This window comes from Amphibalanus amphitrite, unplaced genomic scaffold, assembly GCF_019059575.1.
Source record: "Amphibalanus amphitrite isolate SeventyFive unplaced genomic scaffold, NRLGWU_Aamphi_draft 001619F_arrow, whole genome shotgun sequence".
NCBI classification, from domain to species: Eukaryota; Metazoa; Arthropoda; class Thecostraca; order Balanomorpha; family Balanidae; genus Amphibalanus; species Amphibalanus amphitrite.
In genome coordinates this window covers 53,215-125,303 of record NW_024883112.1, presented here as the reverse complement: position 1 = coordinate 125,303, position 72,089 = coordinate 53,215, and the positions used below count along the sequence as shown (strand labels likewise).

At 45.9% G+C, this 72,089-nt stretch overlaps 3 protein-coding genes across 3 annotated transcripts; 2 read left to right on the top strand and 1 right to left on the bottom strand.

Moving 5' to 3' along the window:
* The first annotated feature begins 55,586 nt into the window (after window positions 1-55,586).
* On the top strand, window positions 55,587-56,240 carry LOC122374205 (cuticle protein 19-like). Its single transcript, XM_043352815.1, has one exon. It carries the CDS (start codon window positions 55,587-55,589, stop codon window positions 56,238-56,240), a length of 654 nt encoding a protein of 217 aa, XP_043208750.1.
* A 3,489-nt stretch (window positions 56,241-59,729) lies between these two features.
* On the top strand, window positions 59,730-60,383 carry LOC122374204 (cuticle protein 19-like). The gene has a single exon (XM_043352814.1). It carries the CDS (start codon window positions 59,730-59,732, stop codon window positions 60,381-60,383), a length of 654 nt encoding a protein of 217 aa, XP_043208749.1.
* A 9,734-nt stretch (window positions 60,384-70,117) lies between these two features.
* On the bottom strand, window positions 70,118-71,446 carry LOC122374203 (adult-specific cuticular protein ACP-20-like). The gene has a single exon (XM_043352813.1). It carries the CDS (start codon window positions 71,420-71,422, stop codon window positions 70,760-70,762), a length of 663 nt encoding a protein of 220 aa, XP_043208748.1. The 5' UTR covers window positions 71,423-71,446; the 3' UTR covers window positions 70,118-70,759.
* Window positions 71,447-72,089: the final 643 nt, after the last annotated feature.

Genomic DNA, 72,089 nt, shown 5'->3' with positions numbered 1-72,089 from the left:
AAAATATCAACTTTGAAAATTGACCTTTTTGACCTGACATTGACCTCACCTCCACAAGGAAGTGACCTAAACCGTTCCTGATAGTCTTATAATCAACACCATTGTGTTTGAAATGAAAAATTGGCCATAAAACATGCATCACACAGCCCTAGTAAAATTGGATTCATGTGCTGACCCCCGTTGACCTGACCTGTGACCTGACCTGGTGTTATCAGTGACCTCTATTAGCAACATATGCACTAGGCAACTGACGTCCTATCGCTGATTTTCGATAAAATGCGTTTTATTCGATGTTATAGCGCATTCCCTAGAAGACCCGTGACCGGCAAAACATTTTATCTTTGACCTGACCTGTGACGTCATCGGTGACTCCGAGGTCAATGAAATTGGATTTCCCTTAAAAAATTTGTCTGGGCTTTCGAACGCTGTTTGAATTTTGTGGATCCGTCCAGTAGTTTCGGAGATGCGAGGGGGCAAAAAATAGACCCCCCACCAGGTCGCGTTATAAACCGACCCCACCAGGGCCTCGTTTCATAAAACTCTGCCGTAACTTACACCTTTCCGTAATTCACACCCTTTCAAACTACGGAGCGCAAATAAATCCGTTTCACAAAGCCACAACTGGAATTGTTTACACCTCCGTAACTAAGCACATTTGCGTAGTTACCGTAATTTATCAAGCGTCCTACAAATTACAATTTCATGTCAAGACTTATTTTTTTACGAGAATTTATAAAACAATTATGTTGAATTTAAATCTTAAAAATTATGTATGAAAAAACAAAATTGATATTGATGACCATCCTTTATTAAAACAATATATTAAAAACAGCAGAAAGCCAGCTAAGCAGAAGTGCCTAACTATGAAAGTGGCGCGGCGCGGCGAATAAACAAAATTCCGATAGTGGGCAGTGGCCACAAAAAAGCGACTGGTACAGAAGATTTCCAGTTTCTTTTTCTCATTTTGGCTGTTCTTTCTTCCTCACCGGGCTCAACATTATAAAATATATATTAAAAATTAGCTTCGAATCTTCACATTAATTCAAAATCACGCAACATTTTTGTGCGTAGTTTACACCACTGATATCAAGAGCTTGATAAAATATTCGGCGTTAATTACGTCGTTTTATGAAACCCAAATGGCATCAATTGGTCCGGAATCGAGCATTTGCCGTAAATGAAGCTCCGTACTTTCGATGGCGTGAATTACTCCGGTCTCCGGCTTTATGAAACCGAATTGGCATCAAATACGCCAAATCTGGCATAATTGACGGAACGCCGTAAGTAATTCCTTTTATGAAACGAGGCCCAGGGCGCGGGTTAAGCTTCGCGGGAAAAAACGAGCGTATAACCCGTGACGAGAGGAAGCAGATGCTACCCATGTTTAAGGTCTTCGGTCATTGCTTGACCTTCCAGGTCAAGTCAATGACACAAAGATCGTGAAAACCGGAACCTGCTAGAACTTCGTGATGTGAGGTTGTGACGAGTTTTTCGGGGATCACACAGTTCATGCTAATTTCATCGCAGATGATGTCTTCATACTCTTAGACCAGGTCGGGTCAGGTCAGCGTCAGGTCAGGTCAACCAGTAGGCATCCTGCCGGCTATCCATAGTAGGTGTCGAGGTCGACCACCACCAACACCTTCGTAACATGATACGAACGCACTAAAACTACTTCGTTAATGTTCAAATGGATGCTTAATTACAAATCAGCTAAAAAACGGAAACATTTAACCCTCGCCCGCACATGGGGGGGGTTGCCACCCCCCAGGCAGTCTTTCTGCTCTGCACTCAACATTTTTAGAGCTAGAAGGCTGATTTTTCGTATAGCTGCTCGTCCATCCTTTCTTGATGTCCACTGAAAATTTCAAGTTTCTGTGATTTTTGGTTTCGGAGATATGACCTTGTTTTTCAGGTCATGTCATGACCCAAATGGCCAATTCTCAACATCTTGCGTTTGCCATGGGCCTTGTGAGCTTTTGACACCCTGATTTCGGCCTTTTTTGCCAGTCTTACCTCCCATCTATCATGGAACATGTTGTTCGACGATGTACAGGGGTCAAGGTCAGGGTCAAGGTCAACCTAGGTCATCTAAGATAATTGCGTTTTAGGCAAGCTGAATTTACTTTTTGTGAAGTTTTTTGACTGCATTTTTGGTAAAAGCTTCTCAGATCATGATTTCATGTGATATGGACCCAAAAACAATCGGTGCACACATCAGTATACACACAGACACACACAGACATACAAACACATATAATTGACCTTGACCTAACTTGACCTGAAATGACCTCAGCAGCAAAATTCTGGTCGGATAGTGTGACAAAGAGGTTCTAGCTGGCTTGGCACCAGAAAACAGCATCGTCATCGGTATTTGATAAGCAGCGCACTTGATATCCAACGGTGACCCAAAACAGCAACATTTTTTAGTTTGACCTGACCTGGAAGGTCAATGACTGACCTGAGAAGGTAAAACTGGGTATCATTGGATTCGTCTCTTCCCAAAGAATCTTTTTGGTCTTTACTGCTAAGCTCTATCTCCAACAGGAACGAAATGGCGCGGGGGGGGGGTGGCAACCCCCCCCCCCCCATGTGCGTTCTAGGATGGGAAAATGGCATGTGCGGGCGAGGGTTAATACTCGAAAAAGTGAAACTAGGTCATCAAAAACGGTTCCGTAGCTCAGTCGGTAGAGCGTTGGACTCCGCGTGGTGAGGGCACGCGCTCCCAGTTACAACAGTCCGGGTTCGAAGCGCGACTGGCGCTTGACGTTTATGGGCCTCCTGACAGGTATGGTTGCGATTGGTGGCAGGCCGTAGCCAGGCGAAGTCAGTTATCGGGGTTACATGAGCACAGTAAATACGTACTAAGCCGCTAATTCGAATTAGGAACGCATTACCGACTCATGTATCCACCCGCTAATACGAATCGGCGGTCCAAACAAAATCCGCTGGGAAAGAGGCTTAGAAGCGAATAGGACCAAGATACGTATTACAGGAACTATTTCTTTCCAAAAAGAAACATTAAAATGCAAAATAGTAGGTATTTTTTCCATTTGCTTCTTTTGAAATGATAATTTAAAAAATATATCGGTATTTTGTCAAGTTTTCAAAAATAAATATAGTGAAAACCAAAAAGTAAATATCCACATAATTTCAGTTGAAACATTTTTCTGACAGCACTACAGACGAATCAAGAGAGGCAAGTGCCATGAGTCAAAGCAAGACAACTTTATGTTCAACTTTTTCTTGTTAAGTTAACTGAGAATGTTCTGAGCAGATTAAATGCAAAAAAGACATAAGATAATAAATCTTTAATTCAGTCACCTCTATTGCTACGGAAATGCGCCACATTTGTATGCTATTCCGTTTGTAGTGCGCATTACCTTCCGTCAGGCCGAGAGCCAAACTAGATCCGTTTGACGTCACTGATACGAATTTGCTCATGTAGTCGGTGCACTGAATGCGTTCTTGGGGAGCTGATGCGAATTAGCGTAGTACGTATTTGGAACGGATCGCTCATGTAACCGAGGCACACGATTCGGGCCGTATTTCACAAGAACTATTCTTTGCTGAATGGAAGCGTCAAAATGCAAAATACAAAGCATTTTCTTTATTGGCTGCCTCGTAGAAAATAGCAAAAAAAAAATGTTTGTATTTCGGTTTAGTCTTTGAAGGTGAATTTGATAAAGATCAAAAATAAAATGAATGAAATATTTTGATGGATAAATTTATTCTGACCACCCTGCTGTCGCTGCATGGCTAGTCAGTGCTCAGTGATTTGAAACACGAAAACTTTGTTTTCAATTTTTGATTTCATGTTTATTTTTAATGTTTTTGAGCATACCAAATGATATTATATCGTTCAATAATTAAAATTTAGTTCGGTCGTCTTGGTAAATGCCGCAACTGCGCCATGACTGTACGCTAATCCTATTCCGTTTGTAATGCGAATTACCGGCCGTCGAGGAGTGAACCCGGGTGAGCCAAACAAGATCCGTTTGACGTAGATAAAACGAATTAGTCTCATGTAACCGGTGCCGTAGATACGTTTGTGGGGAGCTGATGCGCATTAGCGTAGTGCGTATTTGGAACGGATCGCTCATGTAACCCCGGTAAGTGAGGGGACCGGCCGCGCGTGGCTATGTGCGCACGTTAAACTTTGGACTCTAAATTCTGCCATAGAACCGGAATTACGCGATCGGAGGGTAGAGGGCAGGGTGAACGCAACAAGCTTCGCTTAGCGGGGGTTCTGTCCTTGTGAATCCTTCCAATAAAAAGGTTCGGACTAAATTTATAAAAAAGTAAATAACCCTGACCTGACCTTTAAGTGATTTTGACAAGCACCATTGACCATACTGCTTGCATTATAGTGGACCAACATCATTTTATGTTGAGTAGTAAGAGACAAATGTATTCCAATACAAACGAACACATTCCACCCGAATGTCTCAATAAAAAAAATCATTTCATATGTTTGAGATGTGAACTGGCATACGCCGTGATTCCAGCCAAATATGGTCTCGAGAAATATGGTCACAGTTCAAAACACATTTGGGTCAGGGTCATTGAATTTTGAGGGTAGATGTGAAATAGATCGTCTCGAAAGTATTGAAATTTGCGCCGCGATGGGACGCTTTTTGCGAGAGTTATTCGCGAAAGACCGTGAGGGGGTCCAATAGACCCCCCCCCCCATTAAGTGGGAAGGTTAAAAAGGAAATGATTCTTCACACGCCCCTTTACGGTAAACCAAAGTTAGCAGTTAATTTCCTACTTCGATGATGTTGGGAGGTGACTACGCCCACTACGCCCTTCCCGCTCTAAGCTTCCAATTTCAGGGGGTTGGGCTCTGCAGCCCTCTGGTGCCCATGTCTCTGGACTATCAGATCCACCTCACTTCTTACAAGACCCAATGGCGTCCGCGTTCTGCGTCTCTCCGTTCCATTCCAGATATCCATTTCCACTTCAATAAATTGGACCTATGCTTGTGGGCAAAGCTCCAAAGGAAGCGCACAGTCTGTTACTGCCGTCAATTTACCGGGCCGGTCATTCGTGCTTCGCGCTGCATTTCGTAACATAGATATTTTGCTATGCATTGTACGCTCAGCAGCACAGCTGGTCTGACTACCGCGCCGCTGCAGCTTTGCCTGAGACAGACGAACCAGAACCGGGCGCTACCTCAGCCGGCTGAACTTACGCAGCTCCAGTGCGTGAGTGTCGCAACAGCCGGCCGGCGGAGCCGCCCTCGGTCGGCGGCGCCCCGTCACGGCCCGGTCACAGCGGCGGCCGCCGGCTATTGACGCCGATATACCCGGCCCGGCCCGAGTCAAGGACAGCCGAGGTCAGCCGAGCTTTGCCCCCGTGTTTACCGGCGGCCGAGGATAGGCCGGCCCGTTGCGACACGGCTTGCTCGGCCGGCAGCCCGGCACTCCGACCCGCTTCTCGCCGCCGCCGCTCGACGTTGCGAAATGGCCGGCGGGTCGGAGCGTTGTCCTGTGACCCACCCTGACCCGTGAACGTATTCCCCAAAAGAGTATCACGCGAGTATCCCGACCAACTTGCGCTATCTCTTGGGTGACGTCACAGTTATGTCATATACTGAGCTATATCCCGTGCTATATCCCGGGCGTGTTCATACATCTATTCCGCACATGTTATGAAAATGTCAGACCCTTCAAGGTCAGGTCACCAGGTCACGTGGTGACCTTACCTCAGAAAAAGTTAAAATGCTCGCTATAGCTACACCGACTGAACGATCACTTTGAAACTTTTAGCGATTGATAAGAGTAACAGTATGTATAAAATAGGGGAGACCCGGGATGCATGGGCCCCTGGAGGTATGATGGGCTATCACAGTTTTGAAGAAGTGTTGCGTATTTTTACACATTTGACCACGTAAACTGGTAGCTGCCAGTTCGTTATGCAACCCACGTGATTTCCAAAATCTTCCTCGGTATTCTTTGGCAATGAGCGGTGATAAAGCGTTTTTGCCCTCTTCGAGTAAAACACGGTACATAAAGTAAATTTGTGATCAATGTGAACCAGGCTCGTTTTATTATGTCAGACCATCGCTAACATAGAGTTTAAAGCATGCAAATTAAGACTGGATAGACAATTTGAAGCTTTCTTGCCACATTATGAGCTGAGATACCACGCGCATTTTGGCGTCTCAACCGGGAGGTTCGGGCCACCCACCTCCAGTGATCCTAAATCAATAAAATGATGCTTTCTTTGAATGTCCTCTTCAATAAGTTTTGTTTTTGTCGCACATGGTCGAAAATTTAGCTACAGATTGCATCTGAACAGAAAAATATTGTTTGTCTCATTTCATGGAACATGATGGAGTTAACCATAATAAATATGTGCCCAGGTGGCCTCCATGAAGTAAGCTGTTGGCCACTCATATGCGGTACCTGGGCTCTAAGACAGCTGAAGGTAGATCCCAGCTACGAGTATTGTTCTCAATGTCGAGAAAAGAATATGAAACATGGCACCGGCCCATACCTCCCAGGCCATGGCCCATACCTCCCGATGTATTTTGATGGATCGAAAAAGCGTATGATTTATTAAAAGTTATCGAGACAAAATAGTTGATCCCAGGTGCCTAATATCAGGCACACTTTACAGGCGAAAGGGGATATCACGTACACAGATTGAAAAACCAGATGTAGCCACAGCCCACTGGAAGAAAATTACCATTTCACAAAACCGGCCCACACCTCCCGGGTCTCCCCTATTATCTTGCTTTTTTAAGGTTAGGTCAATTTTGCGACGTCCCCATTATAAGTCAATGGGAGAAAATTGAAATGCTCCTCTTTTGGACGAATGTCGTTCAAAACGCTCTCAAACATCGGTATAAAGGTAAAAATGACACAATGAATCGGGAAAATGCATCTGTGATACATTGTGTGCTTGAGGTCATATCAGGTCCCGGAAGGTCACCAACGGTTTTTCACTATAACTTTTGATAGAGACGAGCTAAAGCGGTGAAAACACGTCAGATGTGTTCAGCTCGACGATACGGATCGACTGATATGCCATGACCCATGTGACATGTTGCAAATTTGCAACGCCCTCAGTGCCAGAGGAACATGCTGGAAAATGAAACTTACAGGGCGCAGTATCCTTCAGAAGTCTCACAACTTGTATATCTCGGATTTAACCTAAATGTCACATGAGGTCAGGTCGGTCACGTGACCTCACCATTATAAGTCAATGGGGGAAATATGAAAACTGTTATTTAGGCGCCGGAAATGATCTAAAACTATCCCAAGCACATGAAATCGTGGTTTCATGATCGGAACTTACAAGGAGTGCATGAAACCACGATTTCATGTGCTTGGGACAGTTTTAGATCATTTCCGGCGCCAAAATTACAGTCTTCATATTTCCTCCATTGACTTACAGTGGTGAGGTCACGTAACCGAACTGACCTCATGTGAACTTTGGGAAAAATCCGAGATATACAAGTTGTGAGACCTCTGGAGGATACTACGTCCTGTAAGTTTCATCTTCCTGTGAAAGTTCCTCTGGCACTGAGGGCGTTGCAAAGTTGCAACATCTGAGGACCTCGCAGAGGCTCATTTATGACGTCATAGGTCAGTGACCTGACCTGACCTGAAAGGGTGGTTGGTGTCAAAAGATCCAGCTTGAATAAAAGATTAGGCATGCCAAGTTTCAGCTGTCTATCCTCAGCGTGTTTTGAGCTATCGCGAAAACCCTACGAGGTGGCACCAGCCCCACCCCTTCTCGGCCGGCGAGGGTTAATGTACTAGTTTATGTTCAAAGATATAGTATCATCGCAGATAAAATATATCACTAATTTATGTTTGACACATGTTGTTACAAATATTCACTCATTATATTTTCAATTTATTTGACTTTTATGCATGACAAATATTTACTTTTCAAAAATAGGTGCTATCTTCAAAATTGATTGTTTTCAGATTTCGGGGACCACACCATCGGATTCCTCGCAAAATTTTGGTTCAGAAAACACTAATATTGGAGATGGGTATTTTGAAAAGTTATTTACCGTCTGTTGGGGCAATGTGTACTGTAGGTAGGTACCTACTGTACCGATCAAAAGGCCAACTGAGGCCTGCAGTCGAAAGGTCCAAGTCAGCATGAGGAAAATAAATATCGATGCTGCAGCTTCTGGCTCAGAGAAGGCCCCTGCCAGACTGGTCTACAACCGGGGGCCTGAAGAAGGCCCCTAATCTGCTCGCGGAAAACTGTGCGTATTATGTACTTATTGTACATACATAGGTACTTCACTACAGACTACAGAAGGGCATCAGAGTGCATTAAGGCCATCGTCAAGGCCCCGCTGCTGGGAGGCCCCCAGGAAGCTCTGCCCCTCCTAGACAAAATCCGTGGCACCGCGCCTGAATACACGTCTTCCGATCACCTTTGTTGTGCACCCATTCCTTTTAAATCTTACTTTCAACAGGTTCAGTGGCCTTTCGTGTGTTTTGCAACATTAGCATTCCACATTTCCGTCTGAAAACATCCTTCAAATAAACCGGAAAATCTGCAAGCTAGCTGTATCTATCTGCCCAACTGCCGACCGGCTTTGATGGGTGCGTCGCACGGAGGCGCACGGTTACCGGCGCGAGGCGGGTGTTGACCTGCCCTCAGCCGGGCGGCATCAGCCGGCCATCCACTGGCCGCTGCAGAGGATGTTACGCCACCGGACCGGTCACTTCCTGCCGGCCACCTCGGCCATCTGCAGCGCGCGCGGGGCGGCTGACGGGCCGGCCGGGCCGGCCGGGGAGGACGCGTAGGTGCGCGGCGCCGGCCGCCGCCGCCGCGCAGTCGCCGGCGGGACGGCGGCAGGGCCGTCCCCTCCGGCCCGCTGCCGGCGCCCGCAGTCGTCTGCTCCTCACACGGTGAGACGTGACTGGGTGCTACTGATACGGTGAGACGGGGCAATGAGTAGGGAGGGAAAATCAGACTGAGTGGACGCTCACCACCTATACAAGGACGTACCCGCGCCCAACAGCACTCTCATGACTTTGCAGCTGTGTTTGGTCATATGCCAAGGTGGAGGCTGAAGCAGATCTGGTGTGGGCAAACACTCAAACTGCGTGTCATTCAGTTACCAGTTGTAATTTAGCGATGCTTCCACCGGGAAGTAATCACCACAGCAGTTCGTCGTTTTTGTTTTCACTGTCACGGGTAAGTGTTAACTGAACCATAGAAAAAAAAATGAAATAAGAAAAAACATGTATACCTAACAATGCAAGGACAATTGCTGATAAACAAGGTATTGTTTTTCGAAACCGGTTGCGAGCATTTTTACGCAACATAATCATGTTCTGCGACATTGACTGACCGTTTCGTTGGTGAGTCCGCCCCCACTAAACCCAGCTGACAGTTCGGTGAGTGACCCCCCCCCCCCCCCCCCACACTGCGAGTCGCTGACCGTTCCGTGGTCAGCGGGTGGCTGACCGCTCCACTGACCTCAGCTGACCGTTCAGTAGGGTGTTCTCTCCGCACTGCCACCCGCTGACCGGCCCGTGGGTGAGACCCGCTGCTGCCTGCCGCCCGCTGACCGTTCAGTGCCCGCCCCCCCCCCCCCCACCCCCCACTGCGGCCCGCCCCCTGGTCATTCAGTAGGGGCTCGGTGCCGGTCGCGGCCGTTATAGGTTCCTGGTAGTGGCCTGTGGTGGATAAGGTGCTCACTGCGGGGCTGGTGACGCGACTCGGGGCGGCAGTTCGCAGCCCGGGCAGCGCCCCCCCCCGCGCCCGCGCCCCGCGGTATATGTAGGCACTGTGCAGGCCGTGGAGCTATGGCTCCAAATCGGACCGGAACCTACTAATAGGGGCGCCTCCAGTATTGGTCCAGAACGGTGGGCCAGTAGCGTCGCGCAACAAGCTACGCTATGAGACCTCCCATGCACAGGTCACCAACAGGACTAAGCTGATAAAATAGCATTGTGACGGGGACGTGTAGGTACCCGTTTCTCACTAACTCCCAGTTTGAGACACGTCAGTAGCCCGGACTCGAGCTACATTTACCCCAATTCCGCTCGGCCGTATGGATAAATCCGATTCTGCGACGTCTGAGCGAGCGTCATTTGAGAGAACGACATTTGAGCGACATCCTTTCAGCGATTGTTAGTTTAACCCTAGAACGCCTAGGGGGGGGGGGGTTGTATCAACCCCCCCCCCCCTGAGGTTTTTTCGAAGTGCACGCTAAACGGCTTGTCGTAGCGGGCTGAAATTTTCAATACCTTTTGGGGCAACCTTTGCGCATCTTTTGCCGAAAAAAATTGATCGGGTCATGTCAGGTCACGGAGTTATGACGTCATAAGAGGTACAGCCTCCGGCCGGATTTTCACAAACTGAGTGCCAACGCCCGAGGTTTCCTGCCGGTGGTACGGACATCGGTTGATGGATCGTGATGAAACTTCCCATGCATGTTGGGGCAAGTATTGGCTATCATATGGTATAAGAAATTTGACCGGGTCAGGTCAGGTCACGGAGCTATGACGTCACAAGAGGAACAGCGTCCGGTACTATTTTTGAAAAGCGCCAGAACCACTATTTTGCTAATTCTTGTCACCTCAATGGGAATATGCAGCAATATTAGCTTCTATAGGGAGCAAATGGACCTCCCAAATCCAAAAATACAATCAGATTTCAAAAATTTAAATTTTGATTTTTCGAATTTCTGCCGCCGACTGTGACCTTGCCGACTTCCGGCGCTCCCAACGCGCCATTTTTAGAGCTAGGGAAACGAAATACATACCAAACGATAGAGAATTGATCAAGGAACACGATAGTGAAGGTTTCAAGTCGATATCTCCCACCGTTTTGCCGCAATCGCCGCCGAAAGTTGAAAAAAGTATATTTTTTCCGAAAATTTGACCTTTGACCGGTCAAAAGTAGGTCAAATGTTGACCTAGGACCAAAAAATATACCACCAATCGCGAGATCTCGTTGAGAGCAATCCGTTGGTTTTTTCCGCTAAGCTCTACGACCTTCCGTTTCGAAACGCCAGGGGGGGGTCGTAACAACCCCCCCCCCCCTGGTCGTTCGTGTTATGAGAAATGGCCTGGTCGTGCGAGGGTTAAGCGACTCAGTCTTTTGAGCGAGTGGCAATTCGGGGAAACGAATTACAGCGATCATCAACTTAAGCGAGCACCAGAATCAGCGAAACCATATGAGCGAGTATATTGTGGTCAATGAAGGACCAAGTAATCAAATGCAAAATTAAGCTGAAAGAAAATCATTTTTGTATCCTTCCCGGAAACTTTTCCTCTCGAGAAATGTGTCTAAAAATAAAGGTCGGCGTCCTGGGTGGTAAGTCCTTCCGTCACATCCTGTGGTTAACAGTCTCGAACAGCTTGGTGAACTGTTTTTTGAAATTATTGCATCACTTGCACGTATTATTCAAAGATACGCGCATCAGGTGGCCAACGAGGGGTGAAAGGGAAAAAGGCGGGCTGAACTTGATCTTGAATTGTTGAATGTCAGAGAAAGGACAATGAAGGGAATGCTAAGGACCAATAATAAGCTGGAAGGATTGGACAAGGAGGTGCGGGTAAGGTTCCAGAGACCGCACCCAAATGTTATTTGGTATTTGGAAATTGGTAGGTACTTACATTGTATGGAGCAAGAATACCTAATACTTACATCTTGGAAACTGATCCAATTCAAAGAAATTCAGCATGAGTCTCTCAATAAACGATTGGTTACTGTTTGTTTAGGTTTGGTGGATAATTTGAACCATTTGATTTTTTTAGGAATGCAGCTAGCATTGAATTTGGAGCGCAATGACATATCTTTCAGCGAGACATACGCCATACGATCCCGGTTCATTATACCTTTATAACTACTTGCAAAATGCACCGTGATTAGGAGGTCAATGTATTTCGCTCACATGACAATCGCTCGAGTAGTGATCGTCGAAATGGATGTCGCTGAAACATAGCTTTCGCTCACATTGGTAAGATTCACTCAAATTGATAATCCTTAAAAAGCTGAAACTCTGCTTGAGGCTCATGATGAATAATAATAATATAAGAATAACCAGTAACCTCATAATATAAATCAGAAATAGGAGCCAAAAAGTTATATTTAAAGTTATCGAATATTTCGCTCCTGGAGCTTCGTCAGCGATAACAGGGCTGGTAAAAATGGTTTTGGTGGCTCTGACCAAATTTTTGGCCATGAAAAGTGGCTCCCAACACTCGTAACAGAAAAGGCTTGAAAGTGCGGTGAACAACGTCCTTTTTCAGGAACACCTTAAACATCATCAGTAGGTAACTATTTTAGTGTTACTTATAGCTCACTGATGTATCCTGATTTTGGGACATCGGCTGGTGTCAAACACAGCAAAAGAATGTAGGTATATAATTTCTTCTACTTATGTTTAAGCTGGTTGGTGACAGAAATGTAAGGCACAAATGCATGTAAGGCAATGAATGTTGTTGACAAAAAATATAATACTGACTCACCAACAGAGGAAATTTCATCATCTCGCCCACTAGCATAGATCTTCTGCAGGCTGGTCATTGTCTGCGTTATCTGAGATACACATGATTGAATTGATGATGTCCTAAGCTGAGAACTGAAACACAAAGGCATTATAAGTGAAAATCTAATATTAATTTTAGTTACAAAATGCCTGAAATATAAATCAGGATTGCTTATATAGGCATATTTTGATTATGACGTACCAAAAAGAAAAACATGCAGAAGAGGAACATATCTTGATATTCAAAATTTAATTTAATTTAGTAACAAATATGCTAACCATACTGGGTTGGTTGGCAAATAAATGAGTATCGTTAGCCACTTGAGTTAGGTATCCGTATGCATCTTCAAAATAAAAACAAGCGCCATATTTATGTCTATCTCCACAGCTTGATCAGCTTAAAATATTGAGGTAGGTGGTCTATGATATTGCTATGAGATTGAGATGTACCTACTAGGAAAGAGGAGCAACTTCAAATCCAACCGAACAACAACCAACATACCATGAAATGTACAGTTTGCCCGTGCCGCAACCCTGCACGAGACTTCTTGACATCGATAATAATGAAAAGGCCACTTGAATATCATTATTTGTGTTCTAAACCAGTCGGTAATACAGTGAACCGCCAATGGTAGAAGGCTCTGTGGCTCCCCGTTCGCTCAACACTAGGTCCTCATCAACTGATAAAAGTTACGGAGCCCTATTCTCCGTAGTGTTAAAGCTGGAAATCGACTGATGGCTCTTCGCTGATAAATGCTGACGCTGTTCGCGGCAGGGTTGTATACCAATCAAGTCGATTGAATTGATTGATTTGTTTCAACGCGTATTTTGAGTTGATTGGATTGAGTCGATTGACTTTTCGAGATGACTGGTTGACTGACTCGTTTGACTTTAGCGACTGGTTGACTGATTTGATTCCCGAAAATTAGAGTGACTCGTATGATTGAGTCGATTGAATGGAAAGTTCAAATAAGTTTTAGTTGACGAAAAATAATGAAACCAAATACCAATTAATGACATCAAAGATCACAAAACTACACTGAAAACTGCTTGTCATCACAACTGCAATATGGGGTAGATGGCCAAATAAAGAACAGGGCCTAAACATGAACAGCCAACTTTGACTTTCAACTGCAATAACATGCTCCCATCCTATTATCCTGGTGATAGAACCTGGCGATGCACCTACCTACCTTTCTGCACTCAGCAGGAAACTTTTTTTTAACCCAGATGATAAAGTGCAAGGCCCTATATACTAATAAAGTGTGATTAATTAATAATTCACACCTCCACGACCACATCTCCTCAGAAACATCCCACTGAACTCTATAAATATATGAAACCCCTACAAAAATAACTGAAACAAAAGCGCCGTTTTCGTCTCGCTAATTACGTCTACGTAGTACGTACCTAATTAATAGCTAATTTGCTGCATTGTTTAATTTGCAGCAGAACGTTAGTTGATCGTTTTCTTCTGAGAGCCTAAGCATAACATATTTAATATATTTTATTTTCCTTAAAATATTTTACCGAATATTATTAAGTGGTTTTATTTCAAATGAAATAATCATTAAAACGAAATTGGTGTTGTACAACCGATTTATTTGATGATGATCTACCATACTACATGATAATCAATGACGTCATCTTACCAAAAAATCAAAAGACGTAGAATAAGGATTTATAAAAGCTTAGCATACTTATTGGCAAAACGTTTTCTTTGTTTCGTAATGCAATTTATCAACTTTATTTCATAAATGTACCAGATGTATCACAGGCTATCTTAATAAGGAAAGGAAGGAATGATAGACCTACCTCACAGGTACCTAGGTACCTTCGTTTGTATTGTTGGTAGCCAGTGACAACTGACACATCTAGGCAGGTAAGTAGGTACCTACCTGCTCTCCTGCTGTCTTCATAAAGCATACCTAATGAAGTTGTCAAATTTGTAGCACATTTTCAACACTTTCATATGTTGTCAGTGTGGCATGAAACCTAGCTAGGTTCATTATGTTCAGGATTCATTTCAGAAGAGCTCCGCATAACTCACATAAGAGACAGACAGGGGCTTTACATGGGGTTAGATGGCCTGATGACTTAGCTGGAATATGGCCAAAATTAAATTGACAACTTTTAGGTGAAAGGTGGTGATTTGGGTTAAGGGGAGAGTCAACTACTGGGTTATTTTGCACCCATTAAATGAAACTTCTGCTCCAATTCTACCCATTGAACCTCAATATCATGATCCACCTGTCCACCACTAGGTATCCTTCCTTATTACATAGAAACTTTGAATGGCATGGCAATTTATAATTTTAAATGACAATATTTTTATGTTTCTTCTGTAGGTAGGTAGGTAGGTAGGTAGGTACACCAGACTGCTATGGACACCTTTCCAAGTTGGTGGGGCAAAAAACCTAATGTATATCTTGGTTTGAGTCGTTTGATTGAGTTGATTGATTCCTTTCATTGTCGCGTTTGAGTCGATTGAATCAATTCCCGAAAACTGCTCTGACTTGATTGATTTGATTGGTTTCCCAAATTTGTCGTGATTGAATTGATTGCTATTGATTGAGTCGTATACAACCCTGGTTCGCGGTAAGCATTTACAGCTATTCTGAATAGGCTACCAGCTTTGTACTTTGTAGACAAACATTGCGCATAAGACCTCATTGGGAAATTGAATGCTGTTACTAATTTAATATTTGTGCTCAGGCATCTTGTATTTTGAGGTTTGTCGTAGAAATAAAATGAAAATATGAAACAAAACTTAGCAGTTATCTTGCACATGCATACTTGCGTTGAAACGCTTATTTCTGGCCCCCCAAATCGCTTGTACAGCTATTGTTCTGGCTCCGATATTATCAGCGAATCGGCGCTTTTTACCAGCCCTGAGCGATAATTACAGAAAAACATATACGTTTTAAACATGGAAGAACAAAGAACACTGCAGAATAAATAGCAAACTCATGCTACACTTCGCAAGGGACCGACATTTTTGGCGAAGTTTGAATAGGTACAATATGAATGTATGTATATAGTGTTCGTATTTACAATATACTCTTATATTACTCAATATATACTAAATATATTCTTATATTACAAATTGATAATCGCTGTAATGACAGTCGCCTAAAATGGTTCGCTCAAATGACGCTCGCTAAATTCGCTCGCACCAGATAAATCTGATTGAGCCGGCGAGTGTTAGCCTACGGTTAGTTTTACGGTGGTTACTTTTACGGTTAGGGTTCCCCTAACCAAAACTTTGATTTACACCACCACAAAAACACATACCTACTTGTGGCCATATTTGTCCCCGCAGCGTCGTCTGCAATGGTGGGGGCTCGGGCCGCGCGCTGGGTCTGTCTTCACCCAGCCGTCCCCGGTCGGCCCTCCCCGGCTCGGTCCGGCCGCGCTCCGGGTCGATCCACGCACACGCAGCTGCGTGACCTTGCAAGGTCGGCCGGTCGTCGCCGCGCTCTGTTGCAACGCTGCACGTCGATACGGGCGGCTGTGCGCGCGGCGCCCCCCCCCCCCCCTCCCCCCCGGCCCGTGGGCAGTGAGGTAGGCCGAGCACCGGTCGCTGCACCCAGGGAGAGGGCGGGGAGTTGGCAGAGAGCTGAGGGGGGGGGTGCGCGTGTTGCGTGGCTGGAGAGCCGGGCTAGTGATTCTGACAGATGAGTGAAGCATATGCCAGATGCTGTGAGGAAGAAGGGAAACATAGTAGCTGTGGGAAACGATTTTGGTGGATGTTTTAATTAAAACTAGCGGCCGGCCGGCCGGCCGTGGGGTCGCTGTTACGAAGCTTATATCTCCGTAGTCCGTAGCCACTAGACCGATTTACTTCCAGTCACTTTTGTAGGGTAACTTCATTCCTTCTACCAAGTATTGGACCATTCCCGATGCATGTGGGTCGCCCCTAATGTTCGTGCCACATGCAAAACGAAGCGGTGTCAGTTTTGTAGCAATTGCAATATCTCGGTAATTACTGGGCGGATTCTACTGACACTTGGCATGTAGGTAGGCACCAAAGATACCTAGGTACCTATAAGGAACAAGTAGATCGGATGTTTTGAGTAATGCCCCGGTTACAAATATGACGCATCTGTGATATTCCTTGTGTGGAAATTAGATAGTTTCAGAATTTCGCCAACAAGGAAAATATTCTCTTTACGGTAAGTTTAAATATTTCAGAACATAATACGATATTACAATTTCAGCATGAAAATGAAATGATAAAAGTAAAAAAAAAAACGAAACCCTTTAAGCATGGCTAGGATGTTTTTCGCACCCCCCCCCCGCTGTAACTCTGGTCACGTAATCATGATGATAAATTTTGTGTTTTGCAATGTTGTAACCTTACATAAAGTATTTTAAATTAAACATTTATTATTATTGTTGTTTAAAGCAGCAATTTAGTAGCTATAATTTGAAACTATAACTTGCTGAAAAGTCACGTGATGCTACCAGATTCTGTGCTTGGACAGCATCTTCTTAAACTTCGATTTCGAGCCTTTATGCCTTCTCTAAGGCTTTATGATGGACGTTTTCAGACACAAAATGAAACACTCAATCTAATGACGCCAAATTTTATCATTTTTTTGCACTTCCAGACTGGGATATCCTGGCTTGAACTTTGGCCAGTTCATGTGTTAAGCCTATGGTGAAGGGAAAACGTCACGCGCGACTGACATCACAGACCTCAGCACCAAATCTTGTCCGGTGGGGGTCGTAGGTTCCCACCACCCACCGGGGCATTCCCATGTGTCACGTTTGGGCTGTTGCTGAACATGCACGCGTACCGGGTCGCTTTCGGATCTCGAGAAAGGCTGGGACGATTGCACTCAAATTTGGTACACTTTTAGGGACAGGCCAGTAGGATGCCGTGCAAAAGTCAGTTGGGACCCACTTTGCACGTGCGCACGTGCAGGGTGCCGCTTCCAGATCCCTGGAACAGCTTGGCCGATTGCGCTCAGATTTGGCACACCGTTAGACGTCGGTTAGTACGGTGCCGTGCACAAGTTAGTTGGAAGTACCTCCCCGCACTTCAGCACGTGCAGGGCTCACTCTCGCTCGCTCGTCCTTCGCCCCAAAAGGCGTGTTATTGGTAAGTTGTGCGCATACACATTGCACACTACTTGGCATGCCTACATAATTACGAGAGTTAATTGCATATCGGGGATTAGGGGAGTAGGGGAGAGCGGGTTACTTCCGTGCATGGAGCATATTCGTTTTCGGCAGTTTATGGGAACACGAGTGACTGCCCGAGCTCAAGGTAAATTATGAAAATATGTCCATCATTGCCGTCCCTCGTTCACTGTAGAAAGCAACACTGTACCTGCCATCCTGCCATCCTGTACCTGCCAACACTGTACCTGTACCTGCCTGTACCTGCCCAATACCTGCCATCATGTTTGATAAAAGTTAAAACGTAAATTTGCATTATTTGTGCGCTTTCTAAACTTTTTCATACCATTCATTTTCGTGATTCTGACTCGGTAATGTGGCTCAGCAGGCAGCTTTTCAAAATTGGCGGTGAAGAAGCTCACTTTATTCACGGAACTGCTACAAACTTGTTTGTTGAAAAATGTCATTTTTTAACATGAAATTTTGAAATATATTACAAATAGCGTTGTGGGGCAGGTTCGTGTGCAGTGTGCACACTACCTAAGGACACATTCGTGCATACTTTTTCGTTTTTGCGTTTTATGACTCCTATTTGTAGTAGGTTTCACTTATGACGCTCGCCTGACTCAGTCTCGGATGCTTGCGACGTCGTGACAAGTAATTCACACGACCTTGGCGAGGTCACGGAGGCGGGTCGATGGCCGGCAGTTGGCAAATTCTTGTTGGCCAGCCCATTCCTTCTACATCTGTTGCGCAATGCATGCTTGTCGAAAGCAATCGAGTGAAATGGCCCCCTGCCAATTTCTTACGGTAAATTTCTGGTAATGCCCGGTTATTTCTCGAACATTGCAGGGTGCACGGAAGTGCCCCACCCCTTGCACGCAGGCGCGTGACCACCACTGGGGACACTGGAGACCGGTCGCCAGTAACTTTTGGGTTACTGGGGACCGTCCCCAGTAAAATCGACGACCTCCTCAATTTGCATAGCCAAATATTGCATCTAGATCGACGTGAAGAGTGATATGTAAGTGACGGAAGACATTTTAAGAATGTCTTTCGATAATGCATTTTTTTTGCTCAGATTTAGACTTTGTGTCTGCCAACATAACAAGTTTCCTCTAAGGCACCTAAGATGCAAAACAACCAAACTTAACCGATAGATCGATTTAAGTTATTTTTAGAGTTTGATTAACCCGCGCTCCGTTGGGCTCTGCCGAGCAACGCGCCCTGTTGGGGGGCCAATTTGCCCCCCCCCCCTAAGATCTCGAGAACCACGCAACTTAGCGACAAGCGGCAAACGGTGTTGGATAGCCCTATCAGGAACTTGCCTTGTGATCCAATTTTTTTGACCTACGTCAAACCGATGACGTCACAGGTCAGGTCAAAGGTCGAATTTTCACCGTTTACAGCCGGTCCCGTAGCTCAGTTGGTTAGAGCGTTGGACTCCGCGTGGTGAGAGCACGCGTTCCCGGTTACAACAGTCCGGGTTCGAAGCGCGACGGGCGCTTGACATTTATGGGCCTCCTGACAGGTATGGTTGCGGTTGGTGGCAGGCCGTAGCCAGGTGAAGTCAGCGAGGGGACCGGCCGTGCGCGGCTATGTGCGCACGTTAAACTTTGGACTCTAAATTCTGCCATAGAACTGGAATTGCGCGATCGGAGGGTAGAGGGCAGGGTCACCGCAACAAGCTTCGCTTAGCGGTGGCTCTGTCCTTGTGAATCCTTCCCATCAAAAGGTTCGGACTAAATTTATAAAAAAAAATCAATAAATGCGTTGTAAAATCGAGTAAAATGCATTTCATTGAAAATCATCGATGGGGAAATGTTCTTCAAACACATATTTTGCTATTTGAGGTCACTGATACCAGGTCAGGTCACAGAGGTCAGGTCACGGGGGTCACAATATGAAAGTGTCGTGTGATGCATGTTTTATGGTCCATTTTACATGACAAATGCGATTATGTGGGTCAGGCAGCCTTTGGGGCCAGCTTAGGTCACGTTTTGGTCAAGGTCAGGTCGAGGTCAGGTCAAGGTCAGGTCAAATTAGGTCAAATTTCAAAGTTGATATTTTTCATAAAATGGGTATTGAATCGATGCAGCTCGTCACGGGGAGTTCAATGGTGGTCTTTGTTTTGCTCTACGTGGTCTAGAATCGCTAAAAATTGAGTTCAAAATTTGACGTCATCATTTTTGAACAGTTTTTCGCTATAACTTGGCCAAAAAACGAGATATTGATCTGAAATTTGGTATGTATATAGAAGAGCGCAGGGACTATCACATATATTCCGTTTTTTTTAATTCGGAAAATTTTGGATTTTTTTTAGTTTTTCTAAAAAAATCAATTTTTTGAATTTTTGGGGGTCAAAAACCATAAAATTTTGAAAATCCAAGATAGCAGTTTTGTAGCGCCGCTTTTTGTCTACTAGACCATATAAGAAACTTTGAAATTGCTTGTTAATTGTAGATTTGGTGAGCGTTTCAAGATTGCATGTTTTTTGCTCATTTTTGCTCGAACATGGCCTCAGTTTGACCTCAATAACTCCTGACCTAAGGTGACCTAAGACTTGAAATTTGGCGTGAAGGTGTCAAATTGATGCCCGGGAAAAATTTGGCGGCGCTGCGCGCCGCCGTTTTCTTGCTATTCAGGAAAACCACAGGGGGCCAAATTGCCCCCCCCCCAACGGGGCGAGGGTTAAGTTATAAGATATTAGATTTTTCTTAACAATTTTCCACCCACCCCACGTGTCTCATCCCACATCTGACATATAATAGTTGGTCTTCGCGGCCCTCCATGTGGCCCCCACTCCCCAATAACTTCAGACTCCTGGCTACGCGCCTGCTTGCACGGAAGTGCCCCATACCTAGGGCAGTTACGTGCAAACGTTCAGAGGTCAGTTTTTCTAACAGAAGTGTTAATTTTAGAGGATAACTTTTAAAATGAAAAAACATCTGCAATAGTTCCTTTCAAAACTATAATCAGCAATTTTACCGTTGCACCAACCAAAGAACAGATATATGGATTTATACATTATTTACACGATTGTGCTCCACTCTCCAGTCTCCCCATACCTTGTTTAACCCTATTCCGGGCGGGGGGGGCCATTAGGGCCCCCCTTCAGGTTTTTCTTGTGCCATTGCCAAACGCCGCAAGACTGAAAGCTCATACTCGGTGACTCTTTCTGAACATTCATTGCGCACATTTTGACAAAAAAAGTTGCCGGGTCAGGTCAGGTCAGGTCACCAGAGGCGGTTTGGTGACCCCACCTCAGAAAAGTTTGCAATCACGCCAGAGCTAGAGTTTTTGAGGGATCAATTTCTTTTCGTCAGGTTTTAGTTAGGGTACCAGTATGTGCAATTTGTATATTTCAGAATTTTTATATCTGTGACCTGAGGTCAGGCCAGACTTGTGACCTTTACAGCATGACTTGTGACCTTGTGACCTGTACATTGCAAGCCTATGGGAAAATATTGAAACGCCTCCTGCTTCGTGTAAACGAGTCAAAACCGCCCAATTCTTCCAGTATTATGGAAGATTATCTCATCGGTGATAATCCTGGTGCCGCTAATTGACAGGGGCACCGGGAAAGGTCATCTGAGGTCATGTGGCGTCATAAATCGTTTTTCTGTCAATAAATCACGACATGATGGTGCTAAAGACTTGTAAGTGGTACCAAACTGCTCGCTTGGTCAAGGCGCGTCGTTTGGTATGCAGCATGACCATACCCCACAACCTCATTGATGAATGACCTGACCTTGACCTCGGGTCAACTTTCAAATTGACCTGTGAAGGTCATCGCATACTTATTTCGCATCGCCTCGACGAGAGCAACAAAAATGTATTAATTTTATGTCTCTATGTGTCTTAGTTTAAAAGTTATAGGTATCTATATTACTATTTGTGGTGACGTAGTTTCTGTCTATTACGAAGGTCGCGACATGGTGCTACGTAGCGCGGGTTACAGGTCACACCGTTGCACCTACCGCGCTGAAGTTTGCGCAACTCATAGAACAAGGATGGACAACGTGCCTTTGATGGGTCTCAGTTCGATCGGGTCGATAGCGAGCGCGTGGCGCGTGCCCAAAAAGTGCAAATTCGCGTCATAGACTTTACATGTATAAATCGGCTTGCACAAACGGGCGAAAATGGCTAAATTTGCCCGACACGGGTCCGGTTTCCGTGCAATATCTCGGTAACCGTGGGCCCGATTGGCACGGGGAAAACACCATCGTGTAGAGAATCGAACGGGCTATCGAATGGTGTGCGGTGCGGAGGATGGCACGCGCCACGTGCACACGTGAGGGCAATTTTGTTTCAGAAAGTGCCGTTTTAAATGGATTTTGGATTTTATTTTATTTTCACGTGACCGTCAGAATGAGTGAGTCAAAACAACGCCTATTCGCAGGAGAAATGTACCGCCTCTCATAATAAAATTGTGAAAAGCTAATTGATCAAAAACAAGGTGGAAAAAATCGCTGAAGAAAATGGTATTTGTCCATAATGTGCCACTAAATAATTACACGGGGTTTGCTGCTTAACCTAATACGTTTGATAATTGAAAATGCTATCATTGGAAAGAGCATTCAATTCTCTCCAAGATCCAATCATCACGTTTGCATGACAAGCAACAGTATTCTTAAAAATATAAATGTTTCAAACCTCTGCAAATCCATTTTTAGCGAAAATTATCTACTCCTTTCATTTGTCAAAAAACTACGCACCTGAATTATAAAACACATTTGACAGGTTCACTGAACTATTGACAGGTTCTGAAGTAGAAAGCATGCTTATCAGACACGGGCACCTCGATCCGATGGATATTTTTTCCAAACCAAAACGTTTAGCCATCAAAAAGCAATCCACCGAAATGGATAGATAACCCAACCGACACAAGAACAACCAAACACCCGCCGATCGTAAATACCCCCTTTTCGCGTTGCTGAGCACGCGGGTCACCCGGCCTAGTTGGTAACTAATTCCAAAACATTTTATCGTTGATGACCTCTGGTGACCTCAATATTGACCTGACCTGAAAACGTTTTATGTAAAAGTTGTAGATCTTTAAACGACCTATCAAACGCCGTTTGCCGTTTGTCGCTGCGATGTGCAGTTTTTGAGATCTGAAGGGGGGCCGAAAAGGCCCCCCCGCCCAGAATCGAATTTTTAGAACTTATCCATACCTTCAAAACTCATGGAAACGTCTTAAATTCTTCAAATTTTGAGTACCCCAGTGCGAAATTCGCCCCGACGGGTTGTCGGTCGTACCCCAACCACATTTCACACCACTATGAACAATAAATGCACACACTGAAATCGCTATTACCGATATGCTCATCCAATCAAGTTTCGATAAACCCGTTCATCATCATCTCCTGCGGTTTCAAACACGCCTGTTAGGTGGCTTCTGATGCTCGTCGAGGTCGGAATTTCCAAATACGCGTGGTGCGTCGGGCCGCGCGCTCTGACCTCGGCCAAGAAAAATGCGTCAGCTGATCATTGTCATTTCTGCCACTTGCGTGTGGTGAAATGGGGTCATAACTTATAAGACGGCTTTTTCATATCAATTATTTTACATAAAATCATATTTCAAACCATAAATAATGTTCGACAGCCAAATAAAAGAAACAATACCAATACGGGCTTACAGTTTAAGGCTCGACATTGTGTTGTCTACGATTAGACAGCTGATAACTCATTCCCGTACGTCGTATGGTCGTAACACTATAATGACCTTTGCTTATTGTCACAAGTGCGCCGCATTCGCGATTGTTGCCCGACGCCTGTTTGCAGGTGAGCCCACTACAGTTGTTATACATATCTAAAAACCGAAAAACTTTTAGGCGAAAAAGGCACTATTCCAGGCCCATTTTTGATTTTTTTTGCGATATTAGGTAAAAACAGAAGCTTCTTATCCTAGGAAAAATAAAATGGGAAATCTTTCAAAGGTGGCACACTACCTTTAAAACGCGTGGCCGTCTACGCCTATGAACGCTCCTATGGATCGCCCTAAATATCTATATGTGTTAATGCTATGTTGGATTAAGATAGTCGAGATCTTTACGCAGAGATGTGCTAACGTGTAGGAATTTTTGTTTTTCATAGAACGGTTAACCAGCGTTGTGACGTTGCCTTTTCGGTCTGTTTCAGGACTCTGGCGCTAGATGGCAGCGCCGGTGAGCGGCAGCGCCCTCTGGTGCCGCCGGCTCCGCCAGCTCCACTCCATTCCGCTCTCGTCACCCGCGGCCGCCGGCAGCCGCGCGCGCCGCCGTCCCCTGGCAGTGTAGTTAGCTGGTTGTGTGCTTATCAATCACGGCCACTATCTCCACTTCCACTGGACGGGCCGCCACCAATACCACTGGACGGGTCGCCACCAATACCACTGGACAGCCCGCCACCGTCTGTCAGTGGACGGGCCGCCACCAATACCACTGGACGGGCCGCCACCAGTACCACTGGACGGGCCGCCACCAATACCACTGGACGGGCCGCCACCAATACCACTGGACGGGCCGCCACCGTCTGTCAGTACCACAATGTACAGCATATTTCAGCAAGGGATGGATAGAGGACATGTAAGGCAATTAAGTTTATGCAGCTGAGCATTTAGGCGTGTAGTTTCATTCTAAATAATTTTACAAACTTTATTCAAGCTCAAATAAGGAGGTATTCTTAAGTGAAAAGCAAGGTAGTGGATACCAGCACAGCAGTGCCTGGCCGATGGTTGGGAAAAGTGAAATCTGACATCTCGGTTAGGAGAGGTCGCCGACTCTCCCCCCCCCCCCCCGCATCAGTCTCAGGCAGGGCACCGCCGGTGTTCCGACTCTGTGCAAGTAAAGGAAATGGGGCGGAGTGGTTTCGAGCCTGTGTTCGAAAGAGATTTTCGATATATTCGGCGTTTCAGAAGACGGAAACAATTGTGGAATTCTCAGCGTGTCAAAAGCACCATCACATGTGTTTGAATTCAATTTTGCATTACAATAGGCGCAAAGCAATAGAGAATCCCCTTTTTTCGTGATTTCTCAGAAAACGCTGACTATTAAGTTTTATTTCCGTGTACAAGTTCCCTGGCACTGAGGGCGCTGCGAAGTTTCGACCTTCTACTTCTAGGACTGTGCAAAGGTTACCGACGTCATAGGTCAGTGACCTAACCTGTCCTGAAACTTAGGTTGATGTCAGAAGACCTAGCTTGAAGCAAAGTTTGAATGTGTGCCAACATCCAGCTCTTTATAGGAGCTGGATGATAGGATAGGATAGGATAGGATAGGATAGGATAGGAGCTATTAACCCGCGCCCCACTGGGGTCTGCGTATAACACGCCCTACTGGGGGGGGGGCTATTCATATTCCCCCCTCCTAACTCCAAAACTACTGGGCCGATCGTCAAAATTCAAATGGCGTCTGATAGCCCCGGAAAAACTGTCGAACGAAACCTAATTTCATTGACCTCGAAGTCACCGATGACGTCACAGGTCAGGTCAAAGTAAAAACTATTAGCATTTTGGCTTGTTCACGTTTTGGGCTCTGGCCGCCGTCTTACAAGTCAGATCAGGCTCATTTTTGGTTCACACACTCGTGAACAGATGTTCTAGATACCTTGAGGGTACCAAACTTGTACTTTGATTTTCAGGTCAAGGTCAGGTCGGTCAGGTCATCACAGGTCACGAAAATATTATATCATGCGTCGGTCACGTGACACATGTTTTATGGTCCATTTAGGCCAAAGATTTCGAATTTGATGTCGTCTGTGTCATTCGAGGTCATTTTGAGTCGAATTTAGCTTAGGTCAGGTCACTTTCAGATCAAAAAACGTCAAATTTTGAAGCTAAAATTTTTCAACAGAAAAAATATCTATTGGATGAAGTTTGAGCTCAGGAACACGATGGTGCTATTTATATTGACGTACGATGTCAAATACGTGCTGAAAAATTGATTTGAAAAATTGATAATTGTGAATTTTTTGCAATAATGCGTATAACTTGGCCATTTTGGAAGATATTTAGCTAAAACGTGCTGGAGTGAGTCATAATAACGCGTTCTATCACATATATTCCGTTTTTTTCGAAAAGTCTAAAACTTTTTGAAAAAAATGTAACATTGTATATTTTGAATTTTATTATATAAAATTTTCGAAATTTTCAAAATTTCGAAAATCCGAGATAGCAGTTTGATAGCGCAGTCTATTCTGAGTCCTTTCATGCAAAGAAATTGGATTTAGCTTAAAACCGGGAGCGATTGCCGTGGTTCAATGTTTTGCGTCGAAATCGGCCGAACATGACGTCACTCTGACGTCATTTCCGGCCGACCTATGGTAGCTACGAAGTTCAAATTTTGACACAAGGTGTCAAATTGATGCAGCCGAAGGTACTGAAAGTGTGGCGTCGATACGTCAAGCGGTTTGGAAGTTATTGCAGAAAAACGGGAGGGGGCTATGAATAGCCCCCCCCCCCCAGTGGGGCGCGGGTTAATAAATCCACCTTGGTGACAAGGTATTTTGGATTTATTAACCCGGCAGGCGGTGGGCCTACAGGCCACCTTCCGCGCGGTGGGGGGGGGTATTTTTTGCCCCCCCCCGTATCTCCGAAACTACTGAACGGATCCGTAACATTCAAACGGAGTTCGATAGCCCTGTCAAATTTGTCGAAGGAGACCAAATTTCATTGACCTCGAGGTCACCGATGACGTCACAGGTCAGGTCAAAGATAAAGTGTTTCACCGTTCACCGGTCTTCTAGGCAGGGTAACCTAAAAGGGGGAAAGGGGAATTTCCCCCCTTCGAAAATTCCGCTCCCCCTTTCAAATTGTGCGTGAACGGCTAGGAAGGGAAGGGGGAATTCCCCCCTTTCAAATATTTTTGAGCCCATTTTCATTCAATTCGCTACTCAGATTCTATAATCATCGTTGATCAGAATCTAGTCATCAATCAACGTTGCTGGCGCTTAGATAATTTTCAATTTGAGGTTCCATCCAACCATTTTACGTTCAGTGCAGCGGGAACTCCAGATTTGACCCGATACCGATCGGATGGTTGGTGGGACCGTCTCTTGTCTTGTCTCTTCCGTCTCTTCGCAATTACTGACATATCGCTACAGGCGTCGGCGTAGAAACCGGCGGGGGACGGGGGTCATGACCTCTGAACCAAGGGTCTTCCTTCGAACCACGGTCCTTCAATCGGTCTTGGCCAAGCAAAAATAGTCACGTGTTAACCTCTCTCTATTTAGAAAGGCGCTACTTGATGTTTGGCCAAGGTAATAGGTTGATATTACCTACTGATTGACATTTGCAAGGGCGCAGTCAAGTTGGGACCTCCCTCGCTCCTTACCGCCAAGGTAAGGTAAGTACCTACGTATATTTTTTGGCTAATTTATTTTTTTGGCAACCTAGCAATATAAAGTGGCCAGAATCCGGGGAGAGAGTAGGATTTGGGGGTAGGTAAGGTTCTGCAGGCGTCATCCTAACAAAAACCTAATGGCATTGGGCCCCCCTTTCAGATGCCCCTTGATCCGCCCATGCCCCGAACTTTATTCCCCCTCTCGACTTTTCCTGTAAAAGTAGGGGAGAGTGGGGTAATTTGGCCGCTTTTTTTTAGAAAACGATGTAACTAAAAATTGACAGCACATTTCTGCATTTTCTCAACGCTGACAGGTGTGGCATACATTTTACTTTACTGGACAGTTAACTTGAAATGATAGAGTAACTATTTATATTGAAATTGTGACGTATTACAAAGGCCTGCAAAGCGGCCAAATTGCCCCACTAGCAGGGTTATTTGGCCGGGGGTGTGGGGCAATTTGGCCGGTGTTAGTTTGAGGCCATGATTTTTTTTATAGGCGAGTCAGCTTCACATTCAGCAATGACGCGTGTCCTACGACGCATTTGAAGCATTTTGGAGGTTGACTCAGCCGTCACAGGGGTCGAAAATAGTCAAAATAACGGCTCTAGATGCGATGACAGTTTTTTACGAATAGCTTTTGAAGTAATCAAGCTAGGCCAAAACTAAAAGTATCATCGTAATTCTCTCGTCATTCCGCATCGAAACATGTATGTGTTGACCTCGAGAGGTCAAGGTCAAAGGTTGGCTTCAGGTCACGTTACCTCAGGTTGCTTGACCTCAAGGTTTCGTGAGTTCAAGGTCATCATGTATATCATTCGATGCGTCTTGAGCTGAACACAATGATACCATTTGCGCGGCTGTATCTTTTTTTCTGTAAGTATTTATTAGCAAAAAAGCGTTAGGTAACCTTTGATGACGTCACATGCCCTTACAGCTGTCCAATAGGAAATATGGCATCAAGGTAGTCAAAGTTGGTCATGAATTATGTCCTTTATGGTATAATTGACCATGCCAACTCGGCTGTCCCAGCATAGTGACTCTGAGCGCACCGGCCAAGTTGCCCCGCTAGTCCCGGCCAAATAACCCCACATTGCCATTCTGAAATTTTTTGTCTATAAAGTCGTCATGGCTGTACAGAACTAGATGAAATTGCTCTTGGAACCGTTGAACACCCTCAAAAATGGCGCAATAATGTTGGAATTCGTTTACAACCCAAATACTACATGTTAAACAAATACTTAAAGGGAGATAATGAGCTTTCTTTTTTCTTAAATAAAAATTACTTGACATCTATACTATTTCTACTGTAGTTTCTGTAAGATATGAAAATTTCCTAGCACATTTTCGTATGTGAAAAAGGTTTTATTTTTGCAAAAAAGAAGCAGTACTTGCAGTACTTGTAACACCCACCGAAATGCGTTGTCCTTCTCTATAAAAAAGTCGCAGTATATGGCGCTTTTGTTTCAAACAGCGACGCTTGGGTCTTTGTTTATGTTATCGCCTTGTCGTTGCTTGGTTGTAAGGATTCTAATTTGAATTAGAGTTAATTCGGTTAAGAATTAATTAGATTCTAATTCGGGGGTACATAGTGCCTACTCTTCTTTGTTTCGGTATGCGGCATGCGGCACAAATGAACGGCATGCGCCAGAAACGCAGCCAAATCTTGCGATTGCGACTACGAAATTCATTATTTTGGCGTCAGAGCCTGAAGCGAAAAATACAAGCATATTTATTTCAAAAAGACTTCAGGTTTGTCGAACGGTGTTTTGAGAATTTTGATAACAGTACTGCATAAGTTTTTCAGTGATGCCGCATAAGTGTTGTATCTATCTTCTTTTATTGTGCAGTCGGCGGGACCGATTCAAAATTGAGTCGTTGCTACTAAAATAGCAGCATATGGCGTCAGATGATGAACAGGAAAAATAGTTGCGTAAATTTAGACATAAACCACCCCCAAACCATGAATATCTTTTGAAGGCACTATAGACGACCATTAACTAACTAGATGTGATGAAGATCAAATGTAAGGAATACGCTCATTTTACAAAATTACATGCAAGCACCAAAAAGTGATGTAAGTACTTATTCAACGGTCATTTTCAGCGCTCCCCGCTAACGTGACTTCAAGTTGAGATATTTGCGGCAAGGTACCGAATTGAGCAAAATGGTTTTAATTTACATTATAACTTGTTTTGTTTTGTCAGAAAATGGTCAAATCAGCGATAGGGCGTCAGTTGTCTAGTACATATGATGACATTAGAGGTCACTGATAATAGCAGGTCAGGTCACAGGTCAGGTCACCAAAGGTCAGCACATGAACCCAACTTTACTAAGGTTGTGCGATGCATGTCTTATTGCTAATTTTTCATTTCCAACTCAATTGTGTTGGTTATAAGACCATCAGGTACGGTTATGGTCACTTTCTGGTGGAGGTCAGGTCAAGGTCAGGTCAAAAAATGTCAAATGTTAAAGTTGATAGTTTTGCATAAAATGGATAATGATTCGATGCAGCTCGTCACGCGGAGTCTAAAGGTGATCTTTGTTTTGCGCTACAACGTCTAGAATCACTAACAATTGAGTTTAAAAATTTGACGTCATCAATTTTGAACAGTTTTTTTTCGCTATAACTTGGCCAAAAAAAGAAGTATCGATCTCAAATTTGGTATGTACTAGATAGAAGGCGGTAGGGACTATCACATATCTTCCGTTTTTTTCGAAATTCATTTTTTTTTGGATTTTCAGCTATTATATTCAAAAAATCTATTTTTTTATTTTTGGGGATCAAAATCCAAAAATTTCAAAAATCCGAGATAGCAGTTTTGTAGCCCTTTAAATTCTACACCTTGTAAGTGTGAAAGATTTTTCTGTATCTCTAAAGCTGTAGGCCTGACAGCTCTTCTCGCGAAACTTTTTTGGGTCGAAAATGGCAGAAATGACATCACTCTAACGTCATTAGCGTCCAACCTATCATAGCCTTTGGAAACAAATTTTGGTCACAATGTGCAATAGCTGTTCACGGGAAAGTACCGAAAGTTTGGTGGCGATCGGCGCAGCGGTTCTCGAGATATATCGAAAAAACTAAGGGGAGGGGAAATACCCCCCCCCCCCACCGCCTGGAAGGTTACTTTTTGCCCTATCTTTACTAGGTAAAAAGTTATAAGCGAAAAACGTTTGACATGTTTCAGCGAAATGTTTGCACTCATACCCCCCAAAAAAACTAAATATTGACTTTCAGTCACCAAACTTTTACAGGAGCGAGATCTCCTATGGACCCACCTACCCTGTAAATTTGGCGTTTCTAAGTGCCATAGGAGCCAATCGCGAGGGGGGGTCGTACCAACCCCCCCCCCCTCGCCGTCCGTGTTATGGAAAAGGCCCTCGCCTGGCGAGCGATGAGCAACTTTTTTGCGTTTACACGCCGATAACTCAAAAAGTTACCGGCCGATTTTCTTTTTTCTTTCACTTTACGTCAGAGTTTCTAGACTATTTCCCTAGACCCTAATCTAAAAAATCGTCCAATGATGACAGGGTAAGGAAGCTTTACGACAGAACATACAATTGTGAGTATGTATGGCGAATTTCTAGTTAATCCAACGATATATATGACAGTTAGAAGCACGCTAAGGGTGAGATGTCGCCGGCTGAAGCGGGATAGGCCGACGCGGGAAACGCGGCAATAACATTTTTTTTGTGTTTACACACTCATAACTCAAGTTTTTACCGGCCGATCTTCAAAATTATTTGACGATAGGAATGCCTGTACATTTCTGAGTCTTCTCACAAAATTTGACGTGAATGGAATATGATCAGCGGTAAGGAGCGGCGAGCGCGATGTAAAGACGGAACTGTCCCGCCCCGGCACAGTCTACAGTTCAGGCGGCGCGGCAGGATGTTTGACTTTACACCACTATTACTCGAAAAGTTGTAAGCTGATTTTCTTTTTTCTTGCACGAGAAGATCGCAATTCAATTCTGGAGAGGTAGTCGAAATTTCACATTAATATCATGTTTGCGGCGCGAGTTATTGGCGAAAAAAGGAGGGGTGGGCGAAATCCGCCCCCCTTCCACTGCGCGTGTTAAGCGCTTGTGTTTTCAAACTTGCAAGGATATGTGATAACAATAACAAGTCAAATATTTATTTAGACACACAAAGCTTTCGGTATCGGTATGAAAATACCTTGATCACTGTGTTAAACAGAAATGAGGACAGAGACTTGCAAACTTATTGGGGTGACTAGTGACTACGTTCAAAACACGGATGAAGAATAGCTCTTTAGGTTTTTTATCATCGCGTTGATATCTTGCCTGAAAATATTCGTTTAAATGAGTCGTGGCAAAGTTGAACTGAAAAAGCGGTGGAGAATTGTATCGGAATAACTTATCTGTCAGAGCTGGTTATATTGGAAGGACCATCGGCTATCTTTCAAATGTGCATAAAAAGAAATGATTACTTTCTTCGTACAACTCACAGGAGATCACCCTAAAACATTTTCGAGAAGCGTAGCAAAGTCACCCCCGTTTACGGTACCGTCGAAAATATGCGCACTGATGTATCATGAGGGCGCATGATAGCCACAACACATGTTTGTGGAGACTGTCAATAACGTTCAATAAGTATATAAATACAAATATCAACTGAATGATTTCCGCTTTATTAGTATGCAACAAAAGACTAAAACACATTTAAAACGACAAGGACATAAGAAACACATGATAATAAATATATCCACAATAAACGTGAAAAGGCTTTGCATGACCCCATAAAATAAATATATGGGCTCTAGCACTCAGGGATCATGGCGAGCCTACAAAAATGGCTGCCCTCAAATATTCAAATATATCAAGGAGGACCTGTTCCTGCCCGAGGAAAGCCGCTCCACAACTGGCTGACAATATCAATCCTTTAGTGGGCGTACGTCAGGGTCTTCAGGCCAAGAGGGCGGCCCACAAGGCCCAGCCCGGTCTTGGCCACGCCGATGGGCCTGCCCACCAGGCCCAGGCCGGCTCCGGCACCAATGGCGCCGATCCTCTTTCCGCCGAGCAGGCCCAGGCCGGCTCCGGTGCTGATGCCGCCTCCCAGCAGGCTCACGCGCTTTGTGGCGATCAGAGGACGCACAGCGGCCACCTTCTTCACGGCGCCCACGCCGACGCCTCCAATGCCGTAGCCGCGAGCCACCTGCGGGTGCTGGGCGTAGCCCTCGTAGCTGACCTCGGCGTTGAAGCCGCTGTATCCGTCGGCGACGTACTTGACGATCTGGGTGCGGCCGTCGGGCAGGTTGACGGAGTACGAGCCCTGCACGTTACCGGCACCGTCCGACACCTCCTGTTTGGCGGCCATCGGTCCGTAGTTGGGGTCATCGATGGCGTACTGGTACTGGTACGGCCGCGGCTCGGCGTAGTCGACGGAGACGGCCTTGCCGTAGCCGACGGCCTTGCCGTAGCCAAGGCCACGGCCAGCCAGCGCGGGCACGGCCAGGGCGCCGGTGCCGGACAGGATGGGGCTGATACCGCTGGCGGCGGCGGTGGCCACCAGGGCTGCTACAATGAATGTCTTCATGGCGAAGCTGGTTGTGAGCGACTGGAGCGTCTGGTGGCGATACGAGACGAGCCGGTTACTTTATACCGGACCGCCGCACCCCGCCCCGCCCGCGTCACCGATCATGGCACCGGTGCGTGATTGTGATTGGGACTGCCCCAGTTGCAAGATGTTTGCGTGTAGAAAGAGGAGCATGTGATTTACCCCTCGCCGGCCGAGGGGGGCGGGTGCCGCCCCCCCCCCTAGGGTTTTTTTTCGCGATAGCTCCGAACACGCTGGAGATAGAGAGCTGAAACTTGGCATACCTGACCTTTGATCCAAGCCGCATCCAGTGGCGTATCCAGGATCTTGAAAAGGGGGAGGCCAAACCTGCTCAAGGGGCCCCACCCTTACCTTAGGGGCCCCAGTAGTGGCGTACTTAACCCATGCCCAGGTGCGGCTCTCTGCCACTTCACCATGTGAGGGAGCCTTTTTAGGCACACTCGGCAATCTAAAAAAGAAAAGAAAAACGTGAAAAGCCATCGGTGTCGATAGGTGGGGCATTCCACGATAGATCGTACCACTTTTTTCCAATTTGACACCCTCATCTCTCGGAATTTGACGAGAATTGGTCTCAGGGGTAATCAGGGGCTCTGAATCCACCTGTAACAATTTCAGGCTTATCAGATAAGTATTTTTTGAGTTATGATGTATAACATTTTTTGGATCTTGCTTTGCAGCGCTAAGTTTGGCGGGCTGTAACTCTAAGACGGATTATTCAAATGCCAAATGTTATATAACATTGAACTTGCAATGAAACAGAGATTAATATGTATTTTTTGAAATTTCGAAAAATACGCTTTTTTATATATGACATATCGATTTTTCTTTCATTTGTATTTTTTGGACTTTGGGACCAAATTTTTTTGAATTTTTATTTCTTTAAGAAAATATTTGGCTCATTGTTAAGAAGTATGCAAAAAATTAGGAAGGTGTTCTTTCTATAAATTCATTTATTTTACGTCACGATAACGGTTTCGAATAGTGATTTCGAGAGGGGAGCTTACAAATGGCGTGGTAAAGCTGCCTAGTGACATCACGGGTTACTGAAATTTCAATTTAAGTCTGAGTCATCTGAAAAAAGTGAAAAGAGGGTTCATCCAACCCTCTTTCCTATAATCGCGAGGGTGAAAAAGGCTGTTTGGTTCTGACATTGTTTTGGACGCCAATGACCATAGCTGTCCGAAATGAAAGTTACAGGACGCATACATGGTGTCCTCCAGAGGTCTCACAACTTGTATATCTGGGAATTTTTGAGGTCAGGTCGGTCACGTGACATCACTGTTATAAATCAATGGGGAAATATAAAAACTGTTATTTTGGCGCCGAGAATGATCTAAAACTATCCCACGTACATGGTATCGTGATTTCATGCACTCCTTGCAAAGTCCAATGCTTTACTTTTGCATTGTTAACCTTGCGTGACGTCATTTATGACGTCACTAGGGTCGTACGAGTTTTTCGTCGATAACCCCCGATCAAATGAAGCTAGAGAGTCGGGAAAGCCACCAATGGACTCGGGAAGACCTTCCGAATCGAATGATATGCCATATGATACCCTTTGCCCAGCTTCGTGACCTGAGGGGCTCTGACCTGACCTTGACCCGAGGTCAACTACTTAAGTTGACCTCACCCTAGCAAAAATATACCATTCGATGCACCTGAGCTAGGCGAACACAATGATGCCAAAATCGCGGCTCTGCGGCCATTTTTTGCGAAGTTATTTACTAAAAACCGAACCCGTAACTTCAGTCACGTGACCTGACCTCAGACGCTACCGGTTAACCTGAGACCTTAAAATCGGGTACCAATCGCTGCGACTTGTAACGGCACACACGCTCGTTTTTTTCCGCGAGGCTCTAGCTCTATTAGAAGCGAAACGGCATGCTGGGGTCGTATCAACCCCTCCGAAACCCATTTTGTTTGCGGGAAAATGAGGAACTTATAGAAAGAACACCTTTCTAATTTTTTGCATGTCGATTTGCAATGACATGAAGTTTATTTTGAAAAAATAAAAATGTGAAAAATTTTGGTCCCAAAAGTCATTAGAGGCAAATGAAAAAATATTAAGGTTTTTGCTCAACAATGAAATTTTTTCTTTGGAATTTTTAAAAAGTAATATTAATTTTTGATTCATCGCATGCTTAGTATTGTTTACTTTTTGTTGGTTGCTTAACCCGTTCTTGAGTTATAGGCCATCAAACTCACCGTTACATGCCGAAGTTAAAAAAATGTAATGCAGTATAACTCAAAAAGTTTTGATCTGAGAAGTCTGATATTTTGCCAGGCGTCTTTCGGGCCTATGATTACCTCTAGGACCGATTTTCATTAAAATCTGAGAGATGAGGGTGACGGGCCTGGTACAATCTATCGTGGAATGCCCCAGGTCTGTATGTAGTGTACAATTTTTCAGGACTAGACATACAGTTTTTTTTTTTTTGCTTTGGTCGTTGCCGGGGCCACTAAAGATTATCAAAAGCAAAATGTTTTGTCAATGTTTTTAACGATTGTAACATTTTCAAAGGGCAGATGTCAATCTCTTAGTGTCTTGCGCTGGTTGACGGCTGATACTCTTAACTTGAGAAGGGCCTGACTCGGGTTGAGCTCTGATCTAGACTCTGATGGCTCTATGTCGCCCACATTGGCCTCACTCCGACCTCTGAAGGCTCATTCTGGCCTCTGAAAGCCCTGCTATGGCTGACCTCATAGCCCCCCCCCCCCCCCCCCGCTGGCTCCTGGGAGTCTTTGAGTCAGTCTGACGACCCTATGCCGCTTTCGAACCCACGCCGGTCTCTAGAAGCCCATGATGCCCCCTGAGGGTCCCACGCCGGTCCTACCTCAGGGGGGACAAACATGCATAAGATCTGAAAAGTGGTTGCCGAGGCCCTCGAGGTGGCCTCTAATGGCCCGACGCCAGCCTATGAAGGCCCGCGCTGGCTTCTGAGGGCCCAGCACCAGTAGTCTGAAGTCTGAAGTCAGATGACAGATGGCCCCACGCTGGCGCCTGGCCTCTGAGGGTTCACGCTGGTCACAGAGTAACCCACACTGGCCTAAAAGGGCTCCACATTGTCTTCAGAGGGCCCCAAGCTAGTCTCGGTGGCCAATGGGCCTCAATCTGACCTAAGAAGGCCCCATGTCGCTGGGCTTAAAAGACCCCACGCTGGATATAGACGTCCCCATGCTGGACATAGAAGGTCCCACACTGGCCTTACAAGGCCTCACACTGGCCTTAGAAGGCCCCTTACTGGCCTTAGAAGACCCCTCCATAGCCTTAGAGGACCCCATGCTGGCCTTAGAGGGCCGAGCGCTGGCTCCTTAGGGCTCTACACCAGCGTCAAAGGATCCCACGCTCGAGTCTAAGCTTCTTTATGGCCGCCAAAGCGACCTCTGAGGGCCCACGCTATCCTCTGGGGGCTCGGCCTTGGCCTCTGAGGGCCTATGAGGGCCATCAAATGGCATTTTAACCTTCGCCCCAGTGGGGGGGGCATATGTTACCACCCTGTCGCGTTTTTTGCGTGTGAATAAAAAGCCGCGGCGCGTAGCGCCGCGCCGCTTGTGGTAGCTTTTGGTACATCAATTTTGGACAATGTGTGAAATTTTTTACCCCAGGTCATGTCAGGTCAGGTCACCAGGTCAAGTTAACTGACGAAGCCTAAAAAAAGTTTGCAATCATGTCCAGCCTGCAGTGTTTGTCAAAAAGGTTTCAAACTTGGTAGATTGCATGCTGTTATGGGCGCCTACAATTTGTATATCTCGGATTTTTTATATCCGTGACCTAAGGTCAGGTCAGTGGCGTGACCTTTCCATTAGGTACAAGTCAATGGAGAAAAATGAAAATGCCTCTAGATCCGTGTGTACGCATAGGAACAGTCCAAATATTTCAGAATCACAATGTTTTAGACCACCCGTGATGACCTGGGTGTCATTTTTGCTGATAGCCTCTAAAAAGGTCATCCGAGGTCATTTGAGACTACAAACAGATTTTTGCCAATAACTCGCGATTGGAAAGAGATAGAACGCTGGGGATGGTCTCATTGTGTTTGTCTTGTTGAGACGAATCGACTAGTATGCAACATGACCTTTTCCGGTCAGGTCATGACCTTGACCTGAAGTCAAATTTTCAAGTTGACCTTTCAAGGTCAAATTATAGTTCATTCGACGCGTCTCGGCGAGAGGAACACGATTCTGGCAATAGAAATATCGTGGCTTTTTGTAGTCGAAAGTTATTGTCGAAAAACACTTTTCGTAAAAACAGCTATTTTTGGAGTTTTTGCCCTCTGGAGGCTAAACCGTTGACCTGAGGTCAATTTTGATTATTATCTTATCAAAAGAAGAGTTCAAAAGCTATCGATTGCTGTTCCATGCGTTTTTCTAGCTACCATAGTTCCTGAGATAACGGCATGTTTTCTTAAAAATATAATGACAATTGGCAAATTTTGACCTTTGATGACCTCTGGTGACCCCAATATTGCTCTAAGATGAAAAATGACCGAAATACATACTTTCAAACGTACGCATTGAGATCTATCGACTGCTTTTTACCGCGTCTTTCTAGCCCTCTTAGTTTTTGAGTTAGAGGTGGGTGGTAACATACAGGGTGTCCCAGAATTACCCGGACATTTATTTTCTGGCTAAAAGTACGATTGCGCTCGATTCTAATGATATACAAGCATCATACTTTTATAAAATATCCCTTAGCTATCGAGCTTGGGGACTGTGTGCTTTTGGTGACCGGTAACGACTCGAGTCAAGTATTATCCAGAGTCAAGTAAGAGTAGTCCTTTTCCGTTTTCAGCTTAAGCCACTTATAGGCAACCATGGTGAATCAACTCCCGTTTTCAACTTTGTAAACGGACTTTCGGCATGGTTTTTGCTGGAGAGCTTCAGCAGCTCATCTGCAAGCAGTTAGGATTGAGCAAAGCGCAATTATATCAGCTAACGAAGCCAGAGAGAGCAAGAGATAAACCTGATTGACAAGCTTGGGCTCGGCCAAAAAGGGCCATGCACCAATTGTCAAACGGGTGGTTGCTTGTCATGGACAACAAACGTCACTGATCTAGCTAAAAACTAGCTAAACGATAGATCAGGATTATCTAAAGAACATCAGTCTACTTTCCACCACTATCTTCGCAAAATTTTGGGATTTGAGGTCCCTCGCCTGAAAAATATGCGAAAACTACGGGAAAAGCAGCGAAAATCACTACAATTCATCCCAAAAATACAACATATACAACAAAAAATTATATTGAAGCACACTTTGTGGTCTAACGAAGGTATTCTGTCATTTGAACCGCCCGAAAAAGGCGTGTGTGAACGTCAGATGGCTACAACGCCCCAACAGCAGAGACGGCCAGGCACCCGTCGAAAATCAAATTGTGAGACATTTTGAGCCACCGTGCACTCATTCGGCTTGATAGGATGGCCCAACGACAACCGTTAGCACAGAGTACTACTGCGGTAATATTTTACCAGTAAAAAAACTGGATGCCGTAAACCAAATGGCCATGAACATTGAACGGGTTTGTTTTGGAAACCAAATCTGTTGGAAGCCAAAGGTCCCGCCATGTTCAGACATGGAGCTTCTCCACTTCAGATGTAAAAAACGCGGCAAAAGTGGTGTAGACAGCAATTTTTGTTTTGGGGGATAATGCCTTATGACCTGGGAACACTTTGATGTTAAGTTTATCTTATATGATCGTATTATCCTCCAGCAACAGGTCAAAGAAAACAGGCCTTCACCCAGTTTCGGGAGAGCCGTAAAACAACTGAGACCAGCAATGGCTGGCATTTTCAATCATTGTCGGCTGATCTTGTAACAAGCGTATCTATTGCATGTGCTATTTCACAGCCACCCTAGTTGACTATATAGGACGATAAAAAGAAAAAAGCGCAATCATGTTTGCCTTAATTTATACGCTAATTAACAATGTCCGGGTAATTCTGGGACACCCTGTATGCCCCCCCCCCCCACTAGGGCGAAGTTGGCGGAGACCGCCACTGGGGCGCGGGTTAAGATAGTTTGACGCAGTTTGACTGTATTTATGCTTGGGCCAGTACTTTGGATGAGGCCCTGAAGGTCGTTTCTCTTGGGACACTCAAGCAGACACGTACCCAGGATTTCGCCCAAGAGGGGGCCGCCTGCTCTCAAAGGGCACCACGGGTCATCCGGATGCCGCTGTCAACCCAGGCAGGGGCGTATCCAGAACCTTTCGATGAGGGGATTGGGCACAGTGGGTCCGGTCCCCCTTGCAGACGGGCCCCTCTGTCCGTTTGTATGTCTGTCTGTGTAAGCCATGTAAGAAAATGTGCAAAATTGGCATGTAAAAATATCATTTTTTGCTTGAGAAGTATGCATAAAATGCACGGTGTTTTATGAGGAAGTGAATCGAGCGAGCGCCTCAGAGTCACCTGTGTTAGTCCTTCAGAGGTGTCGGTGAAAGGTCATCAGATGCGCTGGTGTGGGGTCCTCACAGGCGCCGTTGTGAGGGCCTTAGGGCTTATGTAGAGACACTGGTGGGGGCCATCACTTAGGCGTGTGTGGGGCCCTGAAAGTTACTGGTGGCCCTTCATAGGCCGGCAAGGGACCCTCAGAGGTCGGTAAGAGGCCCTCAGAGTCGCTGGTAAGTGACTGTCAGATGCGCTGCATAAGGCCCTCGGAGGCACCGGTGTGGGGCTCTCAGAGCCGCCGAAGTAGGCCCTTAAGAGGCACTGTTGTAGGGCCCTTAGAGGTGGCAGTGGAGGCCCTCGCAGGCGCCGTTGTGAGGGCCCTCAGAAACACCGGTGTGGGCCGTGGGGCCATAGCAAACGGGTATGGGGCCCTTACAGCTGATCCCTTATTGGCCGGCAAGAGCCCTCAGGGCCGGCAAGGTCCCTCAGAACCTGGCGTGAGACCCTTCTGGAGATAAGTGTGACTACGCAAGAGCCCATGGGGTGTTCTCACAAGCCCTGTGGTCTCCTTTCCAGTTGAAGCGTTACCAGCGCGGGCCCTCTGCCGCCAATTGGCACCGCAGGGCCTCTCGGGCCCGAGGGGACCCTAAACCCTATAACGGACACGTGCCACCTCGCCCCTGGCCATACCATTGAAGCCGAGTGATTACGGGACGTTCCGGTAATCAGGGGCCTCTCAGGTGACCAGGGGCCTTTCAATTGACCAGGGGTCCACCAGGTGACCAAGGGATCCTCAGATAACCAGGGGAAGGTTATACCAGGGGCTCCACGGGTAACTAAGGGCCTTTATGTGACTGCAGGGGCCCTTCATACAGGTACTCCCCGGGTAAACATGGGCCCTTCAGGTGACCAGGGTTTCTTCTGATCACTGGCCAGGGGTCACCCAGGGGATCAGGGGCCCCTCAGGTAGCTAGGGACCCTTTAGATAGCTAGGGGCCCCTCAGGTAGCCAGGGGCCCCTCAGATAACCAGGGGCCCCTCATATACCAAGAGGTCCCACTGGTAACCATGGGCCTCTCAGAAAATAAAGGGCTCTCAGGCAATCACGGGCCCCTTAGGTAATCAGGGGCCCCTCAGGTAATCAGGGGCCCCTCATGAAACCAGAGGCCCCTCAAGTAACCATTGGCCCCTCATATAACCAGGGCCCCCGTGGTCAGGGGCCGCTCAGGTAACCAGAGTCCTTCAGATAACCAGGGACCAATCAGGTAACCAGGGCCCCCTCAGATAACCACGGGCCCCTCAGATAACCAGGGGCCACTCAGGTAACCAGGGGCCCCTCAGATAACCAGGGATCCCTCAGGTGACCAGGGGGACCCTCATGTAACCAGGGCGCCCCTCAGGGCCCTCATGGCCCCCCTTAGGTACGTCACTGCACTCAAGTGACCCAAAGGGCACGCTTGCATGTTTGATGCCAAAGGGGGAGGCCATAGCCTCTTGGCCTCCCCCTGGATACGCCACTGGCCGAATCTTTTGACACCAACCGCATTTTTGGGTCAGGTCAGGTCACTGACCTATGACGTCATAAGTGAACCTCTGCACGGTCTTCAGATGTCGCAACTTCGCAACGCCCTCACTGCCAGAGGAGATGTCACAGGGAAATGGAACTTGCAGGATCTAGTATCCATTATGAGTCTCACAACTTGTACATCTCGGATTTTTCCTAAAGGTCATATGAGGTCAGGTCATTTTCGTGACCTCACCATTATAAGTCAATGGGGAAAAATGAAAACTGCTATTCTGGCGCCGGGAACGATCTCCAACTATCTCAAGCACACAGAATCGTGATTTTATGCACTCCTTGCAAGGTTAGATGCGTCACTTTTGCAGTGTTGACCTTCTGACGTCATTTATGACGTCATCAAGGTCATATTAGTTTTTCGTCAAAAACTCCCGATCAAATTGAGCTAGTGAGTCGAGAAAGCCACCAATGGACTCAGGAAGACCTGCCGAATCGAATGATATGCAACATGACTTCTTTCGACCAACTTCGTGACCTGGGGGTGCTGACCTGACCTTGACCTGAGGTCAACACCCTAAGTTGACCTGACCCGAACAAAAAGTATATCATTCGACGCGCCTGAGCAAGGCGAACACGATGCTGCCAAAATCGCGGCTCTGCGGCCGTTTTTTGCGAAGTTATTCACCAAAAACTGAACCGTACCTTGGGGCACTTGACCCGACCTCAGAGGTCACCGGTTGACCTAGGACCTTAAAATCGGGTACCAATCTCTGCGTCTCGTAACGGCGCACACGCTCGTTTTTTCCGCGACGCGCTATCTCCACCAGGGGCGAAACGGCGAGGGGGGGTCATACCCCCCCCCCCCCCTTGGCCGGCGCGTATGTAGAAAACCAATAGGTCCGGCGAGGGTTAACTGAGGTTTAATATGACACTTCTGTGTAATGGTCTTCAATTTGGCAAATGCTTTGTTGAAAGGTGATGCTTAGTGCTTACATACATATTACATAGGGTATATCAATTCAATCATCAGACCAGTCTAATCAGATCAATCCAATCATCAGATGCCCTGCCATTTATCCAAAGTAGATCTTGGTCACAAAAGAGAGCTGCGCAATATTTTGCATGGAGAACTAAAGCTACTTCTCATTTCTCAAATGTTCAGACGGGTGCTAAATTTAAATTCAGCACCAAAAAGTATCATAAAAGTTGAAAAACAAAAAGTTAAACGAGGCCATCTAGCTTCAGTCGTTTTCTACCTTGATCTGATCTCCAAGTGACCTTGTCCTTCACACCCACAATGATCCATGAGACAAACAGCATTTCACCTGCTGGTACGTTTTTAATCTAAAAGTCTGAAAACAAGTGGATAATCTGCGCTGACATATGCCGATTCGCAATGCTGGCTTAAGACAGTCTCAAGAGAGAGGTCGAAGGTCATTAAGGTAAGCGTCATGAAGCTTTCAGGGCAGATGTAGAGCTGATAAACTTGAAGGTGCTGAAAGATTCGTCGCAATCCGACACATACATCTTATGCGTTATCCATGGAAACCTATGTAATCGTGGATTCGTCCGAACCCTTCTGTCCCTAAGTGCCAGAGGGTGAAATGTCATACATTTGAAATAGTTTGTGGTATAACTGTCATTTTCGACTTTGATTCATTTCAAATGCAAAAATGCCAATAGAGACACGGGGGTCAGTGGAATTTCAGTTGATCTTTATGGTGACAGTAGCGGGGTCTGGTCGGTGGGGGTAATGGCCCTGCCTGGCGTCTAAGGGGCACGATCCTGGAGGGCCTGCCGACCACTGCAGGACTAAGGCTGGAACACAGCTTTCGAGCGTGCAAATCACGTCTCAGCACCGCACATTGGAATATATTGCATATTTTCTGCTCCAAACACGCAGCTCAATGTGCTGTGTGTTGGGAGCAGACAATTTGTCATGTATTCCAATGTGCGGTGCTAAGAAGCGATTTGCACGCTTGAAAGCTGTGTTAGACCAAGCTTTAGACCAGGCCTTATACCGAGTTTTAAAACGAAATGCCGATGGTTTGCCATCGGAATTTCGCTTTAGCGGTGAGGCGCGAGCGATGAGCATGATTTATACTCCGGAGTAGTTACGCCCTTCAATAACACCCTAAGAAGCAGTGTTCTGACCTGTAACACCCACGAAAAACAGAGCCGTATCCTTATGCAAGCTATGAACGATCTTGTGCATGTTAGGTATGTGTTTAATTGTATCAAGGCAATGCGAACTTGTAATCTTTCCCCAATCCTCTCTCTCTCTCTCTCTCTCTCTCTCTCTCTCTCTCTCTCTCTCTCTCTCTCTCTCTCTCTCTCTCTCTCTCTCTCTCTCTCTCTCTCCCTCCCTCTCTCTCTCTCTCCCTCTCCCTCTCTCTCTCTCTCTCTCTCTCTCTCTCTCTCTCTCTCTCTCTCTCTCTCTCTCTCTTTCTCTCTCCATATACCTAGGTATTAGAATCACAAACCGGCTTGTTGTGCCCTTACCCACCTCAGTAGCACTATGGAACCTGAGAGCCATTTGGGCGTGTGGCTCCAACTGAAAGCGGCTGATGGAATCTGATGACAATCGGCGTGCCGGTGCGTCATGCCGTGACGCGCGCCACAGCCACCCTGCCGTCACGCCGGCTGTGCGGAGGTCAACCACAAGGGCTAGGTCGGCCGACCACGCCTCAGCAAAAACTGGCTCCGTCCACACCCTGTGCCAGACAACCATAACCGACAGGCCAGCACGTCCCATAACCGACAGGTCAACAAGTAGGTACCGAGACGCAGCTGGCTCTCAATGTTGGCATTGATTTAGTGACCGAGAAACGGCATCATCAAGACCCCTGCTTACATTTCGCATTGTCTTATTTTATGTATGAAACACATCTGCGTTACATCTTACACATTTGAGGTTTGCTTCCAAGGTTTTAGGGCCTGGGGCCCTGGCTACACTTACCCCGTTTACATGAGTCATTCAGCCTAAACGGAAATATCCGATTAGCCAGGGAACGGAAAAATGCGTTTCGGTGGCCCCGTTTACATGAGCCTTATCGGAAAAATCCGTTCCGGAACGGATAATTCCCTTTACGCCGGCAGCCCGAAAAATACGGATATTTTGCGCATTTTTACATGTGTGGCGCAGCTCCTATCAAGCATTATTTGTGCTTGTTTTAGGCTTAATTTACTTGATTCTTAAAAGTCTTGTATGTATAATTGGAAATAATCATGGCACAAGCCATTATTTTACTTGTGTGCTGTAAAAGAAGTGTGATTAACTGTCAGAAAGCAAGTAAACAATTGAGGACTTGGACAACATTGAAGAGCACATCTATGTTGAAAGTCTTTTTGGTTTCAGAAAAAGGCTAAGACAGCTCATAATAGTCATAGCTCATTATGATGGACCTCCAGTAAGTTGACAAAATGAAAATGCATGAAAGGATGTGCAGGCTGGTGCCACACTTCAGAAAACATTGGTATGAAAGTGGGTGGTGCGGGATTGCTGTATACATTTTTGGTTGACACATTTGAAGCACTTGAATATTCCAGCATTTTATTTTCATTTTTTGCTTTTAGCTGCTCAGTTCTTCAAAGACAGGGGACAGATCAGTACTAGGTGAATTGTGTAGTAGATGTGACCTGTGGGTGCAATGTGCATTGCTTGACTGTCTGGTGCAACACAGTATCCATCATTTCCATGTGTTTTAGTCATAGCAGAAATTACATCTACTCACCAACAAACTTTAAGACACTATCAGTGCAATTTTCAAAATGCATAGAATAATCCACTCTCAATCACACCAGGTAAGATGTGAAGATGAAGTCCGAGTGGTACCTATGTGGTTTGGTAGGTTGGTTGACCTTGTAGATTGGTAGGATGTGGTTTGGTATAAAAGGTTGTAGGCATGTAGGTGTGTTTGTAGGATCATAGGATGGTAGGTTGAAAATTAGGTTGGTAGGTAAGGTTAGGTATGATTCTACAAATTCCACAAAACTTGCCAGTTGCCTGCTTCCACCATCCGACTTCCGAAATTAACCAAACTTTCAGAGACCTTTCCACCACTGAAGAATCTACTTCTTTGGAACAATAAAGTGAACATTTAAATATTAGTGGTGGTGGGGGGGGGCAGATGGCAGTATCACTGACTGAGTAAATTTGTCTATGTGTCTTGTGTATATTTTGGCATGCAGCCAAGTTACTGTCCCAACCAGCCTGCGTGCCCTGCCGTCTGGTGGCTGTTCGCTGAAGCATAAGTTATCTGAATCACTGCCAGAGGTGGAGATCTCGGGGGGTACTCAGGGGGGTCAGGACCCCCCCCCCTGAAAACGAATTACTGCTATGTAAGTCAATGGTACTGCATTCAGCCCGCCTCCATCTGCCTGGCCTGGACCCCCCCCCCCCTGAAATTTTGACAGATCTCCACCCCTGATCACTGCTAGGAAGTTTGAAGTACCTAGGTAGAGAAAATTGTTTGGGAGCATGTACTAAAGCAAAATAAATCAAGCACCATATCCAGTGTACCAAGCACTAAATGGCACTAGCATGCTGTTCCAAGTGGCTATAGGGAGCGACTGGCTGGGAAGGCTATGTTGGTTGCCCTGGACTTGAACCCTGATTGTTGAATCTAAGAAATAAGGAAATTACCCCTAAACTAGAATGCTTCCCTTTTGAAGCATAGGACGTTCCTCTCAACACTTATGTAGGTACTTTATGAATCTGCCACAATGGCGTGAAATCAGGGGCAAAAAGTGGATTTTCATTGTCATTAGACCTACCATTCAAGATAAATATGTATTTTGATGTGTAAACTAAAAGATTTCATCTATAAAACATGCATATCCATGTCATTTTCTGCTAGATGCGCAAAAAATCCGTTTAGGCCTGACGTCCTAAACGGATATTTCCCATTAATTCATCGGATATTTCCGTTCCGCGTAATCGTCATTTTTGCGCGCTCAAACCAGTTTACATGAGTCGAAAGTTGCGCACTTTTCGCTAAACGGAAATATCCGTTCTAAACGTCATTTTCGCTGACTCATGTAAACGGGGTAACTATGCGTTTTCTGCGTGTTTTTTGTGGTTTTGCGTTTTTTTTTTTGCGTAATATCGTTCTAGAAAAAAGTTATGAATAATATAACTTTAACATTAGATACATACAAAAGTAAATATAACTGTTATATTAACTAAAATTTAATATAAAAACATCACAAAAATGTATTATCGTTTATTTTTCTAGAACGATGTTACGCAAAACCCGCAGAAAACGCAAAACGCACGCAGAAAACGCATCAATGCAATAATCTTGACCTTGACATCCCGGAAACCGAATACAAAAAGACATCATTATCTTACCATGGCTCGAAATTGTGGAACAGCCTTCCTTATCGTGTACAGAACTGTTATAAAACCGAATTCGTTAATTACACCCATGACAAAGCGAATTATGATGGACTGAGTGTGTAAACATTTGATGTGTGTACATTGTATAATGTATATGTTACAGGGAATATGAAAAATTAGTGGTGTCAATCGGAACTTGAATCTTCGGAATTCCGATGATGTCCAATGTCCAATTCGGAACTCGGTTGGACAGTGGCAGCAGGCTTTGGATAACTTTGGACAATCGCTTGCTACACCTCAACATTTTTAAAATATAATCGTGTTTAACATTGATTGGCTCAGCTTTCCATATGATTAGCACTTTTGAGCTGGTAACGGTGCATTCTTTTAAAACCTCGATGCATCCTAGGCCTGGATGGTGCATACATTCGTGGAACGATCACCCCGTCCGACGTCCGTGGTCGAAGCTGTCTATGTATCTAAAGACACTAAGACGGCCAGACGGGTGCAATAACGGCGACCTGATCCCGTCTCTGGCGAATCTAGAGGGGTCGTAAGGACCCAGGCCGAATCTGACCGTCTATTTTTAGGGAAACGGGGTGGGTGAATTGACAACCGATGGTTTAAGAGATGATGAGAACTAGAAGGGATCTCGTCGTCGATTGTTGTTTGACAGACAACACATGCTGTACTGGGTGTATAACCATCAGAGGTAATGCCTGAACGTAGGCAAACATAATTGGTCTGTCATATTGTTTAGGAATATAAAATCGTAATGGAGATCATTGAGGATATGATCTCTAAATTACGGGAATTCACTAATTACTACGGCCCATAGGGGCACCGCCGGAGCTGTTGTTTTACCATCGGTCCCAGGCAACTCCAGGGAGCTGCAGTACCCGGCGGCCAAAGCGGCCACATCGTCGACTCGCAGGTCCTGTGGGATTCCGTGATGCTTCAGTGCTTCGCCCACAGAAGCACGGGTTACCGGGTATAGCAGTAGGATGTGGGGTTAGGTGTCTGTTCGTCTCTTCATTGTAGGTACAACGTATACAGCTCCTAGTCCCGCCGAAGCTCGGAATCGAGTATCGACCGTGACTTATTCACAACTGGCGGATCCAGGAAGCGGTCTTGGACACTGCGGGGCTTTCCCCAAAAAGGTTTCTCCGAATTAATTTTAAAAAAAACCTCGGATTTCGATTCCTTGCGCATTGCTGTGCAGTGTGATTAAACAACATTTCCTCAGAAAAGTTGTGAAGTTTTCTTTTATTCTCGAAAAGCGGTTTCGGGCGCTGCCCCGGTACTACACATGGTACGGCACCCGGCCCTGTCGGAGCTTTGAGCCGATCGTGACATTTTCGGCTTTCCCCATCACAAGCTCGATTAGAAACGTTCTCCATCCCCACCCGATAGCTGATGTCAATTCAAATTAAATACCTCATCTCTGTCTGCCCGCCCATAGCCCATTCATTCATTGCACGCCGTTCAGCGCCCGGCCCCGCCAGAAGTATCCTAGCGCGCTGAGTAGAGGTCTGCACCGGCCGGCTGCAGCCGCGGCTGGCTGCAGCCCCACGGCTGTGGGCCGGGACGGCTGCAAATATCTCCAAGAACACGGCTACGGCTGTGGCCACGGCTGTGAGATTTCAAGCTCAATCTTAAGTAATCAAATATAAAATTTTAAATCCTTAATCTTACATTCTGATAAGCAGTCTAGCCTGTAAAAATCATGCAAAGGATGCCCAGCAACATTGAAAGTGGTGAAGCCTTTGAAAACCTGTAATGGTTTTACCATTTGCCGTAGGGGAGTTTGCACTCTGGTACAGAATACTAATTATAGGTACCAATTGTTCCTTCATCATCCAGAGCTTGACAGTTTCAGAAAATGCAACATGTTGCATTGTCACATCCCTCTCAAATCAATCTCACCTGGTCATTAGGAGAGCACCTTACAGCTATTGAAGATGAAGACGAGCGTTCAATAATTCTTTCAGGTAATAGAAAAAGAAATCTAAAGGCTTCATAAAATATTATCTGAAATAACTCTTAGACGTATTTCTGGATTTTCGGCAAGTCCAATTACATAATATAAAACTGGCGCTTTATGTTCTAACTGGTGTGTGAGTGACCGCTAACAGAAAATGCTGATTAAGGAAGCTAATGGAATTAGATTATAAGTGAGCATGAACTTTACTTACGGTTAATTCACATGATGGTGAAAACCCTGAACACGTAATTCACATGACGGTGAAAACCCTGAACACAATATTTCTTACGCGAGCTGTTGACTTTACTAATAAAATGACGTCTTCTTCTGAAAATGTAAAAATTTGATGCTTAATCTTTGTTTGAGAGCACGTGTTTAACTGTATAGCATTATCATTTATAAATTATAATATTTTTGGCTGTTTATAGTGACACAAAACAATTTATTGCCACTTCTTTGCTATTGACGTCATTAAAAACTCAAGTAAAATTTTTGATTGAAAGAGGCAATTGTGGCTCGCACGGCCTTGGGGATTTGAGCGAAGATCATTATTTGGAAAAATCAAAATAGATGAATGTTTTTCTTTCTTGGATGCTCACTAGTGTTTTGATGCCTTGCATATCAAATTAGTTTGAGACTGGCTCAGAAGGCTGCTTCAAGCCTGGCATATCACACCCCAGAAAATATGCAAGGTAAGAAAGAATTGCAAGAGTTTTGACTAGACAATCACTGTTTGACAGTCCATCAACTTCAGTATCATTTTCCATATAACATTGATAATGAAAAGCATCAGGGTCTGTTGTTCTGTCCCACAACCATGCTTCAGGATTTGGCATTAGATGTCTACATTGCTAGTGCAATGTACATTGCTAGTACATTGCATTCTGGTTCGTTGTTTATGTTTTCTGTTGATGTAGGTACCTACCTACCCATCTTTCTTAACCCCTTGCAAGGGCTTGTGTAGGCATGCGTTGCGCATCAGGCTTCAGGCCTTCGGCCTAAAGCCAGATACACAACCACTTAACCTATGACGCTTCATGAGCTTGAGAATCTATAGCCCATTGCAATGTGCTTTTGGCTATATGTTTCAACTAAAAACAACTTATTATATACTTTTTGGTAGCATTTCATTGAAAGTATCCACGGCCGGCTGACGGCTGGCTGCCCACAGTTTGCCACGGCTGTGGGCGGCTGTGGCTGTGGAGCCATGGCTGCGGAGCGGCTAGGCTGTGGAAAATTGCAGCCGTGCAGAACTCTAGCGCTGAGCAGTTGCCTCCAGCCGCGTCATCGCGAGGCCCCGCGCGGCCCATAATTGAATACATTGCGCGAATAGCCGTGTCGCCCCCTGGGTCTACGCAACAAGCTCTGCAACGTGGGCTCCAGCTCTGTCAATCCGTCCATTCAAACATTCGAGCTAAACTTATGAAAACAGAGGAAACGAGCCCAGGCTACGGACATTTTCTTCTCAAAATACGCATCCATGTGAATTCAAAACAGCTAAAAACACGTTGATCGATTGGTACAATCTCTATTATTTGGAAAAAATATACAGGTTCACTCACTGATCCAAAGTGACCTGTGGGCTGCAGCCTGTGGTCGACCGGGGTGGCCGTACTTAGAATCTCAGAAGGCACGTATGTAGGATTCACGCTGCGACTAATTGCCTAATTTGGAATCAAGGAAAGACTTGAACATTTAAGACCATGAGATCCACCATGAGATCCCAACTCATTGTCATACCAGTAGTGACTGCAGTCAGAGGCTACCGAACGCTGACATACGTTCAGGATTTTTTTTCTCAATAAATCACCTTTACCATTCGATGTCTAGTGCGCGCAGCCCCTACTTGTGGACATGCATGACTGTATGTGTGCCAGATGGGTTAGGCGTGAGACTGTCCCATAAAGTGGCACGAAGGTAAAGGATGTCTTCGGCCGAAAGGCGACCTTTGATTATGTGAGTGTGCATGATCGACTTTGAATAAGCGCCATAGGAACCAGCTGATCTCACCGAACATTCGCCCGTAATCCCTAGACTGCCTGCATCGTGTTCCTCCCGTCGGGACGCGTGGAATGAACTATACGTTGACCTTGAAAAGTCGTTTTGAAAATTTGACCTCAGGTCAAGGTCATGACCTGACCGGAAAGGGTCATGCTACATATCCGTCGGTCCGTATCATCGAGCTGAACACATCTGACGTGTTTTCATCGCTCTAGCACGTCTCTATCAAAAGTTATAGTAAAAAAAAACTGCTGGTGACCGTTCATGACCTGAGATGACCTCAAGGGCACACAGAAGGGTCACAGGTGCATTTTTCCGATTCAGTGTGTTATGTTTACCTATGAACCGATGTTTTAGAGGCTTTTGAACGACATTCGTCCAAAAGAGGCGCATTTCAATTTTCTCACGTTGACTTATAATGGAGAGGTCGCAAAACTTACCTGACCTCAGGTCACCAAAATCAAACGTCTGAGATAAACGTGTTATACATATTGTTAGTCTTATCAATCTCTGAAAGTTTCAAAAGTGATCGTTCAACCGGTGTAGCTATAGCGAGCCTTTAAACTGTTCTTAGGTAAGGTCTTAGGTCACTTGACGTGACCTGGTGACCTGATCTTGAACGACCCGAGTCTGAAATTTTCACAAGATGTGTGGAAAAGATTTATGAACATGTGTACAAAAAACACCGGCGCTGTGCGACGCCGTTTTTTGAGATATTCGCGAAAAACCTAAGGGGGGGGGGTAAAAACGCCCCCCCCCCCCCCAGCACGGCGCGGGTTAATGGGAGAAAGTTGAAATGCTCTTCTTCTGAACGAAAACACCCTCAAACATCGGGATAAAGGTAAATCCGTAAATATGACACATTTAATCGGAAAATTGCACTCGTGATGTGAGCTTTATGTTACTGAGGTCATCTCAGGTCATGAAAGGTCTCCAGTAGTTTTTGGACAATAACTTTTGATAGAGATATGCTAGAGCAATGAAACACCTTATACAGTTATTTTCCTTCTCGACTATACGGATCGACTAATAGGTATGCAATATTACCTTTCCCGGTTAGGTGATGACATTCACCTTAGGTTAAATTCTCAAAAGCCCTTTTAATGTCAAATTCTAGTTCATTTGATTCGTCTCGAAAAATGGAACACGATGCCGGTTAAAGTAATCTCTTGCAGGTCTGAGCCAAAAAGTATTACAGATAAGATAAACGTAATCCGCCCAAACGTATATTTTGAGGCTATAACGTTTACCTTAGGTCAAATCTGAGATAACTACATAATAAGAAAGAGCTATCGAATGCGATTTGCTGCGGCGCTGTAGCTCAATCTCTTTCTGAATCCTGACTTATGCACGCCTTTGTCGAAAAATGTCAAAATCGACGAACTTTGCTTTTCGGTTGTCTCTGGTAAGTGGTGACCAACCAGTTCGACCTACCCAAAATGATCCAAGTAGTTTTGTAATAGTTTTTGACGCTCTTTCGAACGCCGCCTACTGCGTGTCTCGAAGTGGCCCACAAGCTGAGCTAGAAGTGGGTGTTCAAACACCCCCAGCAGGTTAAAAAAAAAACGCGTACGCTGGGAGCGGCACCGCACTGCTAGGCGGGGGCGGCATCGCAATAATGGGCGGCACTGCGCTGAGGGGCACCACTTGCATTGAGGGGTGGCATGGTACGGTGAAGCGGCGGCGTCGCATTGAGGGGCGGTATCCAGCTCGGCTCCGCCTGGCTGCTGCATCTTGAAAAGAGCCCATGGTGTCGATGAGAATGCCCCATTGTCAAATAATTACCTAGCGTCAGTGGTTTCGGAGGGGGGCGCTATCCATCTTGAATGGGGCGGGGCGACTGAAGTCTCCATTCAGATGGGCGTCAGTGACTACTGGAGGACGCCAACGACCTCGGATAGGGCGAATGTGATCTTCAGAAGGGCATTGTGTGTTCTAGAGGGGTGCAACGCTTGGATGGGGTCACTGCTGCCTTCAGCAGTGGAGGGGCGCCATTGATCTCGTATGCTCCGACTGGGATTTTCAGAGGGGCACCAGTGGTTTCAGAGGGGCGCCATTGATCTAGGATGGGCCGACTGAAGTCCCGGTACAGGTGGGCGCCATTCTTGAGGGGCGCCAGCGACCTCGGATTGATGGAGCGACTGTGATCTTTAGAAGGGCATTGAGGGGCGCCATTGGGCATGGATGGGACCACTGTTGCCTTCAGCAGGGCGCCGGACGCTCTGGAGGGGCGCCTTGAGCTTGGGTGCGGCGACTGTAGCCTCAATTGGGGTCTCGGGTCTCAGTTGTCTCGGATTGGGGCAAATGTGATTTTCAGAGGGGCGCCGGGTACTCTAGAAGAGCGCCATTGGTTTCAGAGGGTTGCCATCGATCTTAACCCGCGCCGGGCCGGGGGGGGGGTGTTTGAACACCCCCTCCCTCCTGCGGTTTTTTGCAGATATCTCAAAAACAGCGGCGCTGGTACACCTGTCTGTGCATCTTTTCCGCACATGTTGTAGAAATTTCAGACCCAAGTCGCCCTAGGTCAGGTCATCAGGTCACGCCAAGTGACCTCACCTCAGAAAAATAAGAATGCTCGTCATAGCTACACCAATGGAAGACGATGATATAGGCTGAAGATAGCGTTTAAAGATTCAGCAAGTGACGTTTTATGACGTTTTATTACGTCATACTGAAGCAGGAGTAACTGTACATAGCCCACTCCCAGCTGAAGAAAAGTTGTTACATGAGTTTGCATTATAAATTGGTGAAGTGTCTTCACTTGTTATTTATTATTACACTATGCTGTTACCATTGCATAGCACGAAGAGGTTGATACTTACGGGGCGGGGCATTCCACGTCAAATGAAACACCGAAATCCGTCATCCCCTTCGATTTTTCTGAAAATTTGTAGGCAGACTGGGCATGGTTCAAAACTGAGTTACGTATAATATTTTCGAAATTTGATAACGTATCGCTGAGATATAGGTCATCGAATATAGCGAAAAATGCCACACATCAATTTTTTAAATGGCTATAACTCTGGTTCCTTTTCCGGTATCAAAATGATATTAACAGGACCTTTTAGGCAATTGATAAGGCTTTGATTTTTAATTATAAAATTAAATTGAAGTGACCTTGAAATGCATTTGACCTTGAATTAAAACAGAAAAATTTAAATAGCAAAAAACACGTCACCTTCGATTTGGGTAATTTTTACAAATTATGTCCGTCACAATGTTCCTAACCATCTGTGAAAAATTGGAGTGGGCCATTCATAACTTTCGCGGCAAACGCCGTTTTCATGCATCAACATCACGCAACCGCGCGTGACCTTGAAAGACAAAGTCAAGACATGCTTGCTTGTGTACACTTTCTGAAATGAATGATTGCTGATTAGTGATATCCCAAACTCTGCGAGAATGGAAATGCATAGTCATCGCAGTCAAGCATTCACGTTCCACAGTAAAAGTGTCTCAGGCAAACGGTATTTTGCGGTGAATTTTGAGCCGTGTGGAAATGCATCATGAAGTAAATTCAACGAAAACATTATCACGCAACGATATCTTCACGTCTTTTGATCTTCACTATACGAAAGAACATACATTTTTTATATGTATGGGGAATTTCTAGTTAATCCAATAATAAATATGGCAGTTAGAGGCCTGCTAAGAGTAACATGTCGCCGGCTGAGGCGGGCTCGGCCGATGCGGGAAACGCAGCAATCACAATTTTGTGTTTACACGTTCATATTTCAATTGTTTACCAACCGATTTTCAAAACTCTTTCACCATAAGATTGCCTGTACATTTCTTAGTCTTCTCACAAAATTTGACGCGAATCGAACGTAATCAGCGGTAGGAAGCGCGATGTAAAGACGGAACCGTTCCGTTCCGTCCCGGCACAGTCTACAATTCAGGCGGCGCGTAGCGGTCGGCGCCGGCTGCCGAGTCGCCGCGTCGTTGCGGCGACAGGATGTTCACTTTACACCGCTATTACTAGAACAGTTGTGAACCGATTTTCTTATTGCTTGCACGATGAGATGTCCAATTCAATTCTTGACAGGTAGCCATAATTAATTTCGCATTAATCTTATGAGATATTGGCCAAAAACAGGAGGGGTGGGCGAAATTCCCTCTTCCCCCTCCACTGCGCGTGCTAACATACGTTTGCATATGTGCAATTTTCTTCAAAACTTATAAATGGCCCACTCTAATTTTTTCACAGGTTGTTAAGAATATGGTAGGCAATAAAATATATGAAAATGAGCCAAATCGAAGGTGACGTGTTTTTTGCTATTTCAATATTTGTGCTTAAGAACAGAGTTAAGCAAATTTCAAGGTCATATATTTAACCCTCGCCCGCACATGGGGGGGGGGTGCTCGCCACCCCCCCCCCCCCCCCAGGCAGTCTTTCTGCTCTGCACTCAACATTTTTAGAGCTAGATTAGAGCTAGATTTTTTTTAACATTTTTAGAGCTAGAAGGCTGATTTTTCGTATAGCTGCTTGTCTATCCTTTCTTGATGTCCACTGAAAATTTCAAGTTTCTGTGATTTTTGGTTTCGGAGATATGACCTTGTTTTTCAGGTCATGTCATGACCCAAATGGCCAATTCTCAACATCTTGCGTTTGTCATGGGCCTTGTGAGCTTTTGACACCCTGATTTCGGCCTTTTTTGCCAGTCTTACCTCCCACCTATCATGGAACATGTTGTTCGACGATGTGCAGGGGTCAAGGTCAGGGTCAAGGTCAACCTAGGTCATCTAAGATAATTGCGTTTTAGGCAAGCTGAATTTGCTTTTTGTGAAGTTTTTTTGACTGCATTTTTGGTAAAAGTTTCTCAGATCATGATGATATGTGATATGGACCCAAAAACAATCGGTGCACACATCAGTATACACACAGACACACACAGACATACAAACACATATAATTGACCTTGACCTAACTTGACCTGAAATGACCTCAGCAGCAAAATTCTGGTCGGATAGTGTGACTAGGTTTTAGCTGGCTTGGCACCAGAAAACAGAATCGTCATAGGTATTTGATAAGCAGCGCACTTGATATCCAACGGTGACCCAAAACAGCAACATTATTTAGTTTGACCTGACCTGGAAGGTCAATGACTGACCTGAGAAGGTAAAACTGGGTATCATTGGATTCGTCTCTTCCCAAAGAATCTTTTTGGTCTTTACTGCTAAGCTCTATCTCCAACAGGAACGAAATGGCGCGGGGGGTGGCAACCACCCCCCCCCCCATGTGCGTTCTAGGATGGGAAAATGGTATGTGCGGGCGAGGGTTAAGTAGGTGCAATTCTAAACAAATGCTTAAGAAATTACCTAAACAGTAAGGTTTATTTCATTCAAATCAAACAAGTACAACCAAAGTTATGGTCGTTCAAAAATATAAAGATGCAACATTTTGTAAAAATTTGATGCCCTATATTTAGAAGACCTGTGGTCAGAAGGTGCAAAAAACATCAATGTAATGTCCGGGGCCACACAGGAACTCGCTCACAAATTTATAATGAAATCGTTGATGATAAGGTGCAAAATAGCCGATTTTTGTTCGATTTGACGTGGAATGCCCCTTACGGATCAAAAGTTTACCTGAGTGAAGGATGCAATGACACCATTTAATGAGTGACGCCCGACGAGGACAACACATTACCATACGGTCGGTCATTGGAAGGCGGGAAGAGGGTTGAGCAAATATGCACATATCAGCGTCCGAGACTTACTGTATCACGCACCGGTGCCATGATCGGTGACGCGGGCGGGGCGGGGTGCGGCGGTCCGGTATAAAGTAACCGGCTCGTCTCGTATCGCCACCAGACGCTCCAGTCGCTCACAACCAGCTCCGCCATGAAGACATTCATTGTAGCAGCCCTGGTGGCCACCGCCGCCGCCAGCGGTATCAGCCCCATCCTGTCCGGCACCGGCGCCCTGGCCGTGCCCGCGCTGGCTGGCCGTGGCCTTGGCTACGGCAAGGCCGTCGGCTACGGCAAGGCCGTCGCCGTCGACTACGCCGAGCCGCGGCCGTACCAGTACCAGTACGCCATCGATGACCCCAACTACGGACCGATGGCCGCCAAACAGGAGGTGTCGGACGGTGCCGGTAACGTGCAGGGCTCGTACTCCGTCAACCTGCCCGACGGCCGCACCCAGATCGTCAAGTACGTCGCCGACGGATACAGCGGCTTCAACGCCGAGGTCAGCTACGAGGGCTACGCCCAGCACCCGCAGGTGGCTCGCGGCTACGGCATTGGAGGCGTCGGTGTGGGCGCCGTGAAGAAGGTGGCCGCTGTGCGTCCTCTGATCGCCACAAAGCGCGTGAGCCTGCTGGGAGGCGGCATCAGCACCGGAGCCGGCCTGGGCCTGCTCGGCGGAAAGAGGATCGGCGCCATTGGTGCCGGAGCCGGCCTGGGCCTGGTGGGCAGGCCCATCGGCGTGGCCAAGACCGGGCTGGGCCTTGTGGGCCGTCCCATTGGACTCAACACGCTGGCGTACGGCCACTAATGTTCAGACAGACGGGCCCACTCCAGGGTTGCTGTGTTACTCCTTATTCTTATTTATTGACTCAGTACGGCACAGCGTCTAAGACAGTGTGAAATATGAGGTCTTGCGCAGCAATCTAATCCTCAGCATGCAACCTGAGTGAATGTTTTATGTGTGTGTTTGTCCGTTTTGAGTATGTTTGCGCGTTGCACGTTGTTTGTTCAATATATTTATGATATATAATTTTTGACTTCTATTCGTATGGGTACAGGGCTTGGATTTTTCCGGAAGTTAGTGAAGAGGCACCAGCAATGTATTGCCTCAATTGTTCTTCTCCTTTTTTAGCAGCCTGGCATTCAACTTCGACATTAGCCGTTTTTACGACGGGCTATCTGGCGAATGCAGCTATCTGCATCAAATCTCTTTTACAATAAATATCTTCGTATCATGAATTTATCTGTGTTTTTATCGAAAAAATTGTCTGATAATTTGAGAAATGAGGTATTTAAGCAGCTGTCTAGCGCAAACTGATAACTTCTAAAGAAACATCTGAACCTGATTTGACCAAATCTGCACCAAAGCTGCATCTAATCTAAACCAAATTTGTACTTGTGAAAACGCCTATTGTGCATGGACACTACATTCAATAGAATTCGCACAGTGTCTCTGTTGTTAAATGCATTCGGGGTCGATCCACCATGATCCCACAGAGAAATTTACCCCTGGCCAGTGACCATGGATCAGGCGTGATAGTTTAAGGTCACAATTTCAATAAAACCAACACCTTACTGTGCTATGCAGTATAGTTAGGTATTCATTGGTGTGACTGATGTGACAATCGTCCATTGAATGTTTGTATTGATGTAAGTAACATATGTAGGGAATAGTGCTCGCCCAAACATGGATTTTAATATCGCCATGTATGCATTGCAAAGTCAGTACAAACTGAAGCTTACAAACGCAGTTTCTTGGTAGGATCGAGTGAAGCATGCTATACGCAATATTTATCTTGAAAATGGATAGCGGTGTTTATTTGAAACATCGAATCATGCATACTCGTATAAATGTCACTTGGTTATCTTCTCTTTGAACTGATATCTGGGCAAAAATCACTTGCAAGAAAGATTGAAAAGCTTCAGAAGAAACGCGAAAAAGCAACATTAACGCGGTCATTCTTGTTGAGACTTGTATTCGTTCCTAAAGAATATACCCTTCAGAGACTGGCAACAGCGCCCACAGGCGTTTTCTTAAGGTCAGGTCCCAAGACATTTTTACCTACATAATGAGACAATGACTCGACCTCAAATCACTCGTTGTATCGTTATGATCGTGCCAGAGACACATGGTATATGACTGAGTGCAATCAAAATATACTTAGCATGCTGCAAAAATACCTACCATTCCAATTTCACCCTCATTGGTGACGGTGTACCTACCAACTTTTGTGACTTGGTGACCTGAGGTGAGTTATACTGAACTTTTTTCAAAAAACTGCAGCAAAAAATGCGTCAAAGTGTACCTATAGCAAAATCAGGGCACTTAATTTTTAGGACATTCTACTTTTCATACAGGGGATGCTGTCACCATTACTTTGACGCGATCCACGAAAAGAGGGTTTCATGTAGTCCCTCCCATCCACCCTTTTCCATGACCGAGAGTGTGAAAATGAAATGTTATCGCCTGCCCGTCACATATTAGTCCGTTTTACGATGGAACATCGGACACCTATCATATCCGGTTGGACAGCTTTGTATGAGATGAAATTTTAATGCCAATAGTTTGTCAAACCTAAAAAACCATGGATTTAAAGTGCAACTGCCAGTGATGCCAGTGCCTTAACCCGCGCATTACTGGGGGGGGGGGGGGGCTCTATAGAGCCCCCTCCCGGTTTTCGGCAATATCTTCTAAACCGTTTGACGGATCAACACGAAACTTGCGGTAGGTACCTTCAGCGGCATCAATTTGACACCTTGTGTTAAACTTTCAGCTTTCTAGAACAACAGTTTGGCCGTAAATAGCGTCAGCTAAACGTCATGTCGGCCCACTTTGATGCATAATATTGAATCACGGCAAACGCTCTCAAGAGCTCAGTTTTAAAGCTAGATCCAAGTTCTTTGCATGAGTGGACTACAATTATAAGTAGCTATTAACTGCTATCTCGAATTTTCGAAATTTTTAACATTTTGAAACACGTGCATTTTCAACTACAGCAAATATATTTTTCAAAAACTTTTTGAATTTTGCTAAAGCCGGAATGTATGCGATAGAACACACAGTTATAAGCTACTCTAGCATGTTTAAGCCCAATTTCTTCACAAATAGCCAAGTTATTTGCATTTTTGTCAAAATTTTACAATTATATACTTTTCGAAACCATTTTTTGTACGTTTTTGACATTGAACAGCAACATAAATGACACCATCGTGTTCCTGAGCTCACACTGCATTGAAAAATTTCATTTTGAAAATTTGACCTTTTCTAACCTGAAAGTGACCTGACCTCCGGTAAATTCAGCGGAAAATGACCTCAAATGACACAGACGACATTGTGTTTGAAATCTTCGAGTAAAACGGACTATAAAACATGCGTCACGTGACCGATACATGATATACAATTTTTGTGACCTAGGAGGACCTGGCCTTGACCTGAAAAATTCGAAGCAAAAGTTTTACCCTCAGGGTATCTAAGGTATATATATCAAGGAGTGCGTAAACCAAAAATAAGCCTGATCAGACTTGTCAGCCGGCGGTCACAGCCTAAACTGTGAACAAGCAAAAATGCTGATAATTTTTTACTTTGACCTGACCTGTGACGTCATCGGTGACCTCGAGGTCAATAAAAATAGGTTTCGCTCGACAGTTTTTCCAGAGCTATCAGATGCCGTTTGAACTTTGACGATCGGCCCAGTAGTTTTGGAGATAGGAGGGGGCTCTGGAGAGCCCCCCCCCCTCAGTCACTCCGTTATGGAAAATACACCAGTCATGCGCCGGTTAACATTGCCTAAAAATACCCGTTAATATTTTTCTCAAAGCTCCTCACATAAATTGTGTCCGAACTTCAGTGATCAAAACACGTGCAAAGTGATTCAGGAGATTTAACTCTGTTCTTTCTTAGGTTTGTCAGGCTATAACTAATTGATTTCAATCTGTCGAATTTAACTAGTTATATCTTCGATTGCTTTGCCACTTTCTTTTCAAATTAAATAAAAAAGGTGTCGAAGCTCCGCCACGAGAAGGGGCTATAATTGCCTGCATCCCTGTCCCAGCTAATTTTTTAAAGCAGTACGATCAACTCCTTTGTAAGATGCAATGATAACAGATAGCAAAAGAAAATAGCCCTACTATGTATTACTGTTCGGTTTGAACGGGTTGTCGCCAAGACTTAACTGTATCACGCACCGGTGCCATGGTCGGTGACGCGGGCGGGGCGGGGTGCGGCGGCCCGGTATAAAGTAACCGGCTCGTCTCGTATCGCCACCAGACGCTCCAGTCGCTCACAACCAGCTCCGCCATGAAGACATTCATTGTAGCAGCCCTGGTGGCCACCGCCGCCGCCAGCGGTATCAGCCCCATCCTGTCCGGCACCGGCGCCCTGGCCGTGCCCGCGCTGGCTGGCCGTGGCCTTGGCTACGGCAAGGCCGTCGGCTACGGCAAGGCCGTCGCCGTCGACTACGCCGAGCCGCGGCCGTACCAGTACCAGTACGCCATCGATGACCCCAACTACGGACCGATGGCCGCCAAACAGGAGGTGTCGGACGGTGCCGGTAACGTGCAGGGCTCGTACTCCGTCAACCTGCCCGACGGCCGCACCCAGATCGTCAAGTACGTTGCCGACGGATACAGCGGCTTCAACGCCGAGGTCAGCTACGAGGGCTACGCCCAGCACCCGCAGGTGGCTCGCGGCTACGGCATTGGAGGCGTCGGTGTGGGCGCCGTGAAGAAGGTGGCCGCTGTGCGTCCTCTGATCGCCACAAAGCGCGTGAGCCTGCTGGGAGGCGGCATCAGCGCCGGAGCCGGCCTGGGCCTGCTCGGCGGAAAGAGGATCGGCGCCATTGGTGCCGGAGCCGGCCTGGGCCTGGTGGGCAGGCCCATCGGCGTGGCCAAGACCGGGCTGGGCCTTGTGGGCCGTCCCATTGGACTCAACACGCTGGCGTACGGCCACTAATGTTCAGACAGACGGGCCCACTCCAGGGTTGCTGTGTTACTCCTTATTCTTATTTATTGACTCAGTACGGCACAGCGTCTAAGACAGTGTGAAATATGAGGTCTTGCGCAGCAATCTAATCCTCAGCATGCAACCTGAGTGAATGTTTTATGTGTGTGTTTGTCCGTTTTGAGTATGTTTGCACGTTGCACGTTGTTTGTTTAATACATATACGAAATAGCACATCTTTTAATTCATGAAGTTGTTTTTGGCATTTAAGGATATACTGCATATACTAGGGTTAACTGTCAAATAATGGAAGTGCCTCTGGCAAACACAAATACCAGTAATTGCACGCACTTTTTTCATTCTCATCACAAACGGTGTTAGCATTTTATAACGAATGGTGAAAACCGGATCCTTCTAGTTGCATTCAGCCCTGATAAATCGTTACTTTTCCAAGGCCCACATGATAGTGCAGCGCACCACAGACGAACCGTCCAGCAATGGATAGGAATCAGCTGTGATGCCAACAGAACCCAGTCTCTGATTGGGGAAATGTCAACCGACATCATCGGTTTCCCTTTCAAAGCATTTGGGATGAATGCAGACTCTGTACAATCATCATTTTCGTGGTATCAGCAATTTGGGAAGAAAGGTCACCTTAACACGGAGAACAGTCAGCGTCTGCAGGCATCTAAGCGCGCGCGAGCACAGGGACCTAAGCACCCGGAACACGGGCATACACGCTGGGGTAACATCTTAACCCGCGCCCCAGTGGCGGTCTCAGTCAACTTCGCCCTAGAGGGGGGGGGGGCATATGTTACCAGTGGCATTCCACGATTGATCGACCAAAGCCGTACATACATCCTCATATTTTATTTTTTGCTTAAAATTGGTGTAATGGGTTGTGATGGGCGGGGAAGCCAGCTGTGGCAATGATTTTTTCTTCGAACAACGGTTTCCGAGGCAAGGATTTTTTTCTTCGAACAACGGTTTCCGACCTCGGGCAATTCCTGGAGGTCGCGCTGCAACCCTATGTTTGGCGGCTTATAACTCAGAAACTATTTGTTTTATATGCTAAAAACTTTACATGGTTCAACTCGCAATCAACTGACAAACATTTTGGCTATCTCGGATTTTCAATTGTTGAAAATTTTGATCACGTGACCTCTTGACCTATTTTTCGAGGAGTGACCTTGATATTTTCACCACTGAAAGTTGCAGTTTTGTCTGATGACGATTAAAGCCTAATCAATTGTCTTTCATATGCGAGAATAAAAAAGTGGCTTTCGGCCTGCGTTGACCTCAGGTCGGGTCATTTTTGTTTTTTTTTTAACATTTTATAACGACATTATAACGGCATTTTATAACATTAAAAGTTATAACGATACATTCGACATTTTATAACGCCTTTTGGGGCGACAACGGAGCGAGGGAGAGGGTAGGCCTTGCACGGCGAAATCGCGAGGGGGTACGTATGTACCTCCAACAGACTTGTGCACAGCACCCTACTAACCGGTCTCTAGCGATGTGCCAAATTTGAGCACAATCAGCCCAGCCGTTCTCGAGATCTGGAAGCGGCACCCTGCACGTGCGCACGTGCAAAATGGGTCCCAACTGACTTTTGCACGGCACCCTACTAAGTACTAACCGGTCCCTAACCACGTACCAAATTTGAGCGCAATCGGTCCAGCCGTTCTCGAGATCGAGAATCGACCCCTGCACGTGCGCACGTGCAGCAGCACCCCAACAGTGGCACATGCAAATGCATTGCCTAGTGGGTGCCTACCTACATGCCAACTTTCAGCGCAATCGGCCAAGTAGTTACCGAGATATTGCAACAATTACAAAACTGACACCTCTTCGTTTTGCACGTGGCGTGCATAAGGGGTCACCCACATGCATTGGGAATAGTCCAATGCTTGGTAGAAGGAATGAAACTACCCTACAAAAATTACCGCATGTAAATCGGTCAGGTGGTTGCTGAGATATAAGCGTCGCAGAATCGTGACCACGGCCGGCCGGCCGCTCATACTCAGAAATTTCCGTTATTCTACGTAAGACTGCGCTCGCTTCGGTCGCTCCGTAATCACATGCATGTTAAGGGTGCGTTTCACGCGTAACGCTATGAGAAACGTTTTTCGTAAATATCTAGAGCATCGTTGCTTCGATTGCCTTTGTTTTTGGATATGTTATGAAGGACGTTAACCTCGTCATCACAGAGTGGTTACCGTTGTTCTGCAATCCACATATACTGAGCAATTTAGACAAACATATTGCAAAATCAAAATTTCAAACGAATAGAACTCAATAACGGATTGTCGTACGACTGTGATGTTTGCAGTTTTGGACTGACGAAGTCAAAGAAAACATTTCCTAGCAAGCCTTTTTTCAAATTTTGTACTATGTTTTGCATGATACAATTTTCATCTTGCAGTGCATTGCATGAAAGCCATGACAACAATTTCAAAAATGTGGCTGCTAGGAATCATAATGACATCGATTCTCTACGCAATCATGTAGAGTGAATCATTATTGCATGCATCACTATGCAGTTCTATTCATTTGAAAGTCATTGCACAGCTAGTTCATAAAATCACCGAGAGATGTCTCTGGCTGTATGGCCCGCGCGTTTCGACGGTCCCCTCGGCCCGTCACTCAGCGGCGTTTGTTGACACAGTGTCACACCCATTAGTTACGGCGCTCCGCTGGCGTTCGGCCGCCGTCGAGGTGCTCTGAACCCTCCCTGCTGAGTTTCGCCGTGACCAGATGGGTCGGAGACTCATCCCACGATCTATCCATGAGCGGCGCCCAGCCAGGCGTTTCCTATCACGCGCCTCTCACTCTTGATCGGGAGTACGCCGGGAAGAGCTTGTGAGAAACTAACAACTTTGAAAGATGTCACAAGTTTGTGTGAGTGGTTATACGAACAGCGAACAGGTATATTTTGACAATAGGTATTTGACCTGACCTGGGCAGTCCGTAGCCCGTATTTGACCTGACCTGGGCAGTCCGTACTGAACATAAATAATGAAAATAACCAGCAATGCCTACAAATTCCACGAAGACATAGACCCTGAGTGACGTGAGACCAAATATCAGTTCGACTGTTATGTCAAAACCCTCGCCCTGGCAGGGTATTTTTCATACCCCTCCCCCGGCGTTTCGAAACTAAGCGCCGTAGCTCGCTTCGCAACAAAGAGTCGATGCAGTCGATTGCTCTCAACGAGTACCTACTCGTGATTGGTGGTATATTTTTTTTAACCCTAATTCAATATTTGACGCAGTTATGGCAGGTCAAAGGTCAAATTTCGGGGAAAGCTGCAATTATCCTTTTTTTAGCCAATATTGGCGAATCTATGAAATTTAGCGACATGAAGCCTTCATGACCGTGTTTCTCAACGAATTAGCAACAAAATGATGTATACCTAATTGATTGAATTTCAGTCTACAGGGTGATTTTTTTTACTTGTTAAAAAGTAATGAGGTTTGGTGGCATTAAAATGCAAATATATATTGTAAAATTATATACCAGCATGACGAGCATTCTGGGACATTTTGATTTCATGCAGACACGATGTGAAGGAACGTCCATCGTGTATTTTACTTGTGCTTGAAGTTGCCCCCTCTCTCACCGACACGAATCAGCCCGCCTGAGCACGTGTTAAACAGCACCATGGACTCCCATACTCATTAGGCGGACTGAAAAGGCTCCTATCACCCATTTTCAGCTCTGCCAGATATTTCCAACGTTTTCTTGTTATATCTGCCATACCTGGGCCCAAAAACTAGAAGTCTAGAAAGGGCAGGTCGAGGATTTTGCTACTGGCGGCCCTGGTGGTGTCTGATTCGCTGTTTTTGTTTCTCCCTGAAGACTGATTCTTCAGAGGCTGCACATACGCCAGATGGACCGTTTGAAGGTTATTTATGAATACAAGCTCGTTCGTGCATTATTTAACGTCTTTCTGAGGTATCTCCTTGATGATCGTATGCTTCGAACTGCCTCAATGCTTCAAAATCATCGTTTTGTGTCGTTCCTTACTGAACGGCGGTGGACCATGCGTGCCCGATTGGTGGGACACTTTCAGGCTCAATTGGGGCCGAGGCCTTCGGTTAAAAGGGACAAATCATGATACCATACAAAATGTCCAAGATTTATCTATCACGTGCATTGCTTTTTTGCACAAGATTTTTTGATTTAGGGACCACCATTGACGTTTACTTTTTAACAGTTAAAAAAATCACCCTGTAAATAGCGTCTCTAGAGATAGTTTTTCACGTATCACTTTTGAAGCAATAAAGCTAGGCAAAAACTGCATAATAGCAATTAGCAGCATCGTAGTTAGTCCTCTCGTAATTTCGCCTCGTAGCATATATGTGTTGACTACGAAAGGTCAAAGTCAAAGATTGACCTCGGATCACATAACCTTAAGACGCACACTGGTGGGGCTATTTTTTGCCCCCCCCCCCCCGTATCTCCGAAACTATTGGACGGATTCGCAAAACTCAAGCGACGTTCGATAGCCCTGTTGCCTTGAGAAAATTAATCTCATTGACCTCAGGGTCACTGATGACGTCACAGGTCAGGTCAAAGTTACAATTTTTCACCGTTCACGGGCCTTCTAGACAATGCGTTATAACATTGATTAAAAGGCATTTTATCGAAAATCATCGATAAAGCGGTGGTTGCCTAGTACAGATGTTGCTAAAAGACGTCACGGATACCAGGTCAGGTAACCTAAGAGGTCAGGTCACCAAGGGTTAACACATGAACCCAGCTTTACTAGGGCCGTGTGATGCATGTTTTGTGGCCAATTTTTCATTTCCAACTCAATGGTTTTGGTTAGACGGCCATGAGGGACGGTTTAGGTTACTTTCTGGTGGAGGTTAGGTCAAGGTCTGGTAAAAAGGTCAAATTTCGAAGTTGATACTTTTGCATAAAAAGGGTACCTATTTTGATGTAGGTAGTTACCTCATCACGGGGAATCCAATCGGTCGCAAAACGTCCTCAACTTTGCGACCAATACCCCCGAACAGAGGTGAAAAAATCCTGCTACTCGCCTGCGTGCGTAGGTGACAGCCATAGGAATAAAGAGACAGATTCGAGCATCTCAGTTGATGCATTTAAAATAGATAACTAGGCTATTTCCGTTAAAATCAGAGCTGTCTTCCCATATAGGGCCACTATGGACCACGGCACAAAAATTTAACAGCCTCATTTCTTTGTAGACAGCTGGGGCTGAAAAAATCCCGCCGGTGCGACAGCCGGTGCGTTGTGAAGCGCCATAGACAACGCAGGAAAAACGGCGACAGCGCGACAGCTCGTTCCCGCTCGTCGCCGGTTGAGCGGAGGCGGGGACCGGCGCGGCCTTGGCCGCCGCCGGAGTAGGGAGGACCGGGCGACTGGGACGGGGACGTCACATCTGGGCCACAACTGGGGTGAGGTCCATGACCATCGGTCCCAGAAACTGGTAGGAGCGTTGATAATTGGTCCTGACTACTGGAGCAAAGGCAAGTGAGTCAGTATCCAGTGACAACTGACAATCCTTTCGTGAGTTGTGATTGAACTGGATCAGGAAGCCAGGACGAGCTAGGAAGTCGATCAGACCTATAGGTAGGTTGGATGATAGTGATTTATTTTTTGTTGTTGTGTCACTGAAATGTGGTGATGCGTTGTAATGCCGAGGCCGAAATTTGAAAGGTCAGTTTCTTTCAAACATTCTAGCCTCATTTTCAATTCTTTTTTTTTAGGCCTACAAAGGTGATGAGAAAACGTAAAAAAATATGGTACCTACTGTTTCAAGATGACTTGTGAAAAATTGGTGACAGCTAGGCATCGCGTAGGTGACAGCTTTTGAGTTTTATTCACCTCTGCCCCCGAACCCGATTACGACACGCTGACGAAGTTTTGTGATACACTTCGAAAGCTCCGACCCGAACGATTTCTTGGGGGATTTACAGGGTGTCCATGTCAAAAGTGTACCCCGACTTTTCTCCGTATTTCATCTTATAAACATCACACTCACAAACAATTGCCCTCGTTTTAGAGTCTAGGCAATGGCAAAACATTTGCTATGCTTTTCAACTGTGCTCGGCACTCTGCTGACCAGCGCGTGCCGTCTGTAAGTCCGGTCCGGATGTGTAAGTGTAAGTCCGGATGAACTTATAAGATTCCGAGACATACAAGTTGTAGCTACCAATGGCCTTACTACATTGTGCACCGCAACTTTCAAAGGACTCGGGCATCTACTGTAGCTCTGAAGCGGTGACAAAATTGCAAAAAAAAAAGTTTTATAAAGCATATTCTTATGTGCCTTCTGATGCGATAGTCCGGCACTATACAGTGTAGCTCATGCCTGATAGCTCATGCAATAACCCGAGCTTCGAGCATCTAGGATACCTATACCTGAACTGGGTGACCAAAACTTCTGAGACCGGGGTTCCACAATTTCACACGCGATTAGAAATTGATGTATGATAAGCTATGCAAAGTTTCGCGGCGCTTTTACGGGCAAGATTTGCAAGTTTGACCAAAAAACGTCCCACTTCCCCAAGCGAGGATTAATGAAGCTAACACTATGAATGTGACTGAAGCTGCTTTCCTGTACCTCATTCTGTTAGCCTTTACATTTTTCCGGTATTTCCCTATCCGTGTGTGTCGGTGCGGGTTCGGCCCAATGACTGAAAGCATGACATCTGGTCCTTTCCGCCCGGCCTGACCGGCGCGGCCGACCCGTGCCAATCCTCCCGAAACTCGCGGGGCGCGGATGGGGAGGGGCGGCCCGGCAGTCCAACCCCTCTGCGCTAACAGATGGATGGACAGGGGAAATGTGATACTTGTCTTGTGACAACAAACCGGCGTTCAGCGCTAGGGCCATCTATGGTCTAGAAACGTATCTCTATGTCGGCAAGATCCTCGCCAGGTGGTGTAAAGGTCGCGTGAAACGCACCCTTAAAAAGCCCAACATTGCGAAACCATGCCTGTCCTAAAGTGCGACTATAACATTGTTCTCCACAGTAAAGTAAATAAAAACTAATTATGCAAGAATGGCGCCGATTTTAAATCACTCTTAGACCTCACATATTATCTTGCAGTTTAACGAAAAAAAACAACATTTTTCTCAACAGCTCAAAAGCTATGCATCCTGGCCACATGAGATCAAGGTAGCCACTAGCCATTAGTACGAAGGAACACAACGGTAGTGAGTGCATAAAGCAGCAGATAACAGCAGCCGTTCAGCTGGGAAGGCTGATGGTCCGTTTGCTACGCTGGGCTGTCTTACCCCACCTTCCCCTACCTTAAAGAAGACTATGTGAAGCAGGGACGCACCCAAGGGGAGGGGCGGACCCATTAGGGGGTTTTCAGGGCCCCCGGATGGAATCAGGACCTCCGCGGGCCGAAGACCAACGCTGGCCGAAATCATGTCGGAGGCGAACGGTAGGGTGGGGTAATTCGAACATATTTTGACGTACTCTTCGTCATACAAAATTTCAGTTCAACCCCGGATGAACAAAAACCGTTTCAGTAGCGCAAATGTCGCTTCCTTTCACCATAAAAGCCTCTTTTTTTGATGAGCTGAGCATACCTTAAATAGCATAGCCTTACTTCTCCACCAAGTCACGGTGTGTTCCAATTGCCCTACCGTGGGGTAATGTGAACATACTGCCTTTATATGCCATTAAAACGATAATATCGCCAACACCGATGTTGTTTGATGCATAAACAAATAGGCACAGCAATCCTAAGCATACCTCCATTTAAAAAAATCAGCACAACAACAAACATAACAGTTGCAGCGCATCAATATCTGCTCGCTGCACACCGGTCAGTTGACAGAAGTCACTTTTCTCTCTTCAGCAGAACGTCTATCATCTCTTTTCGATAAAATCTCCCCCAACCTTACTACGTCGATGATAGTGGTGCCAATCGCAACTAGGATCTTCCGAATTCCGATTTTGTCAAATGTTCACTTCGAAATTTCGTTGGACAAAGGCAGCACGCTTTGGAAAACATTGGACAATCTTGCTATACCTCTACATTTTCATAAAGTAATCGTGTATTCCATTGGTTGGCGAATAGAAAGGTCAGCTCAGCTCTTGATGATAAACACTTTTAAGTTTTGGGCTGGTAATAGTAGGTACAGCCGGGAGGTATGGGCCATGGCCCATACCTCCCGGTGTATTTTGATGGATCGAAAAAGCGCATGATTTATTAAAAGTTATCAAGAAAAATAGTTGGTCCCAAATGCCTAATATCAGGCACACTTTGCAGGCGAAAGGCAATTTCACGTACACAGAGTGAAAAACCAGGTCTAGGGTCTAGCCACTGCCCACTGGAAGAAAATTGCCTTTTCACAAAACCGGCCCATACCTCCCGGGTCTCCCCTATTTAAAAACGGGCTTCAAAAGCATATTACTCGGATCGAAGGCACTAACTGATTCATTGTCCAACATAAGCTGTTGCGTAACTGCCATTAGCAATGTAGGAATTTGCGCTGCAATGAAATTGCAATCATGTGTTTTTGATTGCATTTACTTGCGAAACTTTTGTACAGTGTGCATCAACATCTTCATTTACTGAAACTTATAGGGTGCGACTGCAGACGATATTCGTGCGCGGCGCAAACATCTCTCGAAAAAAGCGACTGAAGTTTCATTTTATTAGATATATTTTTCAAACTTTCATCGACGCTTTGTCATGACCTTCTCTGCTGCCCTCACTCGATAAACCCTCCCTTTGCCTCAACACCGGCCTCCAGGCGATTCCTGAACCTGCTGCAAGCCTTTGCCACGATGACCCGTGAAAAGCCCCTGAATGACCTCCTGGTGATCTCGACCTTCACTTCTGTCCAGATGAAGCCTACTAAAATGAAGCTTGGTGTCTCACGTAGGTGCCACTCCTTACAGAGGTGCCGCCCTCAGGTAGTTGTCGCAGTTCACAACTGGGTTAAATGCCAGTCCCATCCTCCAAAGTATGCCTAGCCTCGTTGATAAGTGTCATTTGACTAAATATTTCTAAATCTTTGATCAAATACTTAGCGATTCTGGTACATATAAAGCTCTAAGTCTAAGTAACGAGCATTGCATATTGATCAACGTTCCGACGGCTAATTATCGTTTTATGAAAAGCATGCCAAACCGAAAACGCCCGTGACGCCAGTCACGAACGAGCCAGCGTTTTAAAGTCAGCCCAAAATGGTGACTAATAAAAACATACAAACATGTAGGGGAAGATGGGGGGAAACACCGACCCCCTTAACCTTTTAGGGTCTAGTCACGTATTTTTTGGCCAAATGATCAATCTCTCAGTTTCATTGGATTGTTGCATCAATTTTACATACATATCAGCCAGTTGTTTTCTTGTAGTGTCGTCCATAATTGCATTATTCCACATTTAGTTAATGTCTACATTTTTTCGGGGTAACACCGACCGTTGGGTAACACCGCCCGGGCTCAGCAGGCAACGAAATTTGCAGGTTACTGGACTATTAAGTTGTTCTTATCGTATTTTGTATTTGTATTTATTCAACAGACCGTCAACAGGCAATTGACTCACTAAAAGACGGAGTCACAAGATTAAAAACAATAAATATGGCACACACAGGCAGCATACACACGCCCGTAAATTTCGAGGCATTTTAGTATATCTATAAAATGCAGTGGGAACGATTTTATTACATCTGTTGTACAATGTAGTACTCATTTAAATCTATATAACTAGACGACTTAAAGTCTCAAAATTTCATTTTTTCGAAATTTAGCATTATCCAATAAAAAGAAGACATAGCAGCAACGTTCTTTCTTTATTTGAAATGCGCCACTCTTGGGTTTGGTGTCACAATGTGCTATTAAATACCAAAGTGCCCAAGTGGGCGGTGTTACCCAAGTGTCTCCATTTTTTCTTTAAAAAAAAAAATCCTTTAATATGGCAGCACGACAAAAATTTCGCTCGAGCAGGAGCACGTAATGCTTGGATCAGTCCTAATTATGGCAAAAAATATACTACTTCAGGACTAATATCTGTCAAACAAGATAAGTTTTCTTCTGCTTATTTTGCTAGAAAAAGTATAAAACGTATTAACGAAACGTAGAATTAGGAATTTCTCGGAAATCACCTAAACCAATGCGGTGCACTGCCCAGTGCCCATACCTGCACTTCTGTTGACGCTACGCTGCCAAAAGACAGTCAGCTGTCGCGCTAGACCTTTTTATATTTCTGATATCGGGGTGGGCGGTGTTCCCCAAAGGGCGGTGTTCCCCCACCTTCCCCTACAACAAGACAACAACAACACTGCAAACATTAACAGAACTACGCTAACATGCATCAGTTACAATATACCACTGTTACAATACACCACTGTGACAATATACAACTGTTACCATATCGCTCCCGGTCAGTGCCGGTAGACTGGGACACGGCCGTAGCCTCCACGGAGACCACGACCTCTGCCGTAGCCCCCTACCAGACCTCTGCCTCGGCCCCCCGCCAGACCGGCGCCACGGCCCCCCGCCAGACCCACGATACGGCCGCCGCCGTACCCGACTCGCCCGCCGCCGTAGCCGTAGCCGCGAGCCACCTGCGGGTGATGGGCGTAGCCCTCGTAGCTGACCTCGGCGTTGAAGCCGCTGTATCCGTCGGCGACGTACTTGACGATCTGGGTGCGGCCGTCGGGCAGGTTGACGGCGTACGAGCCCACAACGTTACCGGCACCGTCGGCCTCCTCCTGCTTGTTGAACATGGGTCCGTAGTGAGGGTCGTCGACGGCGTACTGGTAGTGGTACGGCCGCGGCTCGGCGTAGTCGACGGCGACGGCCTTATGAACGCCGTGCACGATAGGCGCGGGGCGCACGGCAGCCACAGCCTTGCCGACGCCCAGGTGGCCGTAGCCGAGACCGCCGTAGCCTCGCCCGTAGCCTCCGTAGCCTCTGCCGTGGCTTTTACCGATCACGACAGCAGCGCCGATCGGCCCCGCGCCATAGCCTCTGCCCGGTCCGCCGTAGCCGATGCCGGAGCCGCTGGCCACGGCGATGAGGACGGCGACAATGAGGGCGCGCATTGTGCAGACACTGAGCTTGCTGCAGGCGGCCACGACTGGTGACGGTGAAAGACGGGCGACCACTTTTATATACAGTAGGTAGTGGTCCCGCCGGCCGACCCGACATCGAGGTGTGGCAACACTGTACTGCTGTAAGCAATGCTTGGGACAGAATGAATAAAAAGTGCCGAACCCGCGCACCGTAGGGCGTGGGCTCGGCCCCGCGCCATAGCCTCTGGCCAGTCCGCCATTCCCCGTCCTCTTGCTGGACTATTCAGCCAAACGCGCCCTGCTGGGTGGGTGGGACCTATTCTGCCCCCCTCGTCTTACTTCCGAACCGATAGTCGTAGAAAGACGGGACGATAAGCAATCGAAAGCTCTTAACAAGACAAATCTGTGGACCACAACTTTGTTTGCTTAACCCGCGCATGACTGGGGGGGGGGGCTCTACAAAGCCCCCCTCACGTGTTTCGGCAATATCTTCTTAAACGTTTCACGGATCAACACACAACTTGCAGTACCCTCAGAAGCATCAATTTGACACCTTTTGTTAAAAATTTAAACTTCCTAACTACCACAGCTTGGCCGGAAATGACGTCAGAGTGACGTCATGTCGGCCGATTTTGATGCAAAATATTGAATTACAGCTCTCAAGAGCTTAGTTTTAAAGCTAGATTACATTTCATTG

Excerpts from the sequence above, each read along its gene's own strand:
- LOC122374205 (XM_043352815.1), top strand. The coding sequence starts at position 55,587 with ATGAAGACATTCATTGTAGCAGCCCTGGTGGCCACCGCCGCCGCCAGC.
- LOC122374204 (XM_043352814.1), top strand. The coding sequence starts at position 59,730 with ATGAAGACATTCATTGTAGCAGCCCTGGTGGCCACCGCCGCCGCCAGC.
- LOC122374203 (XM_043352813.1), bottom strand. The coding sequence starts at position 71,422 with ATGCGCGCCCTCATTGTCGCCGTCCTCATCGCCGTGGCCAGCGGCTCC.